At 37.9% G+C, this 63,165-nt stretch overlaps 2 protein-coding genes across 4 annotated transcripts; one reads left to right on the plus strand and one right to left on the minus strand.

Annotated features, from left to right (window-relative positions):
* Positions 1-5,313: 5,313 nt before the first annotated feature.
* OIT3 (oncoprotein induced transcript 3) lies at positions 5,314-32,938 on the plus strand. Its single transcript, XM_036928799.2, has 9 exons — positions 5,314-5,418; positions 11,560-11,934; positions 13,019-13,126; positions 17,783-17,905; positions 21,082-21,204; positions 22,930-23,090; positions 24,675-25,090; positions 29,697-29,796; positions 31,232-32,938. Exons 1-9 carry the CDS (start codon positions 5,358-5,360, stop codon positions 31,403-31,405), a joined length of 1,641 nt encoding a protein of 546 aa, XP_036784694.2. The 5' UTR covers positions 5,314-5,357; the 3' UTR covers positions 31,406-32,938.
* A 144-nt stretch (positions 32,939-33,082) lies between these two features.
* On the minus strand, positions 33,083-56,356 carry PLA2G12B (phospholipase A2 group XIIB). 3 transcript variants are annotated; one of them, XM_036928801.2, is made up of 4 exons: positions 55,997-56,356; positions 41,420-41,508; positions 39,205-39,370; positions 33,083-33,584 (listed from the first exon to the last, which is right to left on the minus strand). In XM_036928801.2, exons 1-4 carry the CDS (start codon positions 56,205-56,207, stop codon positions 33,466-33,468), a joined length of 585 nt encoding a protein of 194 aa, XP_036784696.1. In that variant the 5' UTR covers positions 56,208-56,356; the 3' UTR covers positions 33,083-33,465. The 3 variants fall into 3 exon arrangements, with proteins under 3 accessions (XP_036784696.1, XP_036784695.1, XP_036784697.1); XM_036928800.2 differs by having other exon boundaries at positions 33,083-33,587; positions 55,997-56,354; XM_036928802.2 differs by having other exon boundaries at positions 33,083-33,587; positions 56,202-56,350.
* Positions 56,357-63,165: the final 6,809 nt, after the last annotated feature.

Here is a 63,165-nt window from a genome sequence, read left to right on the forward strand (position 1 = left end):
GTCACCAGTGTTTCTGTTTTTTAACTAATAACGGCACATACTCTAGAAAATTATGAAAAATATGAACAAGAGTTGACATTAAATATGGGGGAAGGGAGGCTAAAAGACACCACAAGGAGCAATCAGCCAAATCCAGAATGTGAGACATTCTCTCAAATGAATGGATTTCTTCAACAAATGGCTTGGCTGCAGGTAGAGTGTGGGAAGGAACTGTTACAGATTTAAAAGAATTTAAAAGAAAATCTGAATAGACCAAATACCAGCAAAGAAATTGAATTGGTAATCAAAAAACTGTCTAACAACAAAACCTCTGGATCAGATGGTTTCACTGCTGAATTTTATTAAACATTTAGTGAAGACCTATTACCCATCCTCCTTAAAGTTTTCCAAAAAGTAGAAGAGGAGGGAATACTCCTAAACTCATTCTACAAGGCCAACATCACTCCAATACCAAAACAAGGCAGACACCACAAAAAAGAAAATTACAGACCAATATCCCTGATGAACAGATGCAAAAATACTCAACAAAATATTAGCAAATGGAATTCAAAAATACATCAAGAGGATCATACACCATGACCAAGTGGGATTCATCCCAGAGATGCAAGGATGGTACAACATTCAAAAATCCATCAACATCATCCACTACATCAACAAAAAGGACAAAAACCACATGAACATCTCCATATATGCTGAAAAAGCATTCGACAAAATTCAACATCCATTCATAATAAAAACTCTCAACAAATTGGGTATAGAGGGCAAGTACCTCAACAGAATAAAGGTCATATATGACAAACCCACAGCCAACATTATAGTTAACAGCGAGAAGCTGAAAGCTTTTCCTTTAAGATCGGGAATAAGACAAGGATGCCCACACTACCCACTTTTAATTCAACATAGTTCTGGAGGTCCACACCATGGCAATCAGACAGCACAAAGAAATAAAAGGCATCCAGATTGGCAAGGAAGAAGTTAAACTGTCCCTGTTTGCAGATGATATGACATTGTACATAAAAAACCCTAAAGACTCCACTCCACAACTACTAGATCTAATATCTGAATTCAGCAAAGTTGCAGGATACAAAATTAATACACAGAAATTTGTTGCTTTCCTATACATTAACAATAAACTAGCAGAAAGAGAAGTCAGGAAAGCACTTCCATTCACAATTGCATCAAAAAGAACAAAATACCTAGGAATAAACCTAACCAAGGAAGTGAAACACCTATACCCTGAAAACTACAGGACACTCTTAAGAGCAATTAAAGAGGATACTGATAAATGGAAATTCATCCCATGCTCTTGTCTAGGAAGAATTCATGTCAAAATGGCCATCCTGCCTAAAGCAATCTACAGATTCAGTGCAATACCTATGAAAATACCAACAGCATTCTTCAATGAACTAGAGCAAATAGTTCTAAAATTCATATGGAACGACAAAAGACCTCAAATAGCCAAAGCAAACCTGAGAAGGAAGAATAGAGCAGGCAGAATTATGCTCCCTGACTTCAAGCTCTACTACAAAGCCACAATAATCAAGACAATTTGGTACTGGCACAAGAACAGACCCATAGACCAGTGGAACAGAATAGAGAGTCCAGACATAAACCCAAGCATATATGGTCAATTAATATAAGATAAAGGAGCCATGGATATGCAATGGGGAAATGACAGCCTCTTCAACAGCTGGTGTTGGCAAAACTGGACAGCTACATGTAAGAGAATGAAACTGGATTATTGTCTAACCCCATACATAAAAATAAACTAAAAAATGGATCAAAAGCACTCCTCTCTCTGAGGTCGCCTGCACTTTCTAAGTGTGTGACTTTAACTTTTCCGCAATCTTTCAGTGTGCTTCTCTCTGAAGTAGCCCACACTTCCCTTTCTGAGTGTGCACTTTCTCTCCTTCAATAAAACTTAGACCCTTCAAGGTGCCTCTCCTCCCTGAGGTTGCCTGCACATTTTCTCTAAGTAACTTTAAATAAAACTTTAATTTTACTTCAAAAAAAAATGTATCAAAGTCCTGAATGTAAGCCATGAAACCATAAAACTCTTAGGAAAAAACATAGGCAAAACTCTTCTGAATATAAACATGAGCAACTTCTTCATGAACATATCTCCCTGGGCAAGGCAAACAAAAGCGAAAATGAGCAAGTGGGACTATATCAAACTAAAAAGCTTCTGTACAGCAAAGCACACCATCACTAGAACAAGAAGGTATCCTACAGTATGGGATAATGTATTTGTAAATGACATATCCAATAAGGGGTTGACACCCAAAATATATAATGAGCTCATGTGCCTCAACAAACAAAAAGCCAGTAATCCAATTAAAAAATGGGCAGAGGAGCTGAACAGACAGTTCTCCAAAGAAGAAATTCAGATGGCCAGCAGACACATGAAAAGATGCTCCACATTGCTAATCATCAGAGAAATGCAAATTAAAACCACAATGAGATATCACCTCACACCAGTCAGGATCACCACCATCCAAAAGACAAACAACAAATGTTGGCGAGGCTGTGGAGAAAGGGGAACCCTCCTACACTGCTGGTGGGAATGTAAATTAGTTCAACCATTGTGGAAAAGTAGTATGGAGGTTCCTCTAAAGTCTCAAAATAGAAATACCATTTGACCCAGGAACTCCACTCGTAGGAATTTACCCTAAGAATGCAGCAGCCCAGCTTGAAAAAAACATATGCACCCCTATATTTATCTCAGCACTATTTACAATAACCAAGAAATAGAAGCAACCTAAGTGTCCCTCAGTAGATGAATGGAAAAAGAAGGTGTGGTACATATACACAATGGAATATTATTCAGCCATAAGAAGAAAACAAATCCTACCATTTGCAACAACATGGTTGAGCTAGAGGGTATTATGCTCAGTGAAATAAGCCAGCGGAAAAAGATAAGTATCAAATGATTTCACTCATCTGTGGAGTGTAAGAACAAAGAAAAAAACTGAAGGAACAAAACAGCAGCAGACTCACAGAACCCAGGAATGGACTAACAGTTACCAAAGGGAAAGGGACTGGGGAGGATGGGTGGGAAGGGAGGGATAAGGGGGAAAAAAGAGGGGGGGGCATTACAGTTAGCACAAAAATGTAGCGGGGGGGACAATGGAAAGGCAGTATATACAGAGAAGACAAGTAATGATTCTATAGCATCTTACTATGCTGATGGACAGTGACTGTAATGGGGTTTGTGGTTGGGACTTGATAATGGGGGGAGTCTAGTAATGATAATGGTCAAGTAATTGTACATTAATGATATCAAAATAATAAATTAATAAATAAATGTAAGGGTCACAACCACATGTAATGTATGGATCTTGTTTGAATCTTAAATCAAACCAGCAGTAAGAAACTTTTTAACAATTTAGAAAATTTTAATATGGAATGGCTATTCCATATTAAAAATTATTACTTTCCATAGTTGTAATAATGACATTACAATTCTGTAATAAAGGCCAAATGTTAGAAATGCATACCAGTATATAAGTAAGATTGACAAAATGTTAGTAATTGCAGCTGGGTGTTCATTATTGTTCTTACTATTTCTGTATATATTTGAAATTTTTCATCATAAAAAGTTAACATGAAAGGGCAGGTAAACTAAAAAGGAAAAAATAGGAATAAGGAAAAAAAATCCTATTATCCTAGTAATGCTTGTTTATAGAACCAAAGGGCTATCTGGTAAAAGTCCTTGACTCCTGCAATCAATCCTTGCAGCAAATCTGGGTTTATCTCATGCACACGTCCTCTGTTTCTCTGCAACACATATGAAGCACTTAGATGGCTTCCTAGGGACAGGAAATTGTGGGGATTTGTTTTTCTGTTAAGAGCACTGATACTTAGCACTACCCTGCAGTGAGACAATTCTTTCGTCTCAGTCATCCATTGTCACCATTAAATTAAACTTAATAAACTAATGGAATTGCCTGTGTTCTGCTAGCATTAGTGATGAAGTAGCTAACTACAAATTTAGATCAGGGACCACTTTTTACCTTAGTCACTACCAGAAATGACCAGCATGGCCTCTGGCTCCCAGGAAGAACTAATGTTTAATTGAACTTAAACTCTTAAGGAAAGGGGCTGCAATAATTTGAATGCCACTTAGCATGGTGAAAAACTGTGCTAAGAAATTATATTTAGGGACTCAGTTCAGAGACTACTTCCTAAGACAATATTCCTTTACCAGTCACTAGGAATTTGGTTAGTGAGAAAGAAACAAATGAGAGAGTGTAGGAATAATAGAGGTCTGAAGCATCAAGTCAGGGTAAGGTTGAGAGGGAAAAAATTAGGCTTCACTGGGATCCTTGTTTAATATAGTACTTAAAAACAAATAAAAACCTTTTCCCTACCCTTCTTTTTATCCTTTCCCTTCATGTTATCTTCAGTGATAGTGCTTGCCAATTCTCAGGTGTCCCCACACCATAGAATGTCAGGGAGCTGGCAATCTCCAAATCTGTAATGACTAAGGTTTTGTCTGATGACATGTAATATATAGATCTGTATGCTTTTCCTTTTTTGCCTAAAAATGAAACTCCAGTAAACTTTGTCACTTTTCAGTGTTGTTTTTTTAATGAGTATTTCCTAATCTGAAGCCCTTACCCCTATCTTAGTGTAACAATTAATAAAACACTAAACCATTTTAAATTTTGTGAAGAAAAGCACAATAAAAACATGATGTATTGCTGCTTGAATTGGTAAACATGTATCCTAAACCTTTTTTCTTTAGTAGATTTTGAGACCAAAGACGATAATGTAACAGATTTAGGAGCTCACTTCAAGAGAACATCATCCCCATTCCCCACCTGTCCTTACTACCTTTTTGTGTGCTATTGTAAACTACTTGACCAAGACATTTCCTTCTGACCAGTTCCAACAATTTGGCTTTATCCCGTTCTCATTTAGTACTTAATGGGATGGCAGCAACATCATGAAATCAATTCCTAGAAGTCACGAAAGATTTTGACATGAGGGGATGTCCCACATTTAGAGTTCCCTTCTGGATAAGATACTGGAGGCCTCATTGCGGGGAATTCTTGAGAGAAAACAATAGGAGGATGAGGGGTTGTGAGTTGCTGGGGGGTTTTCCTAAAGAAAATAACAATAAAATAACCCTGTTGATAGTGTAAAGCAGTGCTTCTATCTGGGGTCAAGGCCAGAGCAATGGACACCTTATCTCACTCATCCTCTTCCTCTGATAAAGCACCAACCAGTACTGAAAAGTCTTTACTCATGAGAGCCTAAAGGCCTTTTTATAAAATTGCTTGAAAAAGAAGCGAACAAAGGAAACTGAAATTGAGAGGATTTTCCAGTCTCCTTCTGGTGGCTGGTCCAAAAGGATGGTTCAGTTCCTGCAGCTCACCTGCCTCTTCATCACCATCACACCGATGTCACCAATGGGTGAGTACTTGGCACAGTGCACTTTTGTTGTGGAAATTTGCTATTATATTCAGATTATTAATAGCTAGATTCTAGTATCTTAAATACTGGTTCTAGAATAGTGTAAGAAAAGTCACTGATAACCTTTGAAGATATTTTTTTCAGCGAATTTCATGTTACATTTTAGCCTCTTGCCTGGTCATCCAAAATATCCATAAATCTGCCTTATCTAACAGCCTTCCACCAACTAAGTATTTCTTGGAGCATGTGCAAAAGGAATTCTACCTCTTTATACTCAAGGCATTTTTATAGTTCTGATATTAAGAGCAAAAAAAATTATTTCTAGATTGGAAGATAGAGTTTTTCCTCTAATGAATACAAGGAACAGATTGAAAGCTCTGTCCCCATGAAAGGCACAGATCTGGATAAATCAAACTTCTTAGTCTTGACATGTGAAAATAAGACTTTGCAGAGGTTCTGAACTGTCTCCTCATGCTTGGCACAAAATTGGCCAGCAAGGCAAAGAAAAATTTCAATTCCAGTTACTAATAAATTTCTCTCTCCTTTTTCCAATAGAATTTAAGTTCTAATTGGAAGAGAGGATAAGAGGAGGTTGAGATAGTGAGAACCAAACTTCTTTGCACTTTTGAGTAGCTCAGTGTTTAACTGATCCTGATTTATTTCATCAGGATACATCTCAGGCCTTGCTCTAGAACCTTTAAGGATATACATTTAAAAGGTTTGAGACCCTAAACATGAAACCTGAAGGTATTGTGGAATCCTGGGTGGGATTCTGAAACAGAGAAAGTCATATGCAAAAACTAAAGAAATCTAAATAAACTATATAGTAATAAATTATGTTTCAACTGGTTCATTAATTATGACAAAGGTACAATACTAATGGGTGATATTTGATAGTAAGGGAAACTGGGTGCTGGTGATATGGGAACACCTTGTACGATCTTCTCAATTACTCTCTACATCTAAAACTGTTCTAAGAGTCTATTAAAGATAGGCTTGAGCTAAATTTAATCCCCTTGTACCTGCTGCCAATGGCCAACCTCCCCTCAACTTCCTCTCCTTGGGGCCCTTCCCTTGCTTACTCTCCCTCTAGGAACCTCCTGTACCCTCCCATCCTACAGCTGCTCTCTTCCCAGATATTACAATTTTTTATTTGTTTTTTGCAGCCCTTATAACACATTTTATTCAATGCCAGAAGCAGGATAGAGAGAACTTCGGCGGTTTGAGACTGAGGTGGGGGGACTTGCCCTGGGAGGAGAGGGGAAGTAAGAGGAGAGGAGTTGGGAGCGGGAAGCCAAAGGGGACACCAGGAGAGGTCAGACGGGGAGGGAGAAGTGAGGGGGCCTCATGGACCCAGCAGGGCGGCGGGGACGACACAAAAAGCCTGGGCGGCTGACCTTTGCTCTCTGCGCTTGGCCGCTGCGACGTGCCCGCCAGGGGCGCACAGACAGCCGCGCCGTGTCCCGCGGGGACCGGGGACACGCAGCCCTCCTACTGAGGCCCCTAAGGTCGGGGCCGCCTGACTCTAACTTTGAAGGGAACCCACAGGGCTGTTCTTTGTGAAGCTCTCCCGTTTGAGGAATACATACCAGCAATTTAGAACGCAATATGTATGATACCGAATTCTGGGCTCCACATTTAGAGACTGAAAACAGGAATTAACACCTTTGCAAGACTATTAAAGATTGAATTACTTTGCAAGAGAGTAGAGTGGAACAGGTATATTTAATGTTAGAAAATATAGCGTGGTTAACTTTAAAATTTTTATTTTACATACGGTAGTCCGTGAATTTCTCGTTTGTGCCACATATCACCCACAAGAGAAGTGAACTTTTTTTTGTTATTCCAATAATTTTATTTTTTCATCCAATACATCAAAGTAAAACTGTTAGAATTTCATTCTGTCAGAGATGAAATATCTGTCATTATGGTGAACACTGTTGTAAATTCAGCATAAAATATTAACCTTGAAGAAACACTTGTTTTTGTGGTGATACTATAAATACAAATGTTAGAAAAGCACAGTGACATAATAAAAGTAATATTCTTATTGAATTATAAAACCCAGGGACAAAACATGTATTTGGAATCAGTTGTGGTACACATAATTTAGGATCACATCCAAACAAGTTATGATGGTTCATCAAAATAGAAGCTATAACTGTGAAAATTTACAAATATTTTCATATAGACACAATTAGAATAAGGAAGATACAAAATACTTTACCAATATGGAAATTCTTATCCATAGGATAAAAATAATATGTAGAAGTATGTAAGCTTTTGAAAAGTCTTTTTAATCAACCTAAGTGATCTGCAATAATATTGGACTCATTCGTTAAAACATTCTCAAAACTGTATTGTATTATTTAAAATCATTTATAATTTTTTGCATCTTTAATCAAAGTATGTAATGAATGCAGCATAAAAACTGTCAGCTTTTGAAAGCTTTAGCAAGTTCCAAGTATTGAAAACAAATCTTGCAAACTGAAAGGCATGGAAATTCATTCCTCAATAGTAAGGGGAACACTAAACAAAATAAACAAATAAAAACAATGTACAGGATGTAATTCAGAAATTACATAATTGTGACTTGGAATACATTGTTCTGTGGCAATACTCATTTGTTGAAGTTCCTAATTTTTTTTTTTTAAATAGAAAATGAAGTACCCTTTTAAAAATGTAAAACAAAAGTACTTATGTAGGTATATTCTTTTTTTTTTTTGAGAGGGCATCTCTCATATTTATTGATCAAATGGTTGTTAACAACAATAAAATTCTGTATAGGGGACTCAATGCACAATCATTAATCAACCCCAAGCCTAATTCTCAACAGTCTCCAATCTTCTGAAGCATAACGAACAAGTTCTTACATGGTGAACAAGTTCTTACATAGTGAATGAGTTCTTACATAGTGAGTGATTTCTTACATGGTGAACAGTGCAAGGGCAGTCATATCACAGAAACATTCGGTTTTGATCACGCATCATGAACTATAAACAATCAAGTCAGATATGATTATTCATTTGATTTTTATACTTGATTTATATGTGAATCCCACATTTCTCCCTTATTATTATTATTATTATTTTTAAATAAAATGCTGAAGTGGTAGGTAGATGCAAGATAAAGGTAGAAACATAATTTAGTGCTGTAAGAGGGCAAATGCAGATGATCAGGGCTGTGCCTATAGACTAAGTATTAATTCAAGCTACACAAGGGCAACAAAACATCCACGGATGCAGAAGATTTCTCTCAAAACAGGGGGGGTGAGGTTCTAAGCCTCACCTCTGTTGATCCCCAATTTCTCACCTGATGGCCCCCCTGTGACTGTGCCTGTCTTAGGTTGTTCCTCCCTTGAGGAATCTTACCCGTCTCTGGCTAACCAGTCATCTTCCGGGGCCATACAGGGAAATGTAAAGTTGGTAAGTGAGAGAGAAGCAATATTGTTTGAAAAGGTTAGCTTTTTACTTCTTTGCAGATTTATGCCCTGTGGCTTCTATGCCCAGCATTTGTCTTGAGGTATCTTTACCACTTGGAAGAATTATGATACTTGGTAATTTCGATATGAGGCATGAATTCTACTTAAGGGTTGTAATTAGGAAGGAAGAAGAAAAGCTATAGAAGTAGCAGACGGAAGAAAACATGGGAAGATTGATTATTTCTTTGACATATCTTCTTGTAGAGTAACATAAGCATGTGTAGGTTTTAAACTACTAATTAAATTGCGCACACACATTAACATAATAGGGATACAGTTATATAACCAAAGCAGACCTACAATTACCAGCCATATCCAGTGAAACCAAGAAAACCAGTTAGGCACCTTAGGCATTTGTGAAAACTTATCAGTGACATGATGGATATTGTCTAACTGGATTTGAATAGTTTGAGAAAAATCAGACAAATTAAAACAACACATTCCTGGGAACTGTTCACATCCCATATGTTCTTTTAACAGTAGATAGTCTATAGTCGCACGATTTTGGAGCACTGCAACTTGCACTTCTCCTAAGTCTTGGTTGAGTTCCAACAGTATAGATCCAGTCAAATTTGTTGTTTTACTGTATGCACAGGCCAGCTTAGATATCTCCTTCTTCATTCCAATGGCAAGTCCAGGAACCGGTGGGATGAATTCAGCTGCAACTGCAGCAGCGCCAGGATCTTTGTTGAAGTTTTTTGATGATCATCTTCTGGAATGACTTTTCCAGAGGATGTTGATGTTGGAAGTTCTTCTTCATATCGTATCTTAATTCATTTTCTGGGTAGCAAAATTAGGCAGAGAAGTGAACTTTTAACAAATAACAAAAAATGACAGTTAAAATTAAGGAAAAACTTTAAAAATCATGAAATAGTTTTTGAGGGAGTATTAGGTATTTCTGTAAATGCCATTAAAAGTTGAATGCCTAGCCATTTCTTACAAAATTAGAGCCAAGGAGATGAACCAAATATTTCTATGAATTTATAATCACCTGTGAAATTGCCGTGGAAACCTTGCTTCATAAGAGAACCACAGCTGAGAGAGCAGATGAGGGAATTTTTCCCTTTTGAGAGAGGAGAGTGCCTGTATGAGGAAATTTCTTCCTCTCAAGGCACATCAAACTACAATCTAGAGCACAATTGGAGTAACTCAGAGACATTCTAAAGGAATGGGCACAAGGCTTGCCATGTGCAACGCTGCAAATACGTTATTTCTAGAAAATGGAATATCCTACTTATTTTCTGTCCCAAATTATGATATTCTCACTGGGCCATTAAATAAGCTATACCCTCCTCTACATATGACTGAGTTTAGAGAGCAAACCTGAGTTTGAAATGTAGACTGGGAAAGTCCAAAATATTTTCTAGACAACTTAGATTGTATGATCATGTCCTGTCCACATTTAATTATTGTTTGGTATTTGTTAAAACTGAATTTCCTGCCAACAAAATATACCAGCCTTAATGTGAATTTACTCCCTACAATGTCGATTAAGTCAGCCTCACATGCATTAAGGAAGGATACCGCTCTCTATCTAGTATTCCTTTGTAGAATCTCTTGATTCTTCATAAGGACAATTTGCCTACATTAACTCAATGTTTCCCTGAAATTGAGGGAAGTAGTGAGGATATTGGGGATATAGGTGTTTTTAGTCATTAAAACGTTTTTTATGAAATATTTATCCATGCAGTTTATGCACTAAAAATGCACACATAGGAAATTTTGCTGTATTATAGCAATGCCATGGCTAATTGTAAATACACAAAGTTCATGATATTTTCAGTAAGGTGGTGGAATATATACCAACATCCACTTTGAGAATACCTTTGGTAATTAATTACTTGCCAGTAATATGGTGTATTTCAAAGCAGCTGACATATGCCAGAAGACCTTTTCCTCTTCAGCCAAATGAGGTTCACACATTCATTATCAAGTCAGACTTCCAGCTACCACAAAATTCCTTCCATAATCTTGCTTACAAATGACTGTCCAAATACTTCTTGAAAATTTCCAAAGATGAAGAGCTTACCACATTGTGATACAGCTTCTCCATGACTGGATAGCTGGACTGAAATGTGCTTCCCCATAACAATTTGTTCTTGTTCTTGTAACAGAATACCAAATTTTGCTTTCATAAACCTGTTCCAGATTTTTTAAAACTGATACATATTCTTCAGTCTTCTTTTCTCCAAACTATAGTTCTTAGCCTCTTTCCCAGTAAATAATTTTTAGGCTCCTTTCTAACTCTGGTCACCTTCCTCTGAACACCAAGTTTGTCCATTACCTTCATAAAATAGAGCGTCCAGGTGTGAACACAATACTCGAAATATTATCTAATCAGTGTAGTGTTCAATGAGACCATAATCCTAACCTCCCTTGGTCTGAACAATCATCCTATCAAATTATTACTCTGGATCAAAATTTCAGTCCAATCTAACACTAAACCTTAAGAAGATTTGAATTAATTTTGTAAAAGGCATTTATGAAATATGTATAAGTCAATTTGAGGAATCCTAAACAGCTACTTTTTGAAGCTTTGGATTCTTTCTTTCTTGAATCCCAAAACACCAAAATTTAAGACCAAGAAGATGGACTCAGGCTATTGCCACTGTGATCTGAAATATCACAAGGTGCCTCTGAGGAGTCCTTTTCATTCCCAGCCCTAGATCCTTGTTCTGCTTACATCAGTCTGAATGAGCCCTGGAGGAACACTGACCACCAATTCGATGAGTCTCAAGGTCCCCCTCTTTGTGACAATCATGTGGATGGGGAGTGGTACCGCTTCACGGGCATGGCAGGGGATGCCATGCCCACCTTCTGCATACCAGAAAACCGCTGTGGAACCCATGCACCTGTCTGGCTCAATGGCAGCCACCCTCTAGAAGGTGACGGCATTGTGCAACGTCAGGCCTGTGCAAGCTTCAACGGGAACTGCTGCCTCTGGAACACCACCGTAGAGGTCAAGGCTTGCCCTGGAGGCTACCATGTGTATCATCTGACCAAGCCCAGTGTCTGCTTTCACGTCTACTGTGGTCGTGAGTAGCTTCTCTGTATTCTTTTTCCTACCCCATAAGGCCCCAGGCGGTATCAAAGAGAACAATGCTGTATGAAATTGAATTACAGTAGTACCTCAGAGTCTGAATAACATTCATTTAAGGTCACAGGTACCTCCAGATTGTAATTTCTGAGATCTGTTCTCAGATTTCTGAAAATTTCCTGAAGAAATAGGGAAAGGAGCTATGACTTTGATCTATTTTATTTTGTCTTCTTTCCATTTGAACAAAACATTAGAGAATGAAATGTTGATTTAGGTTATCTAAACAGTGCATTTCCAATCTTTCTGAGTATGGAGGACTCATTTTTAAGATCTATTCAGACATCCACATGGTAGCATTGTGCTTAGTATCCCTTGTTTTTAAAAATGATATATAATATAATTAAAAATTCCAGTTTTGTTTCTAATCTTTAATTTTTTTAAGAGAAATGAAGTCCTACACACACACATTTAGTTTTGTGCCCTGCTGTTTTCTTGTAGTCTTATAATGATTGTTTCATTTTGTTAAAATGCACATATTTAGTGGTTAATTAGTATTCTATCATATTTGCCATGATTTATTTAACTGTCGATTTGTGATTGGACACTTATATTCCATTTTTAGACATTAAAAGTGCTACTGTAATAATTTTAATAAAAAGTTAAAAATAGAAAAAATACATATATAATGGGTAGAAGCTACTTGAGACCAGTAATAAGTACTTTTAAATGGATTTTTGTGTTATCCCATCAAAATCTGTACGCATTTTTAAAAGAGCACATAGAAGAGTTAAGACATAACATTTAATCTACAGCTTATGTTTGGTGAGGTTTTGTATTTGCAGAAACTGTGTGGCCACCCAAGGTCCTGTGGATCTGAAGTTGGGAATCATTTATCTAAATGACAGAAGATGTCCCTGGGCAATATCTCTTTCCATGGGGTTATGTAAACCCCAAACAATAAGAATTCTCTTGATGTTGGCTAGGAACTTACACCCTATGACTGAACTCATGAAACTCTCTCATGAACAAGAGTGTCCTCTGGTCCTCGCCCCTCATGAAAAGTCTTCTTTATCCTTAAATAGATTTTTATGACATCTGTGATGAGGACTGCCACGGCAGCTGCTTGGATACCCGCGAGTGCACATGCTCTCCAGGAACCGTGCTAGGCCCTGACAGGCAGACATGCTTTGGTAAGACACTAATCTTGAAGTAGAAACAGAATATCAGGACCAAAAGAATATGTCAAAAACTTTTCCTTAGAGCTCCATTGTTTTTCCAGTTTGTGTTCTCTGAACACTTGGAATGATGTTTGCCTTTTTAGGTCATAAGTAAGCCTCAAGACAAATTTATGTCATGTTGGGGGATGGTCTAGAATTGCACTGTCCAATACAGTAGCCTCTAGCCATGTATAGCTAACAGAGCTCTTGAAATGTGGCTAGTGTGACTGAAAAACTGAAATTTAATTTTAATTTAAACACTGATACTTGATTCAGTCACTGGAAAACTGAAAATGTCTGGGACAACTTGAGAAACCAACTGTAAATTATGACTTTAAATACAGATCAAGTATTTCTGAGATGAAAATTTAGCAATCAAACTGAGACATACTTAAGTATAAGATACATACTAAATTTTGAATAACAGCTCAAAAATGAATTAAAAATATCTCAATAGTTTTAATATTGATTATATATTGAAATGAAATATTTTGGACCTATTGTATGAAATGAAATACATTATTTAAATTACTCTTACCAATGTCTTTTAATGTTTTAATGTGACTATAAGATTTAAAATTTTAAATTACATATGTGACTGGCTTTCTATTTCTGTTGGATAGCTTTGGTCCAGAATTACCCAAGAACGTACTCCTTCAGCTTCATTAATATAATTTTGGTTTCTCTGAGGAGCAAGAAAGGGAATCAGATTATTTTTTAGGAAATCCAGGGTTGTCTAATTGTATACATGTTTATTGTCTGTGATTGGAAGAAAATAGAGTTGAAAAACACAAGACTGAAAATCATCTCTTGCCTTTGATGTCACGAAGCTTTTTGTATTCAGACTCCTATTTAAAATAAGTCCAGAGAAAAAGGGAAGAACTGCCCCATATGTTTCTCCTCAAGAACAGTAAGGAGGTCAGAATGGGACAGGGGATTAGGGTAAAAGGGATATTAAAAAATTCTCATTTTATTTATTTATTTATTTATTATTAAAGTATCATTGACATACAATCTTATGTTGGTTTCACATATACAACACCATGTTTCAGCAGATACCCATATTATTAAATCCCCCCCAGTGCAGTCACTATCTATCAATGTAGTAAGATATTACAGAATCATTAACTGTATTCTCTCTGCTATACTACCACCCCATGACCAACCTATATTGTGATTGCAAATTATTGTGCCCCTTTATCCCCTCCCCCTTCCCTCCTACCATCCCCAGCCCCTCCCCCTTGTTCTTTCTTAGTATCTGTGAGTCTACTATTGTTTTGTTCCTTCAGTGTTGCTATGATTTTATACTCCACAAATAAGTGAAATCATTTGATATTTGTCTCTCTCCACCTGGCTTATCAATGAGCATAATACCCTCTAGATCCATCCATGTTGTTGCAAATGGCAGGATTTCTTTTCTTTTTATGGCTGAGTAGTATTCTGTTGTGTATATATACCAAATCTTCTTTATCCATTCATTCTATTTTTAGTTTTTTGAGGAACCTCCATATTGCTTTCCACAACAGCTGCATCAATTTACATTCCCACCAACAGTATAGGAGGGTTCCCATTTCTCTGCATCCTCACCAGCATTTGTTATTTCTTGTCTTGTTCATCCTAATGGTGTGAGATGATATCTCATTGTAGTTTTAATTTGCATTTCCCTGATGATAAGCAGTGTGGAGCATCTTTTCACATGCCAGTTGGCCATCTGTATTTCTTCTTTGGTGAATTGTCTCTTCAGGTCCTTTGCCCATTTTTTAATCGGGTTATTTGTTTTTTGGGTGTTAAGGTACATGAGTTCTTCACATATTTTGGATGTTACCCCTTATCATATGAATCATTTATGAATATATTCTCCCATACTTAGGATGCCTTTTTGTTCTGCTGATGGTGTCCTTTGCTGTAGAAAAGCTTTTTAGTTTGATGTAGTCCCACTTGTTCATTTTTTATTTTGGTTCCCTTGCCCAAAGATATGTGTCCAAGAAAAAGTTGCTCATGTTTATATTCAAGAGATTTTTGCCTGTGTTTTCTTCTGTGAGTTTTATGGTTTCATGACTTACATTCAGGTCTTTAAAAAGGATTCTCATTTTAAAAAAGCTTTTGTTCTTCAGTCTCTATAATGAACCTCACTGACCATCCTATCGAGCATGTTTAGGCTTCTGTATCAGTTGTTGGGCTCTTGTATGTTTGATTTTGACTATGTGATTTAATGATAAAAGATTTGGGTTATAGGAGACCATGGCTTCTATAATCTCCTGCCCCTGACATACACATACACGTGTCCATTGGGAAATATTTGGCTTCACTATAAGGCAAGGGTTTTTCATTAATTTCTCTGCTTTTGTTTCAATACAATTTTCAAATAAGTAATATACTTAAATGGTTCCCAAATTAAACAGCATGAAAGATAGACAGTGAAATGTCTAGCTCTCTGTCCCATTTGTTCCATTTTGCCCTTCTCCAAGTAAACTCATATTATTTTCTTACATAGACTTCCAGGGTTCTTCAAGCAGATATAAAAATGCAAATATATGTTTATCTATTGCCTTTTTACACCACAGGTTGTATATCATACACGCCACACACATCTCTTGCTTAACAATTTATCTTGGACATATTTGCCTATCAGTACATAAGGAAAAGCCCACAGTTCCTACCTGGGGTCTATCGGTTTTAGGAAGATCATGAATTCCCTGAAATTGGAGGCAAAGTTTTGTGTTTATGTTCAGGTGTCACTTTTCTTTTAGCTTTCTTTTAATGTAACAGAATTTTAATTATTTACTTTAAATAATATAATTCTTTTTAGGCAGAGAGAAGAGCATAAGAAATAATATAACAGACATTCATGTACCCAGATTTCACTAAGTTAATTTTTCTTCCTTTTCCTTAAATAAAATTTTACAGATACAAGGTAAAGCCATCCATCTCATTCTCCTCTCTCACCCTCCAGGAGTAATCACTGCTTTGAAGTTATGTTCTTCTGGTCCTTGTTTTTATGCCTTTGTTATTCATGTATGTACCCATAACAATATATAGCATTTTTTGTGTGTTCTTAAATTAACATAAAAATGGTAGCTTACCCCAAATGTAAGATTTTCTCTACAGTATACTCATAAAAGTGGAATTGCTGGGGTATAGAGTATCTAAATCAAGCTGTAAATTATAATAAAACCCCAAATAACAATGGCTTAAATAAGTAGAAGTGTATTTCTCCCTCATAAGAAAAATTAAAAAAAAAAAAACAGTTGCAAGGTAATCAGTCCAAGTTTTAGACAGAGACTTGGGCGCAGACCCTGGTGTGGTCACGCCCAGGAAGGCTGCTAGCACCTCTGATCACTCTCCAAGCAGTAGGGGCCCTGATGAAGATTTTAATCTTACTATATTTTTCATTTCTACAAGTTCCACATGTTTGTTTGGTTTCAATTCTGTCTTATCTTTTTACACATTTATTTTATTTTGGTTACTGTCTTTTTATTTTACTGCTTAGTAGTTTTTTAATCCTTGTATTATGGATTTTTCTAGATCATTCTCTTATCTCGAGTTCAAAACTCCTATTCGTTAACTTGCCAGCTCTTTCTCATGGTGGATCATTTCCTCACATGTGGTGTTTTATGGCAAACCATCTTCTGTTGTAATGGATTTCTATGGAGTGCCATTCTTATCTCCTAATTTATGGAAGTTTTACTACAGAGCAGTTTTTCAAATGCTTCTGTCAGTCATCCCAGAAGCTTCATCAGTCCAGGCCAAATTTCTCATCAATTTCTCAACTTTGAGATCCCCAAGCCACACAGGAATTAATATAAGTTCATATTTCAATCATGGCAGGGCCCAAATTAGGGTTTCTGTCATTTGTGACGGCTTTTCTCTCTCTTGGAGCCTCAGGCAGAGAGCTTCCTTACTGCTTCCCTGAGCCTTGGAGCAAAGTTCTTCTACTTCTGCTTTCATTGTGGGCCTACCTCTTCCCAGGTCCTGGACTGAAGCAGGACCAGCTCATTTCAGTGCCAGCTCATCTCTTTCCTGTGCCCAAGGCCATGCCTTCTGTCACCTGTGGGTGTTTAATCCTCAATCCCTGGCTTATGTCCTATATCCAAACCAATTTACTTCCCAGGTCTCCCTTTCTTTGTTTATAGAAGGAAGGGGATGGATATTTATTGCCAACTATGCATTATTTTAAAGCAAGAGTCCATATCCTTCATCAGATTTTTGAAAAGGTTAACAATCATTGTTAAGCACAAGGTGGGAATATTCCACTATTTAAAACATGTTATAACAGAAGACTGCCTCACAAAAACCTTATCATTTATTTCATACTGCAATGTTAAGTTCCTTTAATGCACTTAAAACACAGTTTGATTTATAAGTTTGTATTTACTTAGTTAAATCTTCAGGAACTCATTGGAGAAAGTGAGATTCACCAATACACAATAAGTGAACCAATATAAGAAGAGGAACTTCATTTCCCACAGTTTTGCCCTTAGGAGGGAATTGGCAAGCTACTATGTGCATACCACTCCAGCAGAAGGCTGGACAAACAACTTGGTTGAGGAGATCAGGTTGATAGAAGTAGTTATATTGAAAAATTAAGTTGCTCAGCAGTATGTAAATGGTGTAGTTTCTCTTCTGCAGATGAAAATGAATGTGAGCAAAACAATGGTGGCTGCAGTGAGGTCTGCATAAACCTCAAAAATTCACATCGCTGTGAGTGTGGGGTTGGCCGTGTGCTAAGAAGTGATGGCAAGACATGTGAAGGTGGGTATGGGTAAGGAGGGATTCAAATCAAGAGCCCACACCAAGCCATGGCTTGTTCTTTGATGTTCATGAAAACGCCCAGTGTTAGCAGAGAAAAACAATTTGGCTGCATAAAGAAATGACAAGAGGGGTTCATCATCACTGAGGATGTTTGTATTGCAGACAGAATTCAAAGTTGATTTTATCTCCAAGATTTAACAGGAGGGAGTTGTTGGATTTTGCAATAGGCAAAGAGTCACATTTTAATTTGGGAAATAAAAATAGGGTGTTCCGTATTTCTCAAATTTTAATGTGCCCACAAATCAGCTGTGATCTTGTTAAAATGCAGATTCTAACTCAGTAGGTCTGAGTCGGGCAAAGATACCACATTTCTAAATAGCTTCTAGGTGACCCCTATGCTGTCAATCCAAGGAACACAGCTAGAGTGACAAGACAGTAGAGGACGAGGCATAACAAATGACTTACAGCAGTGTTTCTCAAATTTCCCTGCTGAGGAGAATCACCTGGGTTCTTTTAAACCTAGCCCTCTCTCCTGGAGACTGGTTCAGGGGACTGGAATGGGTCTTCCCATTTGTGTTCTCACCAAGTTCCATAGTTGATTTTGACAATCTCAGAAGTTTGGGAACCTGGTTTACATGAAGCTATTTTTTTCCCTATATGCTTTGCACTTATTGGAGATTAATATATTTTTTGGAGATAAGTACTCTATTTTTAATAGCAGAAATGCTATATATATTTTATATGATTAAGAAAAAAGATTTTGTAATGTCAAATAAATGAAATGGGAATTGTCTACTATTGTAATATGAAACAGATAATTTCCCTTCTCTAAGATACATCTGCCCTACAAATTATCACAGCTACAGTTTTATCACTTCCACTTTAATAAGTCAGAATCTTGTGACATTGGGAGTTGAGGGACAAAAAGAAATTTCTGCAAGATTATATAAAGAGATAAGTGGCTTAGTTATTATTATTTACAGAGGACATATGATTTGTCCCAGGGGATAATTGAATTTGTGGCATGATAGACTATAATACTGCTTATAGGAGTTCATTTTGTCCTTGTTATATTCACAATAATAAAATACTACTTCAAAAAGAAAAAGTATGGCTAGTGCCCACAGTTCATCCCATACAACAAAGTTTACGTTATTAACTATTAACCAGAATATTAAACTACTGTGCCTTATAACATGACTAAATGTACTTTAAATTTTATCAAATGAGGGTAATGTCCTGAATCATCCTTAAATCTTAATCATTTTATGCAATAATCTTTGCATATTTGAATATGAATGAAATGTTCCATGAAGAACATTTATAATTATTCATGAGCACTTTATCAGAAATATTGCAGTTTATGCTCATATAATTTTAAAACCTAATAATCGTTACTGAAAAGTACTTTAGCAGATGATAAAATTTGTATGGGTTACACTTTAGGATTAAGACTGATCTTTGACACCCTTAAGAATTAATGATAGTCCAGACAAATTTGTTTCTTTAGCTAGTCTGTTAATTATAACTTCTTCCTTAAAATAAAAAGCTCTTTTTAATTTTTAAGTAATGTTTATTGTTCTGTTTGATAATGAAAGAGTTATGTTCATAGAAGAAAATACAGAGGAGTGAAAGAAAGATAACTTAATGACTCATAATCCTACTTGCCAGAATATCCATTCTGAACATTTTGCTATATCCTAAGAGGCTTAGATCCTTTAAGCCAATTTAGGATTTCAATTCATTTTGTACTTTGCAGTTTTATACCTGGAAATATCCTGAGAAAACATTTAGTCCAACCCCTTCATTTTCTAAATATTGAAATTGAGAACCAGAGAAATTAAATGACTTAAGGAAAATCATTAAGACGTAAAAATTCCTATTAATGTTGATTTTAACATCCCATAGTATATTTTATGTTTTCTTCTACACTGTTAAATCTTATTTTCAGCTATTTCAAAAACCCAGAGGAGTGCTTTTATCCTTTTTAATTATACAGATTTATAAACAGATGATAAACTAATCTCTCTGAAGTTTTACAAAGATTAATTCATTGCAAATTTATTCTTCTTATACATTTCATAAAAATCTATTCATCCCAAGTTAATTTATGGGTGTGCCAATGAACTAATTTTTTTACTGTTATTGAACTGAGAGTTATAGCTGTAAAGGGAAATCAGCTCATAGCTTTCCTTGAACATCTTAGATGATTTGAAATCATCCTCTTTTATTATTTTACCCTAGACCAGGGGTCAGCAAGTGTATTGTATACAGGCCAAATAGTAGGTATTTAGGCTCATGATTATACATGGTCTGTTAAAACTACTCAACTCTGCTTGGGGTAAGAAAGCATTCATAGATAATAGGTAAGTGAATGGGTGTGACTGTGTGCCAATAAAACTTTATTTACAACAACATGTAGCAGGCCAGAGTTTGGTGACCCCTGACATAGAAGATAAAGTCCAAAACCCACAAAGGTCATTATTTTTCCTCTGCTAACAGTGAAATCACATGGTAGTTTCTTCAGTTTTCAATGGAATATTTTTCCTCTTTGTCCATTTGATTGACTATGCTTTTCAAAAATGCAAAACTTTTAAAAAGGAATCTTTAAAAAATTGCCTCATAAGAGGAATGTCACAAAGAGCTTGGTTGAGTGGACTTTCCAAGTGTGTTGTCCAGGCCTCATTTTAATAGTGTGCTGTCTGCTGAAAGCACACATCCCCAGAGCTGCTATTCCTAGAGATTTGAGGAGAGGGGCTCATGACCCACCAAATTGCAGTAACTCTGATCCGGGTAGCTGGACCAATTGAATTCTCACAGTCCCTTTTACATCAATAATATTCTGTAAAATTTCAAATTGGGTGGTCAATTAGGAGATGACTTTTGGGTCTTCCTACCCAAAATCATAGTCTAACTATGAGAAAAACAGACAGACCCAGAATGATGGGCATTCTACAAGATAACCAGCTTAAGTGGATAGAACTGTGGATGTTATAAGATTGCTCTTTGTAGCTATAACATTTAATTGGGGGGCTTCTCTGCATGTCTCAGTGACTAGGGTAGGCTCCAAGGATTCTGTGATGAGTCAAGCATAATCCCTGATGCAAAGTGTCACCCCAAGAACCAGAATTCTTGGGGAGGAAGGGTACAAGGTTTTCTTTTGGTTTTTATTGCAGACATTGAAGGATGCCACAATAACAATGGCGGCTGCAGCCATTCTTGCCTTGGGTCTGAGAAGGGCTATCATTGTGAATGTCCCCGGGGCTTGGTGCTGTCTGAGGATAACCACACTTGCCAAGGTAGGACATGGGTGGACTTGACCCCTGCTCTGACTTCCTCCCCAGCAAACCTCCCTGCCATCCTCACTCAGTGTGTCAAGATTCTCATGGTTTAGAACACCAGCTCTTTCAGCAATGTGCATTCCTATCTCTTCACTCTGGAATCATTCAAAGGGAAGATCTCTAAAATGACCAAAAGCTAATTTTCCTTCACTTTCTAAAAAATTGTGGTAAAAAAAATACATATCAGAAAAATTTACCACCTAAACCAAATTTAAATATATATTTCAATAGTACTAAGTATATTCATATTGTTGTGCAACCAATCTCCAGAGCTTTTTCATCTTGCAAAACTGAAACTCTACACCCATTAAACAACTCCCCATTCCTCCCCAGTCCCTGGCAGCCACCATTCTACTTTCTATTTCTATGAAGTAACTACTTTAGATATTTCAGAAAGTGAACTCATACACTATTTGTCTTTTTGTGACTGACTTATTCCAATGTAGCATAATGTCCACAAGGTTCATCCATGTTGTAGCATGCGACAGGATTTCCTTCCTTTGTTTATAAAGCTGAATAATATTCCATTTTATGTATGTACCACATTTTGTTTATCCAATCATCTGCTGATGGACATTTGGGTTGCTTCCATGTCTTGACCATTGTGAATATGCTGCTGTGAACGTGGGTGGGCAGGTATCTTGTGGAAATCCTGCTCACAGTTCTTTTGGGTATATATGCAGAAATGGGATTACTGGGTCATATGGATTCCTTTTGCTTTTTACCTCTGACATTTTCTCTAATGTCTATTAGAGACTATTATTAGTTGTACAGTTAACACTAAATTTAGAGCTCTAAGATACTGATGCAGTTCATTTCTTTGCTAACAGATAATTGAGTTGTGAAACTTAAGTGGAAAGCCGTAGGGAACTATTCTCCCTACACTTAAAACATAAGCACAACAATCCTCTGAGAATTATTTCCCAGAAATCTATTTATTTATGTCCAGAATATTAATTCTTTCATCCAGCAAATATTTAATGAGCACCTGTCTCTGACTTCTTTATACTATGCCATTGTTATGATATGCCCTCACATATTGATATTGACCTCACATATTTTCTGACAGCAGCCATAACCATTCCATTTAGGGTATTTGTAGAGTCTGGAGAAGTGAACAGAGGAATGTTAAGGAAAAGTTATCCTTCTAAATTTAAGTTAAAGAAGAATTAATAGTCAGTGTTCATGGTTCACTGAGCAATGCAAGGACAATTTGGAACTCTTTCCCAAGTGCATTAACACTGTTTTTATTACCTCTGTTATACAGGGCAGTAATTAATGGTAAAGTGAAAGCAGTACTATTATGTACTTTAAGCCTCTATCAAAGCTATAGTTTTTCTGAATTGCCAATAAGTTGTTGTGCTAAAAGTTAATCCTTTAGGTGTTTTAGTGCATGAGTCATGCTAGCCACACTTAGAAATAAATGTTTGGTGGACTGAAACTTGAACACAGTATTTCCTCATTTGGGGAGCAGTGTTTTTGAGGAGCATTATTTGTCCATAACCTTGTAAGGTAGGAGTTCTGGTTTTACTCACCAACTGTGTTTCAAGCTTCATAGATTTCCTTGAGGATAGAACAACAGCTCAATTTATGTGGAGGTGAAATTATTTCTCCTAGAAGCCTTCCTTACTCTTCTCCCAATTCAGGCTTCCCGGTTCTAACAGGAGCCTCTTTCCACCACAGTCCCTGTGTTGTGTAAGTCAGACACCATTGAAGTGAGCATCCCCAGGGACCTGGTTGGCGGCCTGGAGCTCTTCCTAACCAACACGTCCTGCCGAGGAGTGTCCAATGGCACCCACGTCAACATCCTCTTCTCCCTCAAGACATGTGGCACAGTGGTTGATGTAGGTTCTTCCTGGAGGACACTTGGGTGGGCAATGACTGAAAGCCAGTTATTTGGGAGGTAGTTGACATAGGTATGTGGTGTGGCTTGTGTCATAGATGGAGTATTTCCACATGAAAGAATGGAGCTAAAAAAAAAATCACATGCCATTCATTTAACAAAGATGTTATTGAGCACCTATGACAGTCCTGGCACTGTGAGAACAGGGATTTAAGAATTCTGCTATTTCTGTTCTCCAATCATCCCATCTCTCCAATATGTGCAGACATTTTCCTGAGTGTACTAGCACCAGTACTGAGAGGTGGGCTGCATCCCCTCTGACCAACTGTTTACTGGAAGAAAGCCAGTGACATAGATGATGGTTCATTTATGAGGTAGCAAATGAGTTCAAGTTCATACAAGAATCTATGCACAACCCTGCACTCAGGAGCCCAGAGAGAGAGAGATGTGAACTAACATTCCTGACTTTCAGGAATGTACACAGTAGTATTGAGATGACCACACACACGAAATATAAATAAGAGATGGTGATACCGATGACAGGTGCTGTAGGAGTCCAGAAAAGGAGAAATCTGGAGCAATCAAGACAAGTGGAACTGTGTTGGGGTGGAAGCATGTGTGTGGCTTTTATAGGCGAAGAGGAAAAGAATGGGCATTTCAGATGAGAAACAATGAACAAGTCTCAGAGATGGGAATACTTAAGGCTTATGCTGAGTGAATGGGTAACACAGACTGACTGGCAAGGAATTCACTGGAAAAGAAAACTGGAAAAGCAGAGATGGGGAGACTGTGCGTCCAAGGATTTTTCTTGTATGCTAGAGACATTTGGGCTGTATCCCATAGGAATGGGGTTAAGCAAGGCATGTTGTGATGAAATCAGAAGCGTGCAAGATGGATAGGAAAAAGAGGACCTGGATCCAGGAGATCAGTGCAGAGGCCCTTAAGACTATTTGATTAAACAAATATTTATTGAATCCAACTAAGAGAAAATCAGAGAGCTCATTAGATTTGGGTGAGACATAGGGAGATATACCAAAAGAAGGTGGTCCCACTTGAGGCAAATGGTGCTTATTGTATCTCTGGATAATCAAACGGGAATGCTCTGTGATGAGTCAGTTTCTGATACACGGGAGAGCAGAAAAAGCTGGAGATAAAGAACTGAAAATCATCTGCATAAATGTGATAGCTGAAGTTTTGCGTGAGGGTAAGTTCAGCACAAGGTCATGCTACAGCATGATCACCAGGTCTAAGATTCCAGAAAAAATGATATACAGAAGCTGTTCTTTTCTAAAATATCAGAGCTTTGAATTTGCTGATTCTGCATAGTTGTAGGAGTAACACTAGACAGGGATGTGTGGGCCAACCATGAAGTAGCACCTGAAACTTTCAACAATCAGAAAGAACATCTTGCTTCAAAGAGGAGAAGCAATTAAAAATAAATAAATAAAATTCAGGCTTCAGCAACCAAATCTCTAATGTATTTTGATATAAATAGAAGTTTGGAGAAGTTATGGTCAGGAGGGGTGGGAAAACTGTAGAAATAAACATAAAGCCTTTTTCCTCTTCTGGTGCTGGCCTGACTCAGGTGGTGAATGACAAGATTGTGGCTAGCAACCTTGTGACAGGTCTCCCCAAGCAGACCCCAGGGAGCAGTGGGGATATCATCATCCGAACCAGCAAACTGCTGATCCCAGTGACCTGTGAGTTTCCGCGCCTGTACACCATCTCTGAGGGATACGTTCCCAACCTTCGCAATGCCCCACTGGAGATCAGGAGCCGTAGCCATGGAACCTTCCCCTTCACTCTGGAGATCTTCAAGGACAATGAATTTGAAGAGCCTTATCGGGAAGCTTTGCCCACCCTCAAGCTTCGAGACTCCCTCTATTTTGGCATTGAGCCCTTGGTGCATGTGAATGGTCTAGAAAGCCTGGTGGAGAGCTGCTTTGCCACCCCTACTTCCAAGATCGATGAGATCCTGAAGTACTACCTCATCCGGGATGGGTAACTATGCTGCTTACGTGATTTGTTCTCCTCAGTTCACAACCAAGCTCTAAGTACAAAAGCATATGTAATCATTTCCTAAAATGACATGGCACTCTTCTGAGCTCTTAACTAGTTCAGAAACCATTTATTGGTGTTTTGCATATAAGAACTGGTGAAGGAGAAGAGGGGAGTCAAAAATGACTCCAACGGGTCTAGCTCAGATGACTGACTAGATGCCATTAACCAAGATGAGAGGATATATGTAGAAAAGCAGACTTGAGGTGAAAATACTGAATATGATAATTGCAAATAATAATACTGAATTGTAAATGTCTGCAGGATACACAGCAAGAGAAATTCAGTGGGCAGTTGGAAATGCATATCAGACCAAGGACTAGAGATAAAGGACAGAGAATCACACACACACACACACACACACACACACACACACTTATATACAGTCAACACTACAGGATGATTAATCTGCCAGGAAGAGGGTACAGCATGAGTGCCAGGTAGGGGCTGTAAAGTCCAAGGGGATGGGGACATGAAAGCAACAAATGTAGATGCCTCTTTTAGGAAGTTTGATAGTAAAAGAGAGAGAAAAAATACTTGGTAGGTTTTAGGAAAAGAAAGATCAAGTGAAGTTTGTTTTCATTTGCTTGTTTTATACAAACGAGATTTCCATACTTCCTAAGGATCCTGGGTCTGAGAACTAAGTGAGCCTCATGGTATCTTTGGGAGTCTAGAGATTATCATACCCATTGCTTACATTCCAGGAAAATTATGCTCACACCCCAAACTCATAACAGCATTTCATCAGTTTCTTCCTTATTCTCAAAGTCGGCTGGGACACATCTCAGGTAAGGTCAGGACCTGCAGCTTTATAAAAGGGAACTGGTCTAGTAAGAGCATCACAAGTGAACCTCAGGTTCATGCCCTTTGCTAACTAGCCTGACACTCTTTAAATTTCTACTTTGCTTTTATTTTTTATCTCACCAGATCTCTCACCACAGGCAACCTTCACCTGATGCTATAAATCTCCTGCAGTGATTTTCAACTCTTGATCATCAATTGAGATCAACTGAGAAGCTTTTTTAAAAGTGGCAATATCCTAGTCTAATTCACTCTATTCCACTCTTATTGTCTTAATTCCAGCCATTATCTTTCACCTGGACAGCTAAAACAGCCTCCTAATGTAGCCTCCTAAATCCCAGCTCTCAGATTTCAGCTCCAGTCAAAAGGAAAATGTGTGTATGTCAGGACCCTGATGAAAACTGTTTGATGGCTCTTGATTTCCTTTGGTTGATAAATTTAACTGTTTACCAGCAGGAGTATTTCTAGCCTCAGATTTCTGTGGCCTCCTTAGTTTGTTTTCAGAATATGGAAAATGAATTATTCTCAGCTGCTTTGGATGGCCAGTAGCAGGTCTCATAGGCGTCTGTAACCTTTGGATTTCTTGTCATCTTAAAGTGATCTCCACAATGTTTTAAAATGAAAGTGGTAGCATCATTTTTAATTTCTTTCTTTCAGTCACATATTTAATGTTAAATAGATTAGAAAATGGATTTACTTTTTTATGGAGAGTGGATTTTGGTCCCTTTTTAATATTTTTTACAGCTTATTGGCATACTGTTTGCATACAGTAAATACACATATTTAAAATGTACAGTTTAGCGAACAGTTCTCTTACTCCAAGAGTTTTCTCCTGCCTCTTGTATTTACTTTCCACAAAATAAATGTATAATCATAACTTACTTACTAGGAAAACATATAACCTGTGATCTCAATAAGATTATTTATATATTTATTATTTGGACCCTTAACTAAGGACTATGTATTTTTTTTTTTCCCCACACAAGAGATTTTATTATCTGAAAGAGAAAGTGGCTGCCCCAGAGGGGTGGGGGGGGAGAGAGAGAGAGACAGAAAGAGAGGGGGCGGGGGAAGCAGCAAGACAGTGAGACAGAGAGGGCAGAGAGAGCAGCAGGACAGAGAGACAGAGAGAGAGAGAGGGAGCAGCGGGACTATATTTTTTATTTAAGTTCTAAGAGGGTGTGCTATTTAATTTTCCAGTCTTGGCACATACAAAATAGAAAGAAAAAAAAAGCTGCAGAAGAAATTAAAATGCTTAAAAAGCAGAGGCAAAAACTTAAAAACAGGGCAATGTAGGCCTATTTAGTGAACAGGCAAATAGTCCCATCTCTGGTACAGTAATAGATAGTACAATAACAATGTATGTGAGATAATCTCTTAAGATAAAATCCAGTTCTCAGCTTGGTTCACTGTGCCTCACTCTTTGACCCCTACTTTCTCCAGTTCCTGCTTCTACCAAAGAGAATGACAGGTAATTCCCAAGCTCTGCTGTTCCTTATGACCTCCTGACTCTGCATCTGCTCATCCTCTGCCTGAAATCTACTTGTCCTTTTCTTCCTATTTGATTCTTACGAGTCCTTCAGAAAGATTTCTTTCCTCCATGAAGCCTTCCCTGATTCCTTCTGACCTGAACTAGAAACATTCCTTCCTTCTTCCTCCTCTACGCCTAGTTTATAATAAGGGTCATTAAATATTTTCCAAATGAATTATTGAGTGAAGATTTATCATAATAGTACTTTGGGGCTAGCCCAGAGCCCTAAAATAAACATAATGCAGTTTACTTATGTTTATAAATTGTTTGATTATTCATTGTCCTCTGTTTAAATTTAGATCAGCCTGGTTTCCCCTGATACTTAAACATATTTGATTCACTTCCCTAGTTTTAGTTAACATATGCTCTGAGAATGCAAAATAATTTAACACAAGTCTAAGCAAAGTAGATTTAGAAAGTTAATCTCCAGAAACAAGACACATTAAATTCCAAAATCAAATTTCGGACAACTTTTGAGTAATCAATTATTTGGGGTTATCCTATACCCAGTGGGTATATCCTATATGGGTATATCCTATACCATACATCATTACTTTCTTTTAGCTCATGAACTTGGAGTTGACAAACTAGCATTGTCTTATCACAGCAAATGCCAAACCAAATAGCATATTTGTACTGGGTTTTAATCTGGAATATGTTAACTCTGGAATAGAACAACTCTTTCTGCCTCATTCCATTTTAAAGAAAAATTACAGTGTTTTTAGGTAAAGATAAATCGAACATTTTGAGGTACTTAGATGAAAAGTGCTATTTTAATGTTGTGTTACTATATCATAGATACTGTTCTATAAACTCCTTGACCTCACAGACCATATCATTCATCTTTCTATCCTCTGCAGCACTCAGCAGAGTGTGCTGTGCAGATTAGATATGCAACAGGTATCTATTGAGGAACATAATCAGAAGATGGTATAAATTAATTTTACCTCAGGAAAATGAAAATGAATACATAAATATAAGAAATAACAGAAACCACATTATATGTTTAGATCCTCTTCAGTTCAAGGGAATAGGTACTAATAACAGGTTAAGATGTCTTATTTTTAAACAACTTTATTGTATTTCCAACTGTACTGGAACAGCAATTAAAAATGGATTAGAAAATGATCTATGAGAATGGGAAGCAAATATCCAGTTCCATAGGCTTTTGTATCTGATCCCATTTTTTTTCCTGTCATGGTAGGAACTATTAGGTATCCATAAAAAGGAATATATACTCAGATTTTAAAAGTTCCTTTAAAATTCAAATTGAAAAGGTAATACAAATGGAGAAGAATCATCAATACTAAACCTTGACCTCAAAATGGAGAATCAGTTAACACTTCTTTTCCCCAGAAAACCCTGGAGCCTAGAAGTTTCACTTTAAGTAGTAATAGATCTGAGTAAAGCCCAAAACCCCATCAAACTACAATTTAGCATTAAATTTGGGAAAAGAGGAATTAAAACAATTTGGAAGTGAATGACTTTTCCCCAACAGAACTGGGTATTCTCTAAGAAACATAGATTTTTATGCAGCTCTTTGATACACAAATTGGGGTTTGCTCACCTCAGAATCCCCTTCAGGGATTAGCATCTATCAGGTATCCAATAAATATTTATGACATCTAGTTAAAGAAAAGCCTTCTCACAGTATACACAGAGAAGACAAGCAATGATTCTACAGCATCTTACTATGCTGATGGGCAGTGACTGTAATGGGGTATGTCGTGGGGACTTGATCATAGGGGGAGTCTAGTAACCATAATGTTGTTCAAGTAATTGTACATTAACGATACCAAAAGAAAAAAAGAAAAAAAAAGAAAAGCCTTCTCAAACCAGTAATAAAGTATGTGAATGCAGAATTCATGCAGTATAATACAAATGAAAATACAGCCTTATAAAGATGCCTTTATTTCAGAAGTTACCCTTGAAATCACTGTTGTTGCAATCACTAATACATCAATGCACTGACTTAGCAGGAGGGCCTTGTGTCCTCCGTGAGTACAAAGAATGAGAGACAGCATTAACAAGCAGGGCTATATCTGAAAATACCTTCACAGAAGAGGGAATTTAATTTTTCTTTCTTTCTCAAAAAGCTTTCATGCAGCACAGCCTCCTCCACCCAGTTTGCCTCTCCTTGAACCAAACATGCTGGGCTGGATTGTTTTTCCACCTCTGTTAAAACAATCAAGGCTTATGTGCTTTCCTGTCCTGTAGCTGTGTTTCAGATGACTCAGTAAAGCAGTACACATCACGGGATCACCTGGCAAAGCACTTCCAGGTCCCTGTCTTCAAGTTTGTGGGCAAAGACCACAAGGTAAGCTGAGCACTTCTACTTTGTATACCCTCCCCTCCCCACCCAGACCTAAGCCTTCTTTCTTCATGTCCCAATTTGTTGACATTCTACTAGCTGACAATTAGGATCTTTATTACCTCTACAAAAAATATTGTAAAACTGGTCATCTAGAGCTTAACACCTTTATGAATATCATAGTTACCTGCTCCTGCAAATAAAATAACTGTGCTTGTTCAAAGAAAATACTGTATGATCATAATTGTAAATCCCTGTTTGCAGTTATGGTTGAAAAAGCCTGTATATGGTGGTCACATAGCAAAGGATTTGGACAGGAAATCACATAAAAGACATATAGTGAAATATTCAGTGAAAATAGTACTTAAAATGCCAATTAAAATAATTATAAGACACTTTCATACATACTAATTTATAAAAATTATAAATCACACTGTTTGCACAGCTATAGGGAGTTACATGGTAGCAGTATAAATGAGTACATTTTCTGGAAAGTTGTCTGATAAATATGTAATAATAACCATAAAATCACTATATTCTTTTATCTAAAAATTCCAATTCTGACAGTTTCTCAAAAGTCAACAAGCAAAGAAAAACAAGATTTGCTGGACATGTTTATAGAGAGCATTGTTATAAGGGGAGCAAAATGAAGCCCCCAAACAAACAGGCTACAGTGTATCAGTTAATGCAATATTAAGCTGTTATTAAAATAAATATAGAAAAAGGTATGAAAAAACTGTTGTCATAATAGTTTACAAGTATACCGAATATGCTACATTTTTAAAAACCATGCATACATACATACATAGAGGCTATAAAAAGCTACATACAGTACATTAAGGTAGAAGGTTTTTACTTTTTGTTTTAAAAGAGTCATTGAAACATTTAAACAAAAGGAGGTTTAAGAGACCAACAATCTTTTCCACACTGCATTTAAGCATATTGCGTCCTCTCCAGCTACATCACTGTTCAGAACAGTCACCAACTGTGATGACTAATCTTTCCTCAACTAGTCAGTATGCTTTCAGAAGTTACTTACAGGAAGAAGCTTCGAGAAAGAGCTTGTTATTTTACCCAAAAGTGCATGGGAGTGGATGTTATTCCCAGACCTTGATGTGAAGAACGAAGATACCAACATTATTAGATGTTGCCTTCACAAAGGTCTCTCCTGTCTCTGTACAAAGGCAGAAATTTAAATCACCATGTGATGCAGTGTTTGCCACGTGTCTAAATGTATGCAAAGTCCTTAACCTCACGAGGTCTCAACTTTCTCATCTGCAAAATGGGGATGATAACATCTATGTCAAAGAATCGCTTAAATGAGATTTTATATATATACATATATATGTGAAACATTTGGTTGTGTCTAGCTTCCAGAAAGGGCCCCACAAGGGACAGCTGTTATCATTGTTTTTGTTAATTATAACTATGGTCTTTTCAGGAGGTGTTTCTGCACTGCCAGGTCCTTGTCTGTGGAACGCCGGACGAGCGTTCCCGCTGTGCCCAGGGCTGCCGCCGGCGAGTGCGTCGTAAGGCAGTGGGAGGAGAGGACGCGGCTGATCTGCAGAGCCGGATGCTGACAGGTGGCCCAATCAGCATCGACTGGGAGGACTAGGATGGCCCAGTGCCCTGCTTTGGGCTGCCTGTCTCTTTGACGCTTCTACCCAGGCCCTCTGAGAGCATCGGTCGGCACCCTCGGACACCGAGCATCTCAAAACCTCAGACTGTGGGTTTTGACAAATTACCAGAACCAGCCCTCTCTGATTCTGACCCACTGGGTTGGGAAAAGTCAGCTCACTGCTGCTGACCAATCTGCCCCAGATGGGCTTTCATCGTCCTAATGTGGAAAGCCATGCTTTCCATGCACAAAGCAGCCTAGCCATTCCCATACCTTTCCCACAATAAAACACCTATTGCAGGGTGCAATAGGACCACGAAAATCAAAAGCTGGGTATAATATTTCAAATGGGAACACACAAAAAAAATAGTTGCTTGAAATTACAACTTAAATACCCAGTGACTCCTTAAATATGTAAATAATAATTATACCCTGAAATTTTCATTCAAATTCAGAATAATTATAGGGAATGTGGAGGCTTATCAATATAAGTGTGTATTTAAAATATTATTTGATTTTTTATGTTTTTATATTGTCTTAAGTGAAATATTTTCAATAAATGTAAATAAATTCATTAATATGCATTTAAGTGATTCAATGACTGAGCTCTAGACAAAATTAAAATTTGGTATTTATCTGCTCTATTTGGTATTCTATCCCTCAGACTGATGAAATATACCACAGAAAAAGGTATAAAATTATACCATACTCTGTTTTGTAGGTATTTGATAAATTTTATTAAAATGAATATCATAAACCACAAAGATAAATTTTATCTGCAGTTAAATTCAATTGCTTAATATGCTAAGTAATTTTATGACTTTATGTAAGATCAGAAAGCAGCTTTTCTTTTTTCCTTTTAGAAATGGCGACAATCAACAATTCTTAACAGAACCAATGTAATTAAGAAGAGAAAGGACAATGTAATCCAGATCAAGGGTTAGCTAACCTTCTCTGTAAAGGCCCAAATGGTAAATATTTTAGGCTTTCTGAGCCAGTCAGTCTTTATTACAACTATTCAGCTCCACTGTTGTAGCACCGGAGCAGCCACAAACAAATGTGAGCATGCCGGTGTTCCAATAAAACTATAAAAACAGGTGTTGGGCCTGATTTGGCCCATGGGCTTTCGTTTGCCATTCCCCTACCTGAGTGGTCCTCAGCCCTCACAGTGTATCAGAATCACTTGCGGAATGTTTATAAAATGCCTTTTGGTAGGTACCACACCCAGAGATTCTGTTTTTAATACTTCTCAGGTGATTCTAATCAGCAGTCCGGGCTGAGAAACAGTTTAGGGACTGACCAGTTTCTCACTCCCCTCAGATTTCAGGGAATTTTCCTAACTATCTTCAGTGGCAGTTTTTACCAAGTGCTTCTCAGGTCTTAACATGACACTACCACCACTTAGTAACTGGGACTATCAACTGGAATAGCTCACTGAAGAAATAATAAAACCTCAGAGACCTAACTCCATCCGACCTCCACCTCCATTGACCTTAATCAGGTAAGCCTCTGAACTCACCCACTGTTCTTATCTCTTCAGCGCTAGTGGGAACAATTGTTATCATTGGTGGAACTTACCAGGTTGGATTCTGTGCTTGTCTAAGTGAAATGGAAGCATGCTGGTGATAATGGAATTCATTCCTTTTCAAATTTTCTACGAGGTACACTTTATTAAAACATGAGATGCTTCTGGCAACTGAAGCATGGACCAGAGGAAATCCTAGCCTCCCAAATGGTTGGGCTCTTCAAAATTTCATTTATGAATATAATTATCAAGTCCAGGAATCCCAGTATTTTAGACTTTCCACCATGAACTAAATTTCCAGGTAAATGTGTCTTGGTTGGGAAGCCTTCAAATACTCCATGTCTTTTTTTCAATTCTCTTCAAATGATGGGAGTCACTTTTTCAGCTGAAGAACAATGTAGAACAATGTCTCCTTTCTCCTGCTTTGTGGTATCCAAACTTATGAAAGAAAGATGAGACATGTCTGCCAGACTATCATCTCTGAGACTGACAGCTGTGGTGTCCTCAAAACCAGGAAGGAATCACCTCCTCCTCATAACTCTTCTTTCTCCTCTTCTGCACAGATGCAGGCTGCCCGTTGGCTATTCATAAAGGGTCGGCAGCCCAAGGTCCATACAGTATTGAACACAGTATCAGCCAGAGAATCACAGGCTACTTGAAAAAGATGAAGAGAGAGAGATACAGGTTAATATACAAGACTACCACAAGTAGTAGTTCAAGTAATTTTAAAGAAGCAAAATAGTTCCAAGGATGACATGATACACAAAAGAAAGTAGAGGTGGTACTCCAAATACAGAATTAAAAGGAAAAGCATATTTAAGAGAAGCTTTTTCAGAGAAGCTTCCATCCAGTCTAGTAAAGCAGAATAGACTTTGGGATGCCCTTGTTTTATGGACCTCCAGGTCAAAACCATGGTTAGCCATCTGAATTTTCCATGCCACTATGATCACTCCATGGGAAATCTACCATTTTTGCAGAATACTCCCTCAGATATCACTATGTTTCCTGTAGTTTTCACTATTCAAGTGTGAGATGGATAACCATTCATTCATTGAAAAAATGTGTGTGTGTTGTATGTGCTGGTTAGCCACTCTGTTAGGATCAAGGATCTCACCATTTGGACATAGAGGTGGACAGGATGGAAAGGTAAATAAAGAGCTACTACACCATGATGGAAGTAACACCAAGGTAGTATGGGAGCCCACAAAAAGGGTCTCTATCCCTTTGGAGGAAGGGTTATGAGGGCAAGCATCTCAGAATGCCTTCCATTGGAATTTGGATAGGGATTGCACTGAATCTGTAGATTAGATTGCTTTGGGTTAGTATGGACATTTTAACAATATTAATTCCTCCAATCCATGAGCACAGAATACATTTCCCTTTATTTGTGTCATCTTCAATTTCTTTCATCAATGTCTTATAGTTTTCAGAGTACAGATCTTTCATTTCCTTGGTTAGATTTATTCCTGGCTTTTTTATTCTTTTTGATGCAATTATAAATGTAATTGTTTTCTTAATTTCTCTTCCTGATAGTTCATTATTAGTGCATAGAAATGCAGTGGATTTTTGTATATTGATTTTGTATCCTGCAACTTTACTGAATTTGTTAGTTCTAACAGTTTTTGGTGGAGTCTTAGGGTTTTCTATATATAAGATCATGTCATCTCCAAATAGTGACAGTTTTACTTTTTCCAATCTGATTTGGATGGCTTTTATTTCTTTTTCTTGCCTAACTGCTCTGGCTAGGACTTCCAATACTATGTTAAATAAGAGTGGTGAGAATGGGTATCCTTGTCAAGTTCCTGGTCTTAGAAGAAAGTTTTTAACTTTTCTCATAGAGTATGATCTTAGCTGGGGACTTGTTATTCATGACCTTTATTATGTTCCCAAAATGGGTTCCCACAAAACCTATTTTGTGGAGAGTTTTTATCGTAAATGGATGTTTAATTTTGTCAAATGCTTTTTCTTCATCTATTGAGATGACCATATGGTTTTTATCCTTCATTTTGTTAATGTGGTGTATCATGTTGATTGATTTGTAGAAATTGAATCATCCTTCCATCTCTGGAATAAATCCCACTTGATTATGATGTATGATTCTTTTATGTATCATTGAATTTGGTTTGTTAATATTTTGTTGAGAATTTTTGCATCTGTGTTCAGGGATCTTGGCCTGTAATTTTCTTTTTGTGTGGTATCCTGTCTGGTTTTGGCATCAGGTTAATACTCCATACAATGAGTTTGGAAGTGTTCCCTCCTATTCTATTTGTTGGAAGAGTTTGAGAAGGATTGGTATTAATTCTTAAGTGTTGAAATCATTGAAATGGCCAATCAATTCTTCTTAAATGTCAAAGCCACTTTAAAAGTGAAGTTGTCTTGTCCTGGACTTATATTTTTTAGGAGCCTGTCATATTTCCATTTTCGTTTGACTCAAGATAACTGATTTGCCTTTTGATTTCTTCTTTGACCCATTCGTTGTTCAGTAGCATGTTGTTTAATCTCCACATTGCCCTCACCACTTCTCCTGAATATTTTACTGGAAGTTCTAGCCACAGCAATTGACAAGAGAAAGAAATAAAAGGTAGCCAGTTTGGAAAGGAAGACAATATGCAGATTACATTATCTTGTATATAAAAAAGCCTGATGAATCTATTAAGAATTTATTAGAACTAATAAATGAGTTTAGCAAAGTTGCAGGATAAAAGATCAATGTACAAAAATAATTGTATCTCTATACATTGTCAATGAATGGTCTAATAATAAAATTAATAAAACAATTCCATGTATAATAGCATCAAAAAGAATAAAATACTTAGAAATAAAAGAAGTGTAATATTTGTGCTCTGAAATCTATAAAACATTGTTGAAAGAAATTAAAGAAGACCCAAATAAAAGGAAGGACATTCATTAATCAGAAAACATAATTTTGTTAGGATGGCATTACTCCTCAAATTGATCTATGGTTTCAACAAAACCCTACAAAATTCTAACTGTCATTTCTCGAAGCAATTGACAAGTTGAACCTAAATACATATAGAAATGCAAGGGATCCAGAATATCCAAAACAGTCTTTAAAAAGAACAAAGTTAAAGGATACTTCTTGATTTTTAAATTTACTACAAAACTACAGTAATAAAGACAGTGTGGCCCTGGTATAGATGAATGGAATAAAATTGAGAGTCTAGAAATAGAACTATTTATGGTAATTAACTTTTGACAAGAGTACAAAGACAATTTAATGTGGGAAAGAGTAGTCATTTTCAATAAATGTATGGGAACTGGAAACCTATATACCAAAGAATGAAGTTGGACCCCTTTCTTACATCAAAAACAAAAATTAACTAACAATGGATCATAGACCTAAATGTAGAAGCTAACATAAAACTTTTAGAAGAGAACACAGGAGTAAATCTTTATGACCTTGGGTTAAACAAAACCTCCTTATGTATACCACCACAAGCATAAGAAATGAAAGAAAAAAATAGGTAAATTGGACTTAGTTAAAATGTACAACCTCTGTGCTGCAAGTGATATCATCAAGGAAGTGAAAAAAACAACCTGCAAAATGAAAGAAATATTTGCAAAGCATATATATCTGATAAAGGACTTGTGTCCAGAATATATAAAGAAGTCTTACAACTCAATAAGAAGAAGACAAATAACAATTTTTAAAAGGGCAAAGGATCTGAGTAGACATTTCTCCAAAGGGGATATTTAATGGCCAATAAGCACATAAATAAATGTTTAACATCATTAGCAATAAGGGAAATGTAAATAAAACTATACTGAAATACCATTTCACACCCACTAGGGTCTATAATCAAAAAGACAACTAGTAACAAACATTGGTTAAGGATGTGGAGAAACTGGAATCTCAATATATTCCTGATGGGAATGTAAAATGGTGTAGTGATTTTGGAAAACAGTTTATCATAAAATTTCCATATAACCCAGAAGTTCCCCCCCTGCATATACACTCAAGAGAAATGAAAAATGCCTCCAGAAAAACTTATGTTCATACTAGAATTATTCATAATAGCCAAAATGTAGGAAAAACCCAAATGTCCAACTGATGAATGGATACAGAAAACATGTCATGTCCATACAATGGAATATTATTCAGCAGTAAAAAAGAATGAAATATTGATACATGCTTCAACATGGATACACCTTATTAAGTGAAAGGAACTAATCACAAAAGACCATATATTTTTGATTCCATCTATGTGAAGTTCCAGAATAGGCAAATCTATAGAGGTAGTAAGCAGATTAGTGTTTACCTAGAGCTGGGAATGGGATAGGGTACAAATGCTAATGGCTATGGGGTTTCTTTTTGGAGCAATGAAAATGTTCTAAAACTGAGTGTGGGGCTGACTGCATATCTCTATGAACATATTAAAAAATCTTTAAATGGTTGAATTTCATAATAGGTGAATTATATATTAATAAACCTATTTCAACAACAACAAAAAATGAATGATCAAAGTGTTCCAATCAGAGGGAATTGCAGAGGCAGAAATATATGGGCTATCACACTATTTACAATAGCAAGATATGGGAGCAACCTGTGTCCATCAGTAGATGAATGGATAAAGATGTAGTATATATACAAAATGGAATATTATTCAGCCACAAAAAGAAAACAAATCCTACCATCTGCAATAACATGGATGGAGCTTAAGGGTATTATGCTCAGTGAAATAAGCCAGGCAGAGAAAGACAAGTACCAAATGATTTCACTCATTTGTGGGGTATAACAAAGCAAAACTGAAGGAACAAAACAGCAGCAGACTCAGAGACTCCAAGAAGGGACTAGTTACCAAGGGAAGGAGTGGGATAGGGTATGTGGGAAGGGAAGGAGAAGGGGAGTAAGGGGCATTATGATTAGCACACATAATGTAGGGAGGTCACACGGAAGGCAGTATAGCAGGGGGAAGACAAGTAATGACTCTATAGCATCTTACTACACTGATGGACAGTGACTGTAATAGGGTGGGGGTGGGGGCCTTGATAATATGGATGATTGAAACCACAATGTTGCTCATGTGAAACCTTTGTAAAATTGTATATCAATGATACCTTAATTTTAAAAAATGAAAGATATGGGCCATCAAACCAAGTATTTCAGAATGGCAGAAGTCAGAGGAGAAATCAGAAAGTAATGCTGGAGAGGTACTCTAGAACTGAGTAAAAAAGGACTATGTATGTCATACTAAGGAGTTTGGGTTTATCCTGAGGAAAAGGAACCTACTGAAGGTCTTACACAGATTGTGAAAGGCCTAGATTCATCTGGTATAAAAATATATCTGGTGCCTAACAGGAGAATAGATTGGATGGGACCCAGAGATTGGACTACTTTGCAGTAACCAGGCAGTGGTATATCAGAGATATTTAGGAGAAAGAATCAATAGGATATTGCTTGGAGGAAATACCTTGACATGACCCTAGATTAGCAGCAGGCACTTTTTCACCTTCTGCAAGAATAGAGTGATACTCCCTTTTACAGGGTCTAATTAATTATTCATATTTTCAAGTCCTCACACATTTACTTTGGAAATTCCCTGTAAACATTGATCTGTGAACAAGATCTATAATTCTTTCTACCGCCTACTTTCTCAGTGGCATAGGGCCAGTTCTTTATAAGCCTGAATTTCAAACTTTACCATCTAAAAATTATAATGCTAATACTTGGATATAATGTTCTGACTTCCAAACCTAAAGGACTAAGTCTTTTCCTAAGGTGATTTAGGAAAAAGAAATTTTACAGTCAGCACTAGAAACTAGGTTTCTAAGCAGTTGTTTAAAAATAATCACCCTCAAATGTATATAGAACCTTATATGCAAAAAAAATAGGTTTTAAAAATTCTTTACCCAACTGAGAACAAAACAAGAAAAAAAGGAGTTTAAACCAAACCAAGTAGTCCTAATACAGAATAACTCCTGATGTGGAAAATTATTTAATCGTGGAATGGATAACTAAAGCCAATTGGGCAACTCTTCCTCCAGTCTTAAAGGATAGATTTTTATGTCTCTGGGAAGCGCTTGGTGCGGCCGTGCCGCCAGGAGTGGTGCCAGCAGCTCCTGGGCAGGGCAGCAAGAGCTTCAGTGACGGAGAGCCCAGAATCTCCCTTCATCTTTCTTGCGTTTTTCAGTGTTCTCTAAAGGCCAGTGAGCTCTGCTGGCCTCTGAGTAAAGGGGCTGTGGCTCCATTTCTGTGTGAAAATAGGAACAAAACTCCCTGCTCACAAGTAGATTCCCTTAAAATACATACCTTCCACGTTGGAGACAAAGCCCAGACTCCGCTTAAGGTCAGAGCAGATTGAGTGGAGGCACCATCGGAATTTTGCATCACAGCGATACTTGTTGGCACCGCAGGTGTCATAGCAGACATCCAGCTGGTTGCAGCACTTGGTCATTGCTGGAATGCCCAGGTCCATCTGGGTAAAGAAAAGGAAGAAAATGCCACGTTTAGACTAACGACCTTAGGCAACCTTGCCCACTTACGACTAGCCAGTTCTCAAATTCCTGTACAGTGTTCAGATCAATTCAGAAACACCAGTGAGTTCAGAGAATAACATCAGGTTGACAGTCACTGAATGCTAAGTTTCGATTATGATTTCATTAGTAGTTTAATAATTCTGAATGGCCCATTTTTCTTATTTTTCTTTTAGATGTTAATAATTTTCAAATTCACAGGCCACTAGAGTGATGAAAATAGAGATCAGGAAAGAATAGAGATCAGAAGGTTAGTCAAGAGGGCAGAGCTGCAGGACTTCCAAATTGAACTAAAATCTGTTATGTGAGATTTTGTTTGAGCAAAGGATTTGAAGTCTCAAAAGTATGAAAAATTAAGCGTCAGTTCATCAAAAGGTCACCATCATTTATTAGGGACTCATCCCTACAGCACTGTTTTAAGGGTATGTGTAGGTGTCTGTATATGTCAGGACGCAGAGTCGGGTGTAGAACACATTTTTCCTGACCACGGGGGGACAATTTCTAACACACATACACACACTTATTAAGTATCCTATGAACAACTGTAAATATTGTGGCATAAACAGAGTAAGTTCATAGAATGCCACACTTAGAGTTATCAAACAGGAATTTTATTTTGGGAAGATTATTAGAGATGAGAGTAGACTTAGGATATAGCAGGTAAGGAAAGGAAATAATGAGCAAATCATGTGAGCAAGTAAGTCAATTCTTTGTTTAGGCTTTGAAGGGTCTTAGCAAGGATACAGATACATATATTCCTATTTTTAATTAGGGTCTTGACTTTCAAAGTAACTAGTTAGGTTTGATAAAGACCCTTGAGCAAGGAAGGGACATGATAGAACCAGTAATTAAAGGACACTTACTGTTCTAAGGTAGATAATGACATTATCCACAAAATAGAGTGCATATCACTTCCATAGCCTCTAAATTGATATCAAGTAAAATATATTAGTGAAAAATATGTGGTTTCTGTAATATAAATACATATTTGAAAAGATTGGCTTTCTTCTGTATCCATCACATGATGATCGTGGATGGGGACAAGGCTGGACATTCAGCTGGGCAGCTCGTGAAGGGCACAAGTGCGTCATATTAAAGAGGCACCTTCCCACAAGACATCATAGATTGTATATTTATTAAGCAAAATGCCTGGCCAATGGCAGTCAAAGTTCCTTTTCTAACAAAATCAGTATGTTAAGATAAGCTTCTGATGAATAGAAGAAAACTATCTTGAGGAAAGGAGACCTTTTTCCAGTTTTCACAAAAATGCCATGTGGGTGGCCAGCATTTTAGTTAGAAGAACAAACATGTTGCTTAGAAAATTATTACAAAGCAAAATCTTTTGAATCAGCAGAAGAGTGAAGTTTAGTCCAGTTAAAACACAATTCAAAATCATACTTTAGATATGAAATCCCTCTACCTACATTTTACATAAACCCTCTAGGGCTTCCAAAAGTTCTTAAAATAAATTAATTTATTACTTGTTTTTAGAAGAGGACAATAGTTTGAGAAATGGTCAGCAGTGTGATGGTGAACGTTTAGCCAGCAGCCAGACGTGGGGAGCAATGCGTGTGGATGGATGTGTGTGTGCAAATTTCTATGGTGTTAACACTCGGACAGAGCTGTTTTGATGCTACCCACATGTAAATCAAACACTTGCAAGAGTCCTGCCAATATAAGAATCAGCTCTCAAAGGCTAGCTACCACCAGCCCTCACTGGAAAGTCTCTTATATGTGGCCCCCTAAGAGTCGGCTGATGTTGGTAGTGGTGATTTCAAAGTTTATTACCCAAATGACTTATCTGAGGGACAGCTGCTTCTGAGAAAAGGAAATCAAATATTTTGTAAAGTATCTCCTTTTCTGTGTATCTGATTTTAAATACTTATTCTGCTCAACTATATTCCATAAGTGATCACTTCCATCAGTGATAACTCTTGGATTTGTTTTAGTTAAAACCAGTCAACTAAGAAAAGAATGGTGATGGTACATACACTTTCTGGTACCTTGAGACCCAGGAAATAGGAGCTGCAGCCGTTGGGTTCCTGAGGCTTATAGCCAGGTCTGGGCATTGGTGCCTTTCCTAGCAGGGAAAAAAGAGGAAAGAAGCAGGAAGAAATATTTAGAAATGAAACATTAGGGAACATTCATCAAATAAAAATTATCTAAAATGCATATTCAATTTTTCTTTTAAAAGTCATTGTTCCGAGAGATAGGATTAAAGATGGCAGCGTGAAAGGAGAGACAGAGGCTTCCTCCTAAAACTGGATACAATTAGAAAATTTAATTGGTGCAACTAATCCTGAGAGAGCAATAGGAAAGAGGGTGGCATCAAACGGCACACACCTGGAGAAAAGAGCAGACCTCAGCAAACGGGGTAACGTACCAGAGCTGTGGCTCTGCGGGACCCGAGCCCCTCCCCCATCCCAGGTCACTGGCGGGAGGAAGACAAACGGAGCAGGGAGGGAGTGGAAGGCTTGGTACTGCTGAATACCTAGCTCCGGAGATATGCTCTGGGAGCATAAACCTACATTTCATGGTGCTTTCATGAGACTCGCATGACTACCGGGTTGGAAAGTTAATACAGGCAGAGTTCCTGGGGAGACTGGGACTCCAGCTGCTTGTGGAAAGCAGGGATCCATATCTGTCTGCTATGGGACAAAAACTTATACCTGTGTGACTGGCCCACTGGCTCAGGCAGTGGAGACAGGCACAGCAGCCAGGAGGTGGGGAAAGGCTCTTTCCTACCCCCAGGCACCAGTACCCCTCCCCTGCGACCCCCGACATTGCTTCAGGGGCTCAGCAGCTCCAGAATAGAGCTTCTGGACACTAGAGGGCGCCATATACAAACATGAAACGCCAAAGGAACCTTGTCCAGAGTAAAATTGTTAATACAAATCCTGAGAAAGATTTAAATGATATAGACCTCGTGACTCTTCCTGAAAGGGAGTTCAAAATAAAAATCATCAACATCCTAATGGAGGTACGGAAAGACATCCAAGAACTCAGGAATGAATTCAGGTCAGAGATTCAATCATTAAAGAACACGATGGAGGGTATTAAAAGCAGGTTGGATACGGTGGAGGAGACAATAAATGAAATAGAAACTAGAGAAGAGGAATACAAAGAAGCTGAGGCACAAAGAGAAAAAAAGATCTCTAAAAATGAAAGACTATTGAGAGAACTGTGTGACCAATCCAAGTGGAACAATATTCGCATTATAGGGATACCAGAAGAAGAAGAGAGAGAGAAAGGGATAGAAAGTGTCTTTGAGGAGGTAGTTGCTGAAAACTTCCCAAATCTGGGGAAGGACATAGTCTGTCAGGCCATGGAGATCCACAGATCCCCCTACATAAGGGACCCAAGGAAGACAAAAGCAAGACACATAGTAATTAAAATGGGAAAGATCAAGGATAAGGACAGACGGTTAAAAGCAGCCAGAGGCAGAAATAAGATCACATACAAAGGAAAGCCCATCAGACTAACAACAGACTTCTCAGCAGAAACCTTACAGGCCAGAAGGGAGAGGCATGATGTATTAAATGCCATGAAGCAGAAGGGCCTGGAACCAAGATTACTTTATCCAGCAATATTATCATTTAAATTTGAAGGAGGGATTAAACAATTTCCAGAAAAGCAAAAGCTGAGAGAGTTTACCTCCCACAAACCATCTCTACAGACTATTTTGGAGGGACTGCTATAGATGGAAGTGTTCCTAGGGTTGGATAGCTGTCACCAGAGGTAGTAAAATCATGGTAGGGAGGGTAGAGCAGCTGATTGTGAGGCAAATGCAAAATTAAATTGACTATCCCCAAAGTCAATCAAGGGATAGACAAAAAGTACAGAATTTGATACCTAATATATAAAGAATGAAGGAGGAAGAAAAAGGAGGAGAAATAGAAAAGAACCTTTAGATTGTGTCTGTAACAGCATACTAAGTGAGTTAAGTTAGACTCTTAGATAGTAAGGAAAGTAATCTGGAACCTTTGGTAACCACGAATCTAAAGCCTGAAATGGCAATTAAGTACATACCTATCGATAATCACCCGAAATGTAAATGGACTGAATGCACCAATCAAAAGACATAGAGTCACTGAATGGATAAAAAAACAAGACCCATCTGTACGCTGCTTACAAGAGACTCACCTCAAACCCAAAGACATGCGCAGACTGAAAGTCAAGGGATGGAAAAAGATATTTCATGCAAATAATAGGAAGAAAAAAGCAGGTGTTGCAGTACTAGTATCAGACAAATAGACTTCAAAACAAAGAAAGTAACGAGATAAAGAAGGACATTACATAATGATAAAGGGCTCAGTCCAACAAGAGGATATAACCATTATAAATATATATGCACCCAACACAGGAGCACCAGCATATGTGAAACAAATACTAACAGAACTAAAGGAGGAAATAGACTGCAATGCATTCATTTTAGGAGACTTCAACACACCATTCACTCCAAAGGACAGATCCACCTGACAGAAAATAAGTAAGGACACAGAGGCACTGAACAACACACTAGAACACGTGGACCTAATAGACATCTATAGAACTCTACACCCAAAAGCAACATGATACACATTCTTCTCAAGTGCACATGGAACATTCTCCAGAATAGACCACATACTAGGCCACAAAAAGAGCCTCAGTAAATTGAAAAAGATTGAAATCCTACCAACCAACTTTTCAGACCACAAAGGTATAAAACTAGAAATAAATTGTACAAAGAAAGCAAAAAGGCTCACAAACACATGGAGGCTTAACAACACACTTCTAAATAGTCAATGGATCAATGACCAAATTAAAATGGAGATCCAGCAATATATGGGAATAAATGACAACAACAACACAAAGCCCCAACTTCCGTGGGACACAGCAAAAGCAGTCTTAAGAGGAAAGTATATAGCAATCCAGGAATAGTTAAAGAAGGAAGAACAAACCCAAATGAATAGTCTAATGTCACAATTATCAAAATTGGAAAAAGAAGAACAAATGAGGCCGAAAGTCAGCAGAAGGAGGACATAATAAAGATCAGAGAAGAAATAAACAAAATTGAGAAGAATGAAACAATAGCAAAAACCAATGAAACCAAGAGCTGGTTCTTTGAGAAAATAAACAAAATAGATAAGCCTCTAGCCAGACCTATTAAGAGAAAAAGAGAATCAACACACATCAACAGAATCAGAAATGAGAAAGGAAACATCACGACGGACAAAACAGAAATACAAAGAATTATTAGAGACTACTATGAAAACCTATATGCTAAGAAGCTGGAAAACCTAGAAGAAATGGACAACTTCCTAGAAAAATACAACTTTCCAAAACTGACCAAGGAAGAAACACAAAATCTAAACAAACCAATTACCAGCAAAGAAATTGAAGCAGTAATCAAAAAACTACACAAGAAAAAAACACCCGGGCCAGATGGATTTACCTTGGAATTTTATCAGACATACAGAGAAGATATAATACCCATTCTCCTTAAAGTTTTCCAAAAAATAGAAGAGGAGGGAATACTCCCAAACTCATTCTATGAAGCCAACATCACCCTAATACCAAAACCAGGCAAAGACCCCACCAAAAAAGAAAATTACAGACCAATATCCCTGATGAACGTAGATGCAAAAATACTCAATAAAATATTAGCAAACCGAATTCAAAAATATATCAAAAGGATCATACACCACGACCAAGTAGGATTCATCCCAGGGATGCAAGGATGGTACAACATCCGAAAATCCATTAACATCATCCACCACATCAACAAAAAGAAAGACAAAAACCACATGATCATCTCCATAGATGCTGAAAAAGCATTCGACAAAATTCAACATCCATTCATGATAAAAACTCTCAGCAAAATGGGTATAGAGGGCAAGTACCTCAACATAATAAAGGCCATATATGAAAAACCCACAGCCAACATCAAACTTAACAGCAAGAAGCTGAATGCTTTTCCCCTAAGATTAGGAACAAGACAAGGATGCCCACTCTCCCCACTTCTCTTCAACATAGTACTGAGAGGTCCTAGCCACAGCAGTCAGACAACACAAAGAAATAAAAGACATCCAGATTGGTAAGGAAGAAGTCAAACTGTCACTATTTGCAGATGACAATGTACTGTACATAAAAAACCCTAAAGACCCCACTCCAAAACTACTAGAACTGATATCGGAATACAGTAAAGTTGCAGGATACAAAATTAACACACAGAAATCTGTGGCTTTCCTATACACTAACAGTGAGCCAACAGAAAAGAGAAATCAGGAAAACAATTCCATTCACAATTGTATTAAAAAGAATAAAATACCTAGGAATAAACCTAACCAAAGAAGTGAAAGACCTATACTCTGAAAACTATAAGACACTCTTAAAGAAGTTAAAGAGGACACTAACAAATGGAAACTCATCCGATGCTCTTGGCTGAGAAGAATTAATATTGTCAAAATGGCCGTCCTGCCCAAAGCAATATACAGATTTGATGCAATCCCTATCAACTTACCAACAACATTTTTCAAGAAATTGGAACAAATAGTTCAAAAATTCATATGGAAACACCAAAGACCCCGAATAGCCAAAGCAATCCTGAGTAAGAAGAATAAAGTGGTGGGGATCTCACTCCCCAACTTCAAGCTCTACTACAAAGCCATAGTAATCAAGACAATTTGGCACTGGCACAAGAACAGAGCCACAGACCAGTGGAACAGACTAGAGACTCCAGACAATAACCCAAACATGTATGGTCAATTAATATTTGATAAAGGAGCCATGGACATACAATGGCGAAATGACAGTCTCTTCCACAGATGGGGCTGGCAAAACTGGACAGCTACATGTCAGAATGATACTGGATCACTGTCTAACCCCATACACAAAAGTAAATTCAAAATGGATAAAAAACCTGAATGTAAGTCATGAAACCATAAAACTCTTAGAAAAAAACATTGGCAAAAATCTCTTGGACATAAACATGAGTGACTTCTTCATGAACATATCTCCCTGAGCAAGGAAAACAAAAGCAAAAATGAATAAGTGGGACTATATCAAGCTGAAAAGCTTCTGTACAGCAAAGGACACCATCAATAGAACAAAAAGTTACCTTACAGTATGGGAGAATATATTCGTAAATGACAGATCCGATAAAGGCTTGACATCCAAAATATATAAAGAGCTCATGCACCTCAACAAACAAAAAGCAAATAATCCAATTAAAAAATGGGCAGAGGAGCTGAACAGACAGTTCTCCAAAGAAGAAATTCAGATGGCCAACAGACACATGAAAAGATGCTCCACATCACTAGTCATCAGAGAAATGCAAATTAGAACCATAATGAGATGTTACCTCACACCAGTAAGGATCACCACCATCCAAAAGACAAACAACAACAAATGTTGGTGAGGTTGCAGAGAAAGGGGAACCCTCCTACACTGCTGGTGGGAATGTAACTTAGTTCAACCATTGTGGATAGCAGTATGGAGGTACCTCAAAATGCTCAAAATAGACTTACCATTTGACCCTGGAATTCCACTTCTAGGAATTTATCCTAAGGATGCAGCATCAAGTTTGAAAAAGACAGATGCACCCCTATGTTTAGTGCAGCACTATTTACAAAGCCAAGAAATGGAAGCAACCTAAGTGTCCATCAGTAGATGAATGGAAAAAGGTGTGGTACATATATACAATGGAATATTATTCAGCCATAAGAAGAAAACAAATCCTACCATTTGCAGCAACATGGATGGAGCTAGAGGGTATTATGCTCAGTGAAATAAGCCAAGCGGAGAAAGACAAATACCAAATGATTTCACTCATCTGTGGAGTATAAGAACAAAAGAAAAACTGAAGGGACAAAACAGCAGCAGAATCACAGAACCCAAGAATGGACTAACAGTTACCAAAGGGAAAGAGACTGGGGAGAATGGGTGGGTAGGGAGGGATAAGGAGGGGGAAGAAGAAAGGGGGTATTATGATTAGCATGTATAATGTGGGGGGTGGAGGAAAGGGGATGGCTTTGCAACACAGAGAAGACAAGTAGTGATTCTACAACATCTTACTATGCTGATAGACAGTGACTGTAGTGGGGTTTGTGGGGGGGACTTGGTATAGGGGAGAGCCTACTAAGCATAATGTTCTTCATGTAATTATAGATTAATGATAATAAAATAAAATTTTTAATAAATTGCATTAAAAAAACGTCATTGTTCCTCACTCATATCCGTAATAGGAGGTGCTGATGGTGATGATGATGATGTCATCATAAAAGAGTAGTAACCTTTAGGGTAATTTAGCATTTTCTCCTAATGTCAAATAATTTATGAGCACTTATTTACTAACAATTCTAACATTTATTGAGTGCATGACCTTGAAGATAAGGTCCATGGCAAAAGCAAACTAACTCAAGGCTTCTGACTACTCCCTTCTGGTGACGCCACACACCGCACACAGAAAAGGAGAGCATTGCCTGACCACACACTGAAGGAATCAGAATCATAACAGTGCCTCAAAATTTTTTCAGAATAACTTGAAGGAAATTTTGTTGATTCCAGAAATGTAGGCAAAGCATTATTGAACAAAGGGCAAGGAAAACACTCCTACACAATATTTCAGGCATTTGTTTCATAGAACTAAGTAGAAATTATCCAAAAAGCTTTGAATGTCTTGGTTTCTCCTACATGGCTTTTGAGTTTTTTATAATCTTGCAAATATGTAGAGAGAAGTTGTCAGTTGTATCAATGGTAGTCATCATAGATAACCTTGACCTGAGATGAACTCAGGGCAGTCTTCGGCAATGAGTATTTTTATCCCAATATCCAAATAATGAAAATGGTGCTAAGTCATTTAGCATTGGGGAAATGACTTGCCTATGTCAAGCAAGGAGGAAAATAGAATATAAATCCAGATTTTGTATTTGTCTCCAGAGCCCATGGTCTTTCACCACATTCCTTTGCCTCTTTTTAGGAGATACAACACAGAGCATAAGATTGAGGGGAAAAAAAGCTAAGAATTGGTCCTTAGAGTGAGGCACATGGCTATTCTTTTTTCTTTCTTTAACTTTCTCCTATCAGATATTTTTAATTATTTTGTATTATGAAATATTTCAACGCTGAGGAAAAGTGAAAGAAACAAACACTCATGTACCCACTACAAGAACATAATAAATGTTAACACTGACAAACTTGCTATTGAAGGGCCCCCAACCATAAGATGGCAAACTTCCTGCTTATCTTCTGGGTCCTTGGTTCCCGCTGGCACCACCTGAAGCCCAATCACCTCTCGCCCCCCTAATCCCAGCACCTAGCCAATAGCCACCAGCCCCATAGAAGTGACACCTCAATCAGCTCATGCCCCTTCCTATATAACCCAGCGCCTTTCCCTAATAAAGCAGAATTCTCCGGTGAATTGCTGCTGTGTGTCGCTCCTTTCCTTTCAGCTATAAATACTTTTTTCTGCTTAATTAAATGTTACAAGTACAGTTGAAGCCCCCTTTGTGCCCCCCTTTCTGTTTTAATTTTTAAGTACTAAGTTTAGGTACTAAGTTTACACTTTAAATCTCTCCCTACTTGTCCCTAAAATTTGTTGTAATTGTCCTTGAACCTTTACAGATTTTACAGTCAATTTAGTAAATTCTACAAGAGATATTACAGGATTTTGGTTGAAATACATTGACTTTATAGATTAATTTGGAAACAACTGATTTTCCATCTTCCCAAACATGGGCATAGCATAGTAGCTTGCTATTTACTTAAGTCTTCTTTAATGTCTTTCAATGCAGTGTTACAATTTTTTCCATATATTTATATAATAATAATATATATATTACATTATTTAGATACTTAAATAAAATAGAAAATCTCATTAAAAAATCCAGAAGTAAGGATCATAAGCCTGGTCTGGTAAATTTGTACTTCTCTGAAACCAAGCTGGAGCTTCAGCCAATACATCTGTGTCACCAGCAGCAGGACGGAAGAAGGAGGTAGAAGGGTCAAGGTTCCTCCTCTCTTTAAGAAACTCACTCCAGAATGTTGCATGATTACTTCCTCTTATTACCCTTTGACCAGACCTTATCAAATGGCAACACCTAGTTGCAAAGTTGGGCTAGGACATGATGTCTTTATTCAACAGAGGCATCCATTGGCCCAGCTTAAACTTGGGAGAGGGGCTTATTACTGTAGAAAAGGAGGAGGACATTCCTCCCAGCAATGCACAGGGTTCCAATTTCTCCACATCCTCACAGTTTCACTATATATATATGATTATCAGATATAACGTATCCAGCTGTGAATTGTGTATCCTTATCCCGCTTCAAATAATCTGAAGACTTGGGTTTCTTTCACCCCTGGAGAATTCACAACCAGTGTCTAAATAATTTCTTTTCCTCATTTTACCTAGTTTCTCCTTATGGGCAGCTCTTGTTAATTCTTTCCTCATGAATCTTAACCTCTCTTTCGTATTTTCTGTCTTTTTCTCTGTGTACTAAATTTTGACTAGCTTTATCAAATCCACTTTCCATTTTACTAATTCTCTCTAGGTTGACTAATCTGCTATTCAACCCACCCACTGCATTTTTTCTTTAATGACTGTAATTTTCATTTTTTGGAATTCTATTTGATTTCTTTGTTTAAATCTGTGTATTTATTTTTATTGAGTTCTGGGGTTTTTTATTATTATGTTTTCTAGTCCTTTTATTTCTTCAATAATTTCAAATGTTCTCATTATATTATTTTATTATCTCCAGGCTTTGGGATGCTAAATCTTTCATTTTTTAATGTCTAATGACTCTCCCCCATGGTGGATTATTTTTTCACACAGTGTATAGTCTTTTAGTAAGAACTCATCTTCAGAAGGTCTTGTTTCTCTAAGGAATTCCTGTGGCCTGACTAATGTGCTACAGAGTAGTTCCTCAGTGGTTTTTGCTGCAGCTCTAGGACTCTCAGACCCTTGAGACCCTGCTAGTTTTCAGCTTGGGATACTCATACCAGGCCAACTATGTAAATGCAGATTCCTCACCTGTGCACAGAATATTCTGGGGATAATGGTTTTTTAGCGGGAGTTCTCTATTCCTCTGTCAAGCCTCAGCCCCACATGGATGGGAAGCAACTTTGCTACTTTCTCAGAATATTGGGTAGAGTTTTCTAATACCTTTTAAACAGACTAGGCAGCTCCCGAGGGACTAAGCTTTGTAGACTGTTTCAACTTCTCAATTCTTACAAATGGAATTTAATTTTCCTCTCTTTGTATGCACATTTAAAACCCATTCCTCAACCCCGAGAGACTACATATGTTCCAGATTAAAAACTGTAAAGGCCATGGCAGTGTCAGCCCCTCATACTACATTATTTTTGCATTTACTCATCATTTCTGGAAATTGAAAGTTTCCTTTTATTTCATTATAGCCTGAGTTTGTGTGTGTGTGCACATTAATGTTTCATTTTCACCCGACGTTCCTTGTTATTTGTAATGGAGAGGTACAGTACTTGTTGACAGAGTCTGCCAGCCATCAGTAATCCTTGCCTTAGTTTTCAAAGTTCTGGGGTTTTTTATTATTATGTTTTCTAGTCCTTTTATTTCTTACCATTGATGCTGTACTAGCTTGTCGTGTGTGTGTGTGTGAACTGGAAGTGGAATGGGTAAAGTATATTAACTCATATTAGTAATCAAATTATACATATAAAAGTAATCACACTATGCCATATGATTAAGTGTGTATTGTCTCTTGGAGGTGGGATTGTGGTGATTTTTTCTTTGAGTTGTTCTTTTACAAATGTTCTACACATACTAGCTTTATAGAAATCAGGGGGGAATTCATGAAGAAACACATGTATAAATTGGATGGTGAAACTTACCTCTTTAATAATTTTGCTGATAAAAGGCTTTTTTGCAGCAGATTCAGTGCAGTTTCCAGGAATACCCTCTGCCTTTTTTGCACTGATAACTAACAGATGATAAAATTCTGGTATCCCAGTTTGAAAGATAATGAAACACCAGTTACTAGACATGTCCCCCTTGGCCTCCTATTGATGAAGGTTATTTTTTTTATTGTAGTTGATACTCAATGATAGCTCCAGAAATTCTGTTTAGGAATGAAGCTTGAAGTATAAGTCCTAAAAAAAAAGGTTATGGCTTGAGTTTACGTAGAAATAATGTACTGTATCTTAAGTAGTTTTGAGTTGTGTTGAGTCTTTACAGTTTGAATGTTTGAGTCTAGGCATCAGTAATACACCATGTCTACAAATTAATTTTATTTTCTGTTTTTTTCTACTTATAGGAGTAAGAGGCTGACAACTTGATCCTGTAGTCAAGGGCTGGCAAACGATGGCCCAGTTTCAGACCACTGCCTGCTTTTGTATAGCTTGCCAGCTAAAAATGGTTTCTGTATTTTTAAATGTCTGGGAGAAAAGGTCAAAACAAGGATAATATTTTGTGACATGTGAAAATTGTGTGAAATTCAAATTTTCGTGCTCATAGTACGTGTTATTAGAATACTGTGCCACTCATTTATTATGTATTAGCTATGGCTGCTTCCACAGAAAAAAATAGCAGAATGTTATAATCTTGATATGAGGATGGTTCTGCACAAGATAAAAAAATTCAGAAGCCGTAAAGAAAATAACTGACAGATTAGATCTTATGAAAATTAAAATCTTCTAAATAAAGTAAAAACATCATAAAGCATGTAAAACACTTAAAAGACAAATGAGAGAGATTTAGGAGGAGAGTTAGCCATGAAACCCGAGTTCTACACCTAGGCTTGTACATGGCCTCTTAGGCCCAACCTGTTTTTAGTTCTGTTACTGAAAAGAGCCATGAGAACTTCTGGGGCTTAATTACCCAGGTCAAGGGTTAAGTCTTCCCAGGAGGGTGTGTCCCTTCTCCCTCCCCAGCTGGCTCCTGCGGAAGAAGCTCTAGAGGCCTAGTAACGAATCAGAGTATTTTATTGGAAATTGTGTGCTTTGTGTACTTCGAGAAACACTCAAATACAGCAGAGTAAATACGTCAAGGGAACAAAGTAGAACTGTGACAACTTTACTGAAACAATAAACTCTATTTCAGTCACTAAAACAGATTAAATTACTGCATGGAGTAGGGTGACAAATTTGTCCCGGTTTGCCTGGGACTGTCCCTGTTTTAATACTGTAAGTCCCATGTCCCAGGAACCCCCACCACTTCCCTCCCAGTCCCCAGTGAACCAAGAGAGCTGGTCAGCCTAGTACAGGAACAATATTTGCCTCTAAGCCAGTAACCATCTTATTTGTTCAGGTTATAGATCCCCTTAGGAAAAATCTGATGAAGGCCATGAATTCTTACCCTGGAAAAATACACAAACTCACAGGTTCATAAAATTTTGCTCTAAGATTTCAAACAGATAAAAGGTCTCTTGGAAAAAAACCTGATTATTTAAAGATACATTTTTCTCTAGAACTAAACCCAAGAAGAAACTCATCTGAGGTCCTTTTATCAAACTGTGACAGTGGACAATATCTTCAATCATTATTTACCAGACACAGAAACTCTGCTCCATAGAAACGTCCTCCAGAGACCTTCGTAAAAGCACAGAACACTTAAATCATCACTTGATGATTTCTTCTAGAAGCTGAAAGGGTGTTGTCCAGCCACTGAGATTTCTGTGTGTTTTTTTTTAAATGTTATGTTGAAAGAGAAGTGGAAGAATCTGCATGTGTAGTTAACCTGTTCACCGCAATCTTTCTCATAACATTTATAAAATGCGTTTGGTATATGCCATACTCCATACATAGCACTAATTCATTATATCTGTTGTCTTTAATTCTTACAACAAACTTGCAAGGTAGGTATTGTTTATTTTATTGTTAACATTATTTATAAACATGAGGAAGTAACAGTTGAAAGACTTAGTTAAGTTGCCCAAGGTCACCAGCAATGGAATTCCCCACCACCACCTGCCCCAAGTCAATTCAAACCCATGATTTTTCCATTACTACTATTTCTCAAAGTCTGATTCAAGGACCACCTGTGCATTTCTAGGGTCCTACCACCAATCAGAATCTCTGGTTCTTACCTCAATTGTGCTATGTCTGCTTTTAATATGTGTTGAATCTCATTATATGTATAGCTTGATTCTTTGACAAGTACACATTTGAGCGCTGACATGAAAACGAATTGGTGTATATAGGAAGTACAGACAGCAACACCGCTAAGCTACTGAGGGCTACCAGGGTACAAACATGCCTTCGCCTGTCTGAACGACCCAGGGCTGAGGTTCTCCAACAGTAACCTCTCAAGTAGTGTTCCACACAGTGGCTGCACTTTGTAATCACCTGGGAAACATTAACACTGATGTCTGCATCCAACCCACGGATTCTGGTTTAATTGGTTTGGGTGGCAGGTGTTTTTAAAACTCCTAGGTCATTCTAAGCTCAGGGCTTGAGGTAGAGAACCACCGTTTTAAGTTCCTATCAAATAGAAGTTTTGTATGGTAGACTAACTGTTGCTAAATTGTTCCATCTGGTCAAAGATTGCAGCCTTTAAAGCATTTTTTTCCTCCCTGGCGTCACCTGAGGACTCTTAGAAATGCAAATCTTCTCGCCCCACCTCAGACCCACCAACTCAGAAACAAGAGAGGTGGGGGCCCAGTAGTCTGTCTAAAGCCCTCCAGGAGATTCAAAGCACAGGCAAGGTTGAGAGCCACAGCTTTAAAGAGAGAACAGAAGCCTTGTGTGCATAAGAAATGATCACGAGGCAATATAAAAAAACAGAGACCCACTTAATTATTAGGTGTTACCTGTTGGAAAGACTGCTTGATTCACAATCAACTTGAGAAGATATTTTGTACTGTTAAGGCGCAGCCTCCAGGTTCCCAGCTCCACTGAGTTCCAGAGGTAACAAGGCTTCACTCTCTATTTCCTACATGTTTTTCGGGCCTCTCCTTGAGCAAGTTCTGTTCAGCAGCGTGGAGTTATTTGCCTTTCTGCAATCTCTCTGTTGACTATTCCCATCCCCCACCAGTGGCTGATGACATCAACCCTGCCCAGGTAGAGCCTTGCAACCAAAATCTGCTGAAATTTTTTAATGCTATTTTGTTAGAGAAGGAAAAATGGGGCTTGATTCTTGTTTTCCTAAAAAATTCTTGGGGTTATCTATTTACTAAACAAAGACCTAAGTCTTGTGTTGCCTCTAGGAAAGAAAACAGCACTTGTATTGATCAGATATCTTAAGTGAGTGCACCCCGTTCCTGCCCCATTTCTGCAAAGTGGATGAGCACAGTCCAATGACAGGTAGCTCTGCGTTTGTCCCGCCCACACTGGCCAGAGACATGGCTGGGTGTCCACGTGGGTCCTGGCATAGACCAAGCTTTTCATCCTATGGAATCTTCATTTTTTTCACCATATCTGTTAAAACTTCTGGACTACAAATATTTTCTTTCTAGAGCAACGGTTAATCATTGTTTCCTAGCCACACTCAGTTTATAAGGAAGCAACTTCCCTGCTTGAAAGTAAAGACACCGATTGGGTGAGTCCAGCAAGTAGGTAGCTTTTTTGAGTCTCTCGAATCTGAGTTTTATCTGTTGAGTGTTTTCCTGGTAGGCTAAATTGACTCACTGTTTTCGTCTCTAACCCCATGATGAAACATTTGATAAACTAAGTCATAAAACTAGTGCTATATGAGACTATGTGTGCTTTCAAAAACAGTTTCACTCACGTTAGGAGTTACCCCCTGCCTCCTACCTTCGAGGACCAGGGCTCACATTCTGCTCCTATTACCTTTCCATCCTTGAGAGGAACGAGGGAAGAACTGGCACCAGGGACTCCCCTTTGGCAGCTGGGTGTGCACCTGGTCCCAGGCACCCTCTTTACAACTCAGGCAAGGGAGTGCTCCTACCTATTCACAGTTCTGTAGCTGACCCCAGGCCTGAGGGACAGTCCCAGGCCCTCGCAGCCCCTGATCCCTGATGGGCTGAGGCGCCTGGCAGCAAGCCCCTCCTGTCCACTGTCGGCCTGCCATGGCCGATTGAGGTGGCAGTCCCAGGGACAGCTCTCTCTAGAGAGTCAGGCAAATTGATGCCTATCTGAGATGGACAGAGCTGAAGGGAAGGTACAAGTTCCATTAGGGAAACTGGGAATCCATGTTCAGACATAGCACAGAGTAACTGAGAAAGCTGTTTGACCCCCTGGCAGATTTTCTCAGAATGTTTCTTAAAGACCTCTCATATTCCTTCTCCTCATCCATGCTGCATTTCTCTAACCTGCCTCACAACAGACTCAACAAAATGGCCCCAGGGAATCCATCTTGCAAAGCTCTTTGGAGTAGGCCAGGTAAAATACAGGGAGCTCAGTGAAATTTGTATTTCAGATAACCAATAATTTGTCAGTATAGGTGTGTCCCAAATGTTTAAATATATCAACAAATTATTGGTTGTTTATTTGAAATTCACATTTCACTGAGTGTCCCATATGTTTATTTGCTGAATCTGGCAACCTTACCCAAGAGGTGAATGACAGGAAAAAGTGCATGCATGTCAGATTGTGACCCTGCTCCAGCAGTTCACAGGTCCACCAGTAATCATTTTTTCAGGAAGAGAAACCGTACTCACCGTACCGGCACCTGTACTGACAGACTCCATTTTTCCCTCCCAGCAGCTCCAGAAAGGAATCAAAGTAGCTGTTGACAGATTCAAAGCTGCCCCGGATGTGCCGAAGGCCCCAATCAGAATAAGACTCCTCCGCATCAGGGCTGGTGCCACTCTGAGTCAGGCCACCCCCGAGGCTAAGCCACAAAATCAAGAAGCCAGCGGCCACCTTCATCCTGTAGCCAGGTAGGTACTGAGGCCTTTCTTCAAAGCTCAGCCAGTGTCCAAAGAAGTCCAGGTACACAGCCACCAGCCAGATGACAGGCAGAACTGCAGTTATCTGCAGCACTCACTCTGTGTGTTCCCCAGGGGTGGACTTTAAACGCAGCTATGGAGGTTGGGATGAGATCAGGGCAATTAGATAGGGCAAAGGTTAGGCAGTAGGAGGGCCTGTCTGAGGGATGGCCAGTGAGAGAGAACCCTTCAAAGTGTATTCCTTGGCCCTGGCGGAGGGAGATGGTGGCCAAATTCTAGGAGGCATAAGCAGTGGAGCAATTGGAATTCTACCCCCAACCAGCTTGTTAACTTATTGATCAGTTACAAGTCTGGTCTTTCACAGCCAGCCTCTTGACGTAAGAGCTTGTCCCAAGGTTGTAGCCCCACATCTAAGCCAATCACCTGCATGTGTCTCTAGGGAGGCTGGAGAGGTTATATGAAGGGCTCAGGAAACCCCCAATGACAGTGGGGTTGATGTGTTGCCTGTACCAGTGGTCAGGATTTTATTTGAGTGTGCTCTAAATATGCATGAAGTGAGCGTTCTAATTCGGGATTCAGCTTCTGTTTTGGTCCCTGCTTGGCTCTCACACCCAGTAGTCTAATCTGACAGAGCTCCTAATTGTAGCCCTCCTAGTGCTGGGGCATTTTTGCCTCTTTAATTAGTATTTTTATTTACATTTGGAAGCATCTGATATTTTCAGATTGCCCACAGATAGTACTATGGGACCTCAGTTCTCCTAGTGTTGTTTTGTGGTAAGTTTCTTAAAAGTTAGAGGATTTATCAGAAATACTGCTTAAAATTTTAGGCTCTATGACTATAGACTGAAGTCTAGTGTTTTGGCATCACTTTTCATTTATATTTTGCTTTTAGTCATCCGCGAAATCACTGGACTTTAAAAATTATATATTTCTGGACCAAATGAGTCATTTAGATTCTCTGTCAAAAACCTGGAAGCCCCATAGACAATAAGAAACACATTTCTTCATTTTATATAAGAAACACATTTGTCTAAAGGCTCAGACTCCAGAAAAGGTAGTGGTTAAAAAAAATCTCAAATGAACAACTGCCACTGATATTTTAAATCACCTCTACTTTCTCAAACCACCATATGTGTATGTGTGCATGTATATATTTTTTTCCCATACAGTAAGAGAGTTCTATATCATAATCATTTGAGAAGTGAGAAAACTGAGATAAGTTAGAAAAGGTTAAATGACTTGGTCAAAGATGGACAGGCTACATTGATAAAGCTGGCATTGGGCCAGCTAAATAATTTGTGGGGAACAGTCAAGATGAAAATAAGAAGCTCTTTTTCAAAACACAGGAAAAAGTCCCACAACTAACATATAAAGCTTTTCTTTTAAAAATATTTTATTACTTGTAAAGGATAATGGGTTAAAGTGATAAATGAGTAACAATATAAACAAACTGCAAAAATACTTTGTCATAATCATATACAGTGTGTGTAATACTTTATTAATATGTGGTGTCATGACTGAACATAAGATTTTTCTGACTTGCATTGCTGCAACTTCATTTATTAGGCTATCAAAGCTTCTACTTACATTAACTTCATTTTCAGTTCATATAATTGAAAGTAATGTCATTTGCTTTTGGCAATGTAAGATGACAACATTTTAATTTTGAGAAGGATCTTTCTGCTGATGCAGCTGCTACTGGAGCCATTAATGTATTTTTTTTCCCCATTTCTTGATACCGTAAAATTTCTTCATTGTGATAAAATATGTATAACACAATATTACCATTTAAATCATTTAAAAATGTACAGTGCAGTGGCATTAAGTCCATTCAAAAAGTTTAACTGTCATCACTATCTGTAGAACTTTCTCATCATTCCCAATTGAAACTCAATACACATTAATTTCCCATTCCCCTTTCCTCAGCCTCTGACAACCACTGTTCTTCTGTCCTTATAAATTTGCCTATTTTAGATACCTTATAGAAGTGGATCATACAAAACTGTCCTTTTGTGTCTGACTTGTGTCACTCAGCATAATGTTTTCAAGGTTTATCCATGCTGTAGCATGCATCAATACTTCACTATTGTGAATAATGCTATAATGAATATTGGTGTACAAATACTTGTTTGAGGAATTGCTTTCAATTCTTCTGGGTATATATATATATATATATTTTTTAATTTTTCATTAAGGTATAATTGATATACACTCTATGAAGGTTTCACATGAAAAAACAATGTGGTTACTACATTTACTCATATTATCAAGTCTCCACCCATACCCCAATGCAGTCACTGTCCATCAGTGCAGCAAGATGCCACAGATCCACTATGTCCCTTCTCTGTGCTACACTGTTCTCCCCGTGACTCCCCCACACCATGTGTACTAAACACAATACCACTCAATCCCCTTCTCCCTCCCTCCCCACCCCCCCACACCCCTCCCCTTTGGTAACCACTAGTTCATTCTTGGGTCTCTGAGTCTGCCGCTATTTTGTTCCTTCAGTTTTGCTTCATTGTTATACTCCACAAATGAGGGAAATCATTTGCCACTTGTCTTTCTCCACCTGGCTTATTTCACTGAGCATAATGTCCTCCAGCTCCATCCATGTTGCAAATGGAAGCATTTGTTTTCTTCTTATGGCTGAATAATATTCCATTGTGTTTATCCATTCATCTACTGATGGACACTTAGGTTGCTTCCATTTCTTGGCTATTGTAAAAAGTGCTGCGGTAAACATAGGGGTACATATGTCCTTTTGAATCTGAGGAGTTGTATTCTTTGGGTAAATTCCAAGGAGTAAGATTCCCGGATCAAATGTTATTTCTATTTTTAGTTTTTTGAGGAAGTTCCATATTGCTTTCCACAATGGTCGAACTAGCTTACATTCCCACCAGCAGTGTAGGAGGGTTCCCATTTTTCCACATCCTCGCCAGCATTTGTTGTTCTTAGTCTTTTCGATGCTGGCCATCCTAACTGGTGTGAGGTGATATCTCATTGTGGTTTTAATTTGTATTTCCCTGATGATTAGTGATGTGGAAAATATTTTCATGTGTCTGTTGGCCATCTGAATTTCTTCTTTGGAGAACTGTCTCTTCATATACTCTGCCCATTTGTTAATCGGGTTATTTGCTTTATGGATGTTGAGGCGTATAAGTTCTTTATATATTTTGGATGTTAATCCCTTGTCAGATATGTCATTTACAAATATATTCTCCCATACTGTAGGATGCCTTTTTGTTCTGTTGATGGTGTCCTTTGCTGTACAGAAACTTTTTAGTTTGATGTAGTCCCATGAGTTCATTTTTGCTTTTGTTTCCCTTTCTTGAGTAGATGGGTTCAGGACAAAGTTGCTCATACTTATATTCAGGAGATGTTTGCCTATGTTGTCTTCTAAGAGTTTAATTGTTTCATGACTTACATTCAAGTCTTTAATCCATTTTGAGTTTACTTTTGTGTATGGGGTTAAACAAGAATCCAGTTTCAGTCTCTTGCATGTAGCTTTGCCAAAACCAGCTGTTGAAGAGGCTGTCATTTCCCCATTGTATGTCCATGGCTCCTTTGTCATACATTAATTAACCATATATGCTTGGCTTTATATCTGAGCCCCCTGGTCTGTTCCATTGGTCTATGGGTCTGTTCTTGTGCCAGTACCAAATTGTCTTGATTACTGCGGCTTTGTAGTAGAGGTTGAAGTTGGGGAGCATAATCCCCCCAGCTTTATTGTTCCTTCTCAGAATTGCTTTGCCTATTCAAAGTCTTTTGTGGTTCCATATGAATTTTAGAATGATTTTCTCTAGTTTGTTGAAGAATGCTATTGGTATTTTAATAGAGATTGCATTGAATCTATAGATTGCTTTAGGCAGGATGACCATTTTGACAATATTAATTCTTCCTATCCATGAGCACGGCTTGTGTTTCCATTTATTGCTATCTTCTTTAATGTCTCTCATGAGTGTCTTGTAGTTTTCAGAGTGCAGGTCTTTTACTTCCTTGGTTAGGTTTATTCCTAGGTATTTTATTCTTTTTGATGCAATTGTGAATAGAATTGTTTTCCTGTTTTCTCTCTCTGCTAGTTCATTGTTAGTGTATAGGAACGCCACAGATTTCTGCGTATTAACTTTGCATCCTGCAACTTTGCTGAATTCAGATATTAGATCTAGTAGTTTTGGAGTGGATTCTTTAGGGTTTTTTATGTACAATATCATGTCATCTGCAAACAGGAACAGTTTAACTTCTTCCTTGCCAGTCTGGATGCCTTTCATATCTTTGTGTTGTCTGAATGCTGTGGCTAGGACCTCCAGAACTATGTTGAATAAAAGTGGGGAGAGTGAGCATCCTTGCCTTGTTCCCGATCTTAAAGGAAAAGCTTTCAGCTTCTCGCTGTTAAGTATGATGTTGGCTGTGGGTTTGTCAGATATGGCCTTTATTATGTTGAAGTACTTGCCCTGTATTCCCATTTTGTTGAGAGTTTTTATGTTGAATGGATTTTGAATCTTGTCGAATGCTTTTTCAGTATCTATGGAGATGATCATGTGGTTTTTGTCCTTTCTGTTGACATGGTGGATGCTGTTGATGGATTTTTGAATGTTGTACCACCCTCACATTCCTGGAATAAATCCTTCTTAATCAAAATGGATGAACTTTTTGATGTATTTTTGAATTCGGTTTGCTAATATTTTGTTGAGTATTTTTGCATCTATGTTCATCAGAGATATTGGTCTGTAATTTTCTTTTTCTGTGGTGTCTTTGTCCAGTTTTGGTATTAGAATGATGCCAGCTTCATAGAATGAGATTGGAAGTATTCCCTCTTCTTCTACTTTGGAAAACTTTAAGGAGAATGTGTATTATGTCTTCACTAAATGTTTGATAAAATTCAGCGGTGAAGCCATCTGGTCCACGCATTTTGTTCTTAGGTAGTTTTTTGATTACCAGTTCAATTTCATTGCTGGTAATTGGTCTGTTCAGATTTTCTGTTTCTTCCTTGGTGAGTCTTGGAAGGTTATATTTTTCTAGAAAGTTGTCCATTTGTTCTAGGTTTTCCAGTTTGTGAGCATATAATTTTTTTTATTATCATTAATCTACAATTACATGAAGAACATTATTTTTAGTAGGCTCCATTCTTCACCAGGCTCCCCCCACCACCCCATTACAGTCACTGTCCATCAGCATAGTAAGATGCTATAGAATCACTACTTGTCTTCACTGTGTTGCACAGCCCTCCCCATGCCCCCCCCCACATTATACCTGCTAATCGTAATGCCCCCTTTCTTTTTCCCCACCCTTATCCCTCCTTCCCCACCCATCCTCCCTAGTCCCTTTCCCTTTGGTAACTGTTAGTCCATTCTTGGGTTCTGTGATTCTGCTGCTGTTTTGTTCCTTCAGTTTTTCTTTTTCTTTGTTCTTATACTCCACATATGAGTGAAATCATTTGATACTTGTCTTTCTCCACCTGGCTTATTTCACTGAGCATAATACCCTCTAGCTCCATCCATGTTGTGGCAAATTGTAGGATTTGTTTTCTTCTTGTGGCTGAATAATATTCCATTGTGTATATGTACCACATCTTCTTTATCCATTCATCTACTGATGGACACTTAGGTTGCTTCCAATTTTTGACTATTGTATATAGTGCTGCGATAAACATAGGGGTGCATCTGTCTTTTTCAAACTGGGCTGCTGCATTCTTAGGGTAAATTCCTAGAAGTGGAATTCCTGGGTCAAATGGTATGTCTATTTTGAGCTTTTTGAGGAACCTCTATACTTCTCTCCACAGTGGTTGAACTGGTTTACATTCCCACCAGCAGTGTAGGAGTTTCCCCTTTCTCCAAAACCTCGCCAACATTTGTTGTTATTTGTCTTTTGGCTGGTGGCAGTCCTTCCTGGTGTGAGGTGATATCTCATTGTGGTTTTAATTTGCATTTCTCTGATGACTAGCAAAGTAGAGCATCTTTTCATGTGTCTGTTGGCCATCTGAAGTTCTTTGGAGAACTGTCTGTTCAGCTCCTCTGCCCATTTTTTAATTGGATTATTTGCTTTTTGTTTGTTGAGGTGCGTGAACTCTTTATATATTTTGGATGTAAACCCTTTATCGGATCTGTCATTTATGAATATATTCTCCCATACTGTAGGGTATCTTTTTGTTCTATTGATGGTGTCCTTTGCTGTACAGAAGCTTTTCAGCTTGATATAGTCCCACTTGTTCATTTTTGCTTTTGTTTCCCTTTCCTGGGGAGATATGTTCATGAAGAAGTCACTCATGTTTATGTCCAAAGATTTTTGCCTATGTTGTCTTCTAAGAGTTTTATAGTTTCAGGACTTACATTCAGGTCTTTGATCCATTTTGAATTTACTTTTGTGTATGGGGTTAGACAGTGATCCAGTTTCATTCTCTGACATGTAGCTGTCCAGTTTTGCCAGCACCATCTGTTGAAGAGACTGTAATTTCCCATTGTATATCCATGGCTCCTTTATCGTATATTAATTGACCATATATATGGTTGGGTTAATGTCTGGAGTCTCAATTCTGTTCCACTGGTCTGTGGCTCCGTTCTTGTGCCAGTACCAAATTGTCTTGATTACTGTGGCTTTGTAGTAGAGCTTGAAGTTGGGGAGTGAGATTCCCCCCCACCATTTTATTCTTCCTTCTCAGGATTGCTTTGGCTATTCGGGGTCTTTGGTCTTTCCATATGAATTTTTGAACTATTTGTTCCAGTTGAAGAATGTTGTTGGTAATTTGATAGGGATTGCATCAAATCTGTATATTGCTTTGGGCAGGATGGCCATTTTGACGATAGTAATTCTTCCCAGCCAAGAGCATGGGATGAGTTTCCATTTGCTAGTGTCCTCTTTAATTTCTTTTAAGAGTGTCTTATAGTTTTCAGGGTATAGGTCTTTCACTTCCTTGATTAGGTTTATTCCTAGGTATTTTATTC

This window comes from Manis pentadactyla, chromosome 8 (genome assembly GCF_030020395.1).
Source record: "Manis pentadactyla isolate mManPen7 chromosome 8, mManPen7.hap1, whole genome shotgun sequence".
Taxonomy (NCBI): domain Eukaryota; kingdom Metazoa; phylum Chordata; class Mammalia; order Pholidota; family Manidae; genus Manis; species Manis pentadactyla.

Excerpts from the sequence above, each read along its gene's own strand:
- OIT3 (XM_036928799.2), top strand. The coding sequence starts at position 5,358 with ATGGTTCAGTTCCTGCAGCTCACCTGCCTCTTCATCACCATCACACCG. Across the intron at positions 21,205-22,929 it reads GGATAACCACACTTGCCAAG|TCCCTGTGTTGTGTAAGTCA; the intron begins GTAGGACATGGG and ends TTTCCACCACAG. Across the intron at positions 25,091-29,696 it reads TACTACCTCATCCGGGATGG|CTGTGTTTCAGATGACTCAG; the intron begins GTAACTATGCTG and ends CCTGTCCTGTAG.
- PLA2G12B (XM_036928800.2), bottom strand. The coding sequence starts at position 56,207 with ATGAAGGTGGCCGCTGGCTTCTTGATTTTGTGGCTTAGCCTCGGGGGT. Across the intron at positions 41,509-55,996 it reads TCAGTACAGGTGCCGGTACG|GAAAGGCACCAATGCCCAGA; the intron begins GTGAGTACGGTT and ends TTTCCCTGCTAG. Across the intron at positions 39,371-41,419 it reads GTCTCAAGGTACCAGAAAGT|ATGGACCTGGGCATTCCAGC; the intron begins GTATGTACCATC and ends TTCTTTACCCAG.